General features: G+C 31.5%; 1 protein-coding gene across 2 annotated transcripts; it reads right to left on the minus strand.

Moving 5' to 3' along the window:
• Positions 1–26,852: 26,852 nt before the first annotated feature.
• On the minus strand, positions 26,853–56,527 carry LOC134696511 (G-protein coupled receptor moody-like). 2 transcript variants are annotated; one of them, XM_063558346.1, is made up of 3 exons: positions 56,393–56,527; positions 53,926–53,976; positions 26,853–29,097 (listed from the first exon to the last, which is right to left on the minus strand). In XM_063558346.1, exon 3 carries the CDS (start codon positions 28,457–28,459, stop codon positions 27,464–27,466), a length of 996 nt encoding a protein of 331 aa, XP_063414416.1. In that variant the 5' UTR covers positions 28,460–29,097; positions 53,926–53,976; positions 56,393–56,527; the 3' UTR covers positions 26,853–27,463. The 2 variants fall into 2 exon arrangements, with proteins under 2 accessions (XP_063414416.1, XP_063414417.1); XM_063558347.1 differs by lacking the exons at positions 53,926–53,976; positions 56,393–56,527 and adding an exon at positions 36,299–36,358.
• Positions 56,528–72,089: the final 15,562 nt, after the last annotated feature.

Below are 72,089 nucleotides of genomic sequence, written 5' to 3' on the forward strand. Positions count from 1 at the left end.
TTTAACAAATAGTTAAACTCATAGATCAAATGAAGCAGCTATTCATTTGTATGTATCTAATTGAGCTAACAACAGATCTATAATAATTTTAAGACAAATAAATGCAAAAAAAAGAATAAAAAATAGTTACGCTCGGGATTGTCATGCCTTGCACATATTTCAGGAAATAAACTTTTAATTAAACTGCTGCATAAACAAACAAATGAATAATCTTTCATAAAATCTCAACTTAAATACAGCCCTTAGTTTTCTCCTTTGAATTGATTAACATTGTCATTTCGGGCCCTTTTGTAAATGACTATGCGGTGTGGGCTTAGCTCATTGTTGAAGGTGACCTATATTTGTTAATTTTTGTGTCATTTTGGGCTCTTGTGGAGAGTTGTCTCATTGAAATCGTACCACATCTTCTCTTTTTATGATAAATAAAGCAGTGAACCTGATGCACTGTTTATTTGTTTGTCAATATTGTCTTTAAACAATGACAGATTTCACAAAGATCTGTTTTAAAGCCATTCTATGTTGCCTGCAGGGATAAGATTACAGAGTGGTTCTGACGTTTCTTAATGGATATATCCAGTTAAACATTGCATCTTTACCGCGGTTTGTTACGATTACAAGGAAACAAATCAGAGTCTTAGATTGGTTGTTAAAAGGACATGATTTATGAGATATTAACACGCAAATTAAACAAGAAAGCACCAGACTATTAGATTTTGTTCTATCATTTCATGTTACATTTCATTTTACTTATAAAATACTTTTAGTAAAATAGTTATGTTAACCAATGGAAGTGATGTCTCAAAAAAAAATGATCGACTTTCCAAAACACATATAATTAATACAAAACAGAACAGAACAGAAAAAAATGTGAAAGGAGAAACTTCGTGTGCAGGGTGTATGCCATAAAAAAGTGTTATTAACGATCAAAAATGTAGCGGGCCCTGACGGAATATGAGCATTTTTTAGCTCAAAATTTAAACGGTTTCTTTTTAATACAAACAAAAAAATGTGGTGTGATTTTCATCGAAACAACTCTTCACCAGAGACCAAGTGACATAAAATTCAAAAAAAGGTCACCCTACGGCCTTCAAAGTAAGCACAAAGTCATACCATATACTAGTAATCAGTTTTATACGTAAAAGGCCCCGAGATAACACATTGTCAAGTGAAATGATTCAAACGAGAAAAATAACGGCCTGATATATATATGTATATCAAATCCAATCAACGAAGTACAAATTTAATATACAGCAACAAATGACATCCACTAAATAATGGTCATGCTACAGGCAAATACAGAATGTGGCGAGGTTACTAAACATGATCCCACACCCTTTTGGGTCCCCATTTCCCCTACCATTTGACAACGGTAGAACAGTACAACATATAATCAAACTTTATCAGTTGATAGGGCTGAATTCATCGTATAGAAAACACATTCCTGACGTCTCAAGGTATTTATTTATCACTACAACTTAAGACATTAAGTAATTAGAGAGAAGCCACAGAAACTGACATCTTGTTAAAAGCAAATTACAACTTTTTACCCAAAAAAAATGTATCCAAGAATACAGGATTATTCAGTACACATCCAATTGAGTGAGTGTAAGGACGCCTTTAACAGTCAGAGAAATACATGTCAATGTGCAATGTCCAAAAACGGATATCGACAGATTGTAAGACTGTTAACATGGTAAATGTGCATTTGTTTATCTCTACGTATATAACAATAATATATTTTGGATTCAATTTACTGATAACAAAATCCATATCTTAAATATTACAACAATATTTAAAGATCTAATAACATTTAATTGGTATAATTTTAGTATAGTTTTATTTAAAGAATGAATTACTTTAAAGTCTGATTGTTATAAACAGAAAAGAAAATCAGTTAACTCACACAATTTTTGTTATTTTGATATGATATATAAAAAAAATGTGGTATGATTGCCAATGAGACAACTTCCACAAGAGACCAAAATAACACAGAAATTAACAATTTTAGGTCACCGTAAGGCCTTCAACAATGAGCAAAGCCCATACCGCATAGTCAGAAAAAAAATTACCTATACAAAACATGTTCACAAGGGGGAAGGGGGAATTTTAATACAGCTAAGGTTGAGCTTCGAATGGTCAATCTATGACAATGTATTTTCAATGTAAACTTTTACCGCGAATGACAAGTCCGTGCTATCATACAAATAACTTTTAACTTTGTGAAGATGACTTCTTGTTATGCTAAAATAGTTTCTTGTATTATTGTTAACATTAACAAATGTTCCCAATATAACAACCAACCCATGTGCTATCGATAGTTAAGGAATATATGTTTTATTAAAGTATAAGTGGTATTATAATTATATAATTATTTGAAAAATGTATTGGTTTCCGGCAGACATTTAAGTTGAGAATAAAAAGTTCATTTTAAATAAAATGTCTGAACATTAACGCATAATATAATTCTATCATTGAACATACTGTGATTAAAGATTGGTGATGTACCAAATTAACTGTCATGATTCTTTATTGTCAACATTGTAGAACGTCTGTACAAAATGATTGCGTCTAACAATAAGAAAAGAATTCGTGAATTTGAAAGTCAGCAGCATAACAACATATTGTTAGAAGTAATACTTAAAATTATAGTCTCGAAACTTATCATTATATGTTAATACAAATCTTTGTAAGCTGCTACAAGGCATTAGAGGTTGATATCTTTTAATCTTCGGTAAAGAAGTAAATGGTGTAGTAATTTAAAATCCAGACAAGTAATAATAATGTTTTGACATTTTTTGTAATTTGTCATTTAGTCATATTGCTCAAAAGGATGAATGCGTCTAGACTTCTGTAATTTTTGGGGGAAGAGAAGGGCTATTAGATATTCTGATCAATTTAGAAGTTTACGAAGATAATTTTATTGTAGTATATGCACTGGCCAAAAAATTAACGTTGATTTTTCTTTTATGTGATTGAAAATTAGCTAGCATTTTATCTAAGATAAAATAAAAAAAAACGGAGAGGAAATTGTCAGGGTTCAATGAACTTTCTGCTGTTACAAAAATTAAACGGAGATATTGCTTTATTGGTGTATCACTTTTATTGTAATAATGTCTTTCTTCATAAAATGTTATCAAATTTGTTTAAGTCCTTGTGTACATGATTGGAACCAAATTTATTCTCAATCATACATGTCAGAATTGAGTGGTATTCTTTAAACGAAATGTATATTGTTCATGCTAGCCGGAAGAATAAATAAAAAATCTCAATTCTTTCTGCAATCTGCGAGTGAAGGCGCAAATGTTCAACTATATCAGCATGTCATGTGATGTTAAAGAGTCAGGGATGAGGTGTCTACCAAGGATTTACATAGTAGTCTATATAAATAATTAATTACACTACAACGGAGATATATGAGCATGCCCTGATATGCTTTGGATAGAAATCACCTTTTAATTTTAGATACGGTTTTTATAACGTTTAAATAAAAGAACATGAAAGGGTTTTTTTTTGTTTTTTTTTCATAAGTGTTTTCAATTATCGAACATTTTAAATAGAAATCGTGCAATATCTTTTGATGTTCAATGATTTTAAATTTCGAAATTTAAGGATATTATATATTCAGGATTGTTTTCAGGAATCATACATAGATATAAGAAGGTGTGGTTTGAGAGTCAAATAGACAAGTCACCATCCAAGTTACAATTTATAAAAGTAAAACATTTTAGGTGTATGATAACATATCCATAAACAAAATGAATCACTTGTATCAATTCTAACATTACACGAAATTCAGAGCTAGAACATAAAAGGAGAGCAGGGTTTTTGTGTCCCCATTTCCTTAGAAATAAGTTTAAATATGCTGTATACTATGAAGTAAATCCCTTCTCTTTTTGATTTATTTTAAAGAACGGAAACTTTTTTGCATAAGGTTCAATCCACCTGCTTCTATATTTGAAAAGGCCTGTATCAAGTCAGGAATATGAAAGTTGTTGTCCATTCGTTTGATGTGTTTTATAATTTGATTTTGGCATTTGATTAGGGACTTTTAAATGTTTTTTACGTCATAACTACAATTCCTTTCCTTTCATGAATGTGACCTACCGAATTAGACTATTTACCGGATTTGTAATCACATAAGCAACACGACGGGTACTGCATGTGGAGTAGTATCTGCCTACCCTTCCGGAGCACCTGCGATCACCCCTAGTTTTTGGTGGGGTTCGTGTTGCTTATTCTTTAGTTTTCTATGTTGTGTCATGTGTACTATTGTTTTTCTGTTTGTCTTTTTCATATTTAGCCATGGCGTTGTCAGTTTGTTTAAGATTTACGAGTTTGACTGTCCCTTTGGTATCTTTCGTCCCTCTTTTCCTTGGTTAACACAAACAAAAGGAATACAACGATATAAATCTATGCTACCCCAAAAACTCAACTTCACAATGATCAATTAATCCGGGTTACTGTATTACTAAGGTGTAACAAAATGTGTAACAAAACTTTTTAAAATAATACAGAAATTATGACTGTCCGTGTTATTGTAATTTTTTCAGATAAAAACATGTCTAGCATGCAAATATTATTTTAAAAAATTTAGTTTTAATCACTTAAAAGTCATGTGATGTTACATATATAGGACGGGTGTATTCGATGCGTAAATTAATTAACAAAACCCCGTCATATGACATCCAACTTTGAAGTTGCGTCTAGTTGTCAAATTTAGGTGTGCTACTTTGGGAATGGTCTTAAACGATTGACAATTCATTTCTCAATTTTTGTAATTTTTTCCAGATTTTTTCTATGTCCAGCCAAAAAAGTAGCAGTTTATAAGAAGACCCCCTAAATGACGTAACAGCTTGGCTTATGGTCGTTTTAAAAACGATTGTTTGCAAGTTGCATTGTGAACAATTGTACAATATGAAAATTAAACAACGTGAATGCAAATATTTTCAATGACTTTAGGGAAAGTAACTTTTGTGACATCTTGACAACCGTATACAAAGTTCATTACACTTTTCTACCTTCTAAACACAAGAGGTCGAATTCTTTTGATCTTTTTGATCGGATTTGTTATCAATTAAGTAACACGACGGGTGCAACATGTGGAGCAATATCTGCTTTTTCTTCAGAAGCACCTGAGATCACCCCTAGTTTTTGTTGGGGTTCGTGTTTCTTATTCTTTAGTTTTTTATGTTGTGTCATGTGTACTACTGTTTGTCTGTTTGTCTTTTTCATTTTGAGCCATGGCGTTGTCAGTTTATTTTCGATTTTTATGAATTTGACTGTCCCTCTGGTATCTGTCATCCCTATTAGTTTTTCGGCAATCTATGCCCATTTCCTGTTGTTGGGGCAAAAAACCTTGTCAATCATTTTCATCCGACAACAAGTAATAAATGTCTCCCAAATCAAACGTTGTTTACAAAAGATTTTAATACTCCAGACATTTTATTTGAAATTTACAGCAGAATTTAAGGAATATTTCGTGACAAAAACACAAAATATAATTTCTTTTTGTGATGCCTGTGATAAAAGAGAAGCTATTGATTTGAATAGTCTTATGCTTTTTTAGTTTAAACATTATGTTAGGTCTGCATACAATACGCATTTATTGTTCATAACAATAAGCAGAAAAATAATGAATGTATCTGAAATGTCTGACTGGCGGTAAATATTCACATTTACTCATTTACCATTGAAGTAAAAACTTAGAATGTGACCCAAACAATTACATGATTTAACAGTTTTTGCAATCTGTCACATACCACAAGAGTTTTATAAATTATAATGGAAAATAATAAAAGAAAGTAGAAAATGCTGTCACATTTTGATCCAAAATAACAAATAACAATTATAGTATAGTCTTGTCACGTTAACGACTTCATGACCTGTTTGATCATCTCTTATTTTTGTAAAAAGTAAAACAACAGTGTCAAAAGTTGAACATGGTAACAAGTTGACGATAATTTTAGATTGTGTACATGTATCGTTAGCAACAACATCCGTTTAAGAATACAACGTAATTATTTTTTCTCAAAAGCTCAAGACAAATTTGTCCCTTTGAAAGTAACTGAAATAAAACTGTGCCCCCGAATCACTGTGTATTTGTTTGTTATGTTTATCGTCATCCCATGACTTGTTTTGAAGCCATATATGATGGATCTGACAATTTGTAAATGGACATATCCTTGAAATTGTGCGTCTATACCGCTGAATGAACTTTACGATAAAGACTAAAAAACAAATCGGTGTACCAGCGTAACTTTATAAGGACATGATTTACGAATAGGTTGAAAGAGGTAACAGTATTATGCCTCAAACTTTATTCTATGATATCTTATTATTACATGTTGATCTCATAATATGATACATTTTACAAAAATGGTTCTATACTGGTTAATCTATTTGAAGGAAGTTGTCTTGATAATTTATTCGTGGACTTTTGGCTACGGACGTATGAACTTATAAGGTGTCGTTTTCATAATTTACAGCACTTCATCCATATTGCTGCTGATGGACTATCAGACCCCGAGGTAACCTCCGTTCAATAGTCAATACATCGGTACTAACATGCCTTATAATAACCATTTTTAAATTTCAATATTGCTAAAAAAAAACTGAGGTTTCAACTTCACCATTCAAGTTTACCTTAAATGGTTCTAGCTTTTAAGTTTAGGTATTTTTGACTGTTTCGGTCACTTAAATATCAACGGCTTTCAAATATTAAACAGTAGGGAAAGAACTGCGGAGAAATGATATTTTTGTAAGGTTTTCGATTAGAAGATATTTTATAAAATGGTAATACAGACTTTAGATAAACTACTTTCATGCTATAAACCTTCAACTCGGGGAGTTTTTGTCAACAGGTTACTTATATATTATGACAGGATATTCTGGTTCTTGGTCAGGTAAGAGCAATGAAAAGAAGTAAAAGCTTACAATCGATACGATGTTTTGGAAACATCTACGATTTCATGTTTTCTATACGCGATAACATCATCGAAAAAACAATTGTTTTTTCTCTAAATCACTCTGATTATTCAGACTTTTAGCTGGAAATAAAAAGTTCATTTCAGGTTAATGTCCCGACAAAGAGAAACATATGATTCAATTGTTGAATATACTATGATTACAGATTGGAAGTGGTATACCAAATTAACTGTCATGACTCGTTATTGTCAACATTATGAACGTCTGTACAAAATCTTACAATGGTTTGGCCTGACAATAAGAAAAGAGTTCATGAATTTGGAAGTCTTCAGCATTACTGCATATTGTCATAAGTAAAACTTCAAATTTCAGTCTTGCAGCTAACTGTTATATGTTGATACACAATTTATTGTTATATATTTTACACAAAGTAGTAATCTTTTACTAAGGATTGTTGGTTATAATATTTTAAAGTGGTAAAGGATGTAGTAAATAATGACTGCGACAACTACTAATCTTGTTTTGATATTTTTTGAATTTTGCATATTTTTCTTATTGATTAAAAAGATTTAGTAGACTTGATATTTTTAATATTTGCTACCAGATAAGCACCCAACCATTCATGTCTTGTGGCAAGATGGTATTTCTTCCTCACCTGTTAGAGTCAAATAAATCACAATACCGTCCACCGTATTTAAGAATGTTGGCTCCTCTTGTTTTCGACTTGGTGTCAGAAATTTTTTGTCCTGTTTATAAATAGTTAAGAATATAAGTTACATAACCAATATTGTTGTTTGAATCATTTTGAGATCAACATCCACTTTTATAGAAGTCTTTATATTGTGAAACGAAAGGAAATGATCTATTATGACTATGCAGCATGAGTTATCTGTTCTACGTATTTCATCAGAGTTGTACCTATGTATATATACAATTCCAATCACATTCTTCGGTTGTCTATTCATCTAGTTGGAGTTCGCATGATTATAGAAAAATAATGCTTTATTTGTTTATTTTCAATGTGCCTTCATGAAATGTTATCTGATTTGCATTGTGTGCAATTTGTGACCCTCACCTGCGACCAATCATGTTGTGTCAAACTGGAGAATATTACAGAAATTAAAAAAAAATATATTAAGTCTAAAAGAACATAGAAACCAATTTCGAAAACTGTCATTTAAGTAATTCAGTGTTCTTATAACGGGACTGTTGTGAATGCTGATTCATTCAAGAAACGAGTGTACTAAACGAAGAGTTGCTTTTTATTGTGATAATTTGATTCCAGCATAAATCTAGGAAAGTGCTTCTACCATTCGAAATATTTATTTAAGAATTGAATTCTTCTTTTTTAACTTCAATGGGGTATAAAAGCGTTGACCAAAATACATCTAAAATGTGCGTATTTTCAACGCTTTACAACCCTTTGAAGTTACGAAAAGAAGCATTCAATGCTTATAATTACATTTTTAGTTAGGAATCATGAAAACACGGTTTTTATCAAGTTTTTATTTAATTTGCATTTGCACTTTATTGTGCGAACTCGTGTAATCATGAATGATATATACTATATTGTCTAATGAAGTTGATTCAGGAATAACGCGAGATTGTAGTGTAGTCAATCAGAATAATGTGTTGTAATGAAACATACATTAATGTTACTAATAGTCATATGTGCATTTACCTATCTATCTTTATTCCTATAAGTCGTGAATTTGACATTCACAAAAAAGGGTGGAAATCGTTACACTTCCTTAATACAATTAATGGTACCAACTTTCTTGCACCAGATGCGCATTTCGACAAAACATGTCTCTTCAGTGATGCTTAAAAGAGAGGCAAAAGATACCAAAGGAACATTTAAACGCATAATTCGAAAATAAGCTGACAACGCTATGGCAAAAATGAAAATCACTAAACGACAAATTACAGTACAAAACAAAGAAAACAAAACAGTTATCAAAGGTACCAGGATTATAATTAAGTACGCCACACGCTCGTTTCGTCTACATAAGACTCATCAGTGACGCTCATATCAAAACAGTTATAAAGACTAGGCAATACAGATCACACCAAATATTCATACGGCGATATAAAAAGATTTTTTTTTTAATTTAAAGTAGTAAACAACTTTATTTTCAAAAGAGATATAATAAAGTTACTTGTTTTTATCAGAATCTAGCCATGTCACTATCAATTAAGTCATCACTCACTTTCATGAGATGATAAGTCATAAATTTCTTCAAACATAATGATTTTTACAGAAAATTTAATGACTTTAGACATTTTATTTGAAATTTACAATCGCTTTGATATTTACTTAAAAAAGACACAAAGAGAATTTAATTATTGCAATGCCTGGGATTGAAGACAAGATAGATGCTGACTTTGAAAGTTTAAGCTGTCATTCTCTTTCATTGTTATCATAGTGCTATGTCTGCATACACTTTCGTTAACTACTTTCGACAATAAGCAGAGAAAAATTAGATGTATCTGACTGGCGCAAAATATTCATAGTTATCAATTTATTGTTAAAGAAAATATTGTTCATGACGCAAACAATTATTTGCTGATACAATTTCTGTAATATGTTGCATACTATTAGAGGCTTAAAAATTATATTCGACAGGAAAGTAGAAAATTGTGTAAGATTTTGAAACCACAATAACAAATAACAATTAGACTTGTCAAGAGGAATACAAGTTTGGCGACATGATAATGGCTTTTTTTTTGTCTCCAATTAGATGTTCTAGTTAGCAAGTAAAGTAGTGGGCTTAAATGTTTTTCTTTTGGTTACAAATTTCAGATAATTCTATAGTTTGTAGCTATTGTTAGCTTATTTTTAGGACAATATCATGTACAATTAAGAAAGAAAAAAGAATAAAAGTAAGAGAAAAGTATTGCAAAAATACAAATACCCAAGTATGTATGAAAGCAAATACTGAAAAAAGCCGTAATCTTCAAAAACAATTAGTTTTCTCTAAATTTTTAAATGTTTTTATTGTTTAGTGTGATTTTAAATAAAAAAACATTATAACATCTACGTGTGAGAACTGAGTTATAGTAAAAAGTTTAATGGATATTATTCATGTGTATATTTTTTTTTTCAGGTGTATATTTGTGCGTAATTTATTATAGTGACAGGCTTATTGATGAGTATACTTAACAGAATTACACATTACAATGTGACTTATGCACTATAGTCCGTTGTGAGTGAAATTATGCCCACTTCAAACATGTGATGAACACTTCAATACATTATGAACCTCTTCCGTTATTATAAACAGCAATTTTAACAGTAATCAAAATCGGGTTTCATAGAAACTGTTAAAATGTCTATAGTCTACGGTATATGTGGTCGAATTTAGATTTGGATATCGAATAATTCCAAAGATCTATAAGGATACATATATGCTTAACGGTGACCTATAGTTGTTAATGTTTGTGTCATTTTGGTCTTTTGTGGATAGTTGTCTCATTGGCAATCATACCACATCTTCTTTTTTATATATTCTTCTTGGAAATGTTTAACACATCTTTCTTATCCACCATTTACGAGCTTAGATTTGAGCGTAACGATGGGTATATTGAAGACGAAAAAGCTAATCTAGCGTACACCATTAAGGTCCTGTTATCTATGATGAGTTTATTTACAGTCGATGCCGATACGGGTGGAGGTTTTATTTTAAAAAGCATAAACCTTCGTTACATGACCATTCCGTCTCATTTTTTTGTTTCTTCAATATTTGAATTATATTTAACGGCCATTTAGTTAATTCCAATATTAATAACCCCAAGTGTCCGATTTCTGTTTTTTATAGCTTGTACTATCATGAGTTGTTTACAGATTAATAGTGTTATGTGCATTATCCAATCTGTCATTAATAGTCATTGTTCGGTCAGTGTATAACATTAAATATTTAAGGAATTTTGGGGTTTTAATACTCTTCAATATTTTTTATTTGTTTGGCTTCATAACGTTTTTAATCTGAGCTTCACTGTAATCTTATGTAGAAGAAACGCGCATCTGGCGTATTAAATTATATGCTTGGTACCTTTGATATATCAAAACAGTTATGTTTTCCCGTTTGAATGGTTTTACACTAGTAATTTTGGGGTCCTTTATACCTTGTTGTTCGGTGTGAGCCAAGGCTCCGTGTTGAAGGCCGTACTTTAACCTATAATGCTTTACTTTTTAAATTGTTATTTGGATGGAGAGTTGTCTCATTGGCACTCACACCACATCTTCCTATATCTATATAAATGAAATTGAGAAAGGAAATGGTGAATATGTCAAAGCGACAACCACCCGACCATAGAGCAGACAACAGCCGAAGGCAACCAATGGGTCTTCAATGTAAAGACTATATGAGACAGCTCATTGTTAATTTCATCTAAGGCTTATTTCTTTGGGTTCATTCGTTAACAACAAGAACTGTAGTATTTTATGTGAACCTAAATAAAATTATGTTATTTATAATGCTGACAATAATACTTAATCTCACTCACTCCGGAATAGACCCTTAAAGTTCTCAAACTCATACTTTTGGCTTTGGTTTTTAAACTACTGGTCTAGGCAAAAACTGATGATTTTCTGTTATGGAAACAAATTACATTTTCTTTGAAATCAATATTATATACCGTGCACTACATGCTACAGCTTCATCGAATATCAAAGTTAAGAACAAATGATCTTGCTTGATAACGAACGTGAACGTATCCGCTCTATAACATATTGCTATCAAATTCATCTGAAATAAAACATTGAATGAATTTAACAGCAACAATAAAAGAAAAAGTGCCCTTTATCTAGATCTTTTTGGCAATTTCATGCACGTTCCTTTCATTTTCTTGTCGTACCTGTGTATATATATGTATAGCACTACATTTTTTTTGACTTAATTTAACTCTTTTATCATGGTCTGTTGGATAACCAACGATTTCAATTAATTTTGTAATTTCCAACAGGTCCACTGACTCGTAGTAAACTATATAAGGATATATACATATACAAATGAAAACAAACAGGAAAATATCTGACATCAATCCTCCATTTACAACAAAAGAAAGTGTGTTCCTCCGCAATATGACGTAGTTGTCATTGTTTTACGTTGAAAGTAATATTTATTACTCTAGAGTTGATGTTTCGAAGGCTTTAAAAGCTCACTCACTTGTAATGGTCAGTAGTTAATGCAGTTAAACCTACTTAACGAACACAACATCTGCGAATATGAGTTGATAATATAACAATGATTACTAATGACAATGTGTCTGTTATAGTAATAGTAGTTTGATATACGTTAATGATGATCTGAAAATGGCTTCTTAAGACCGTATATAGTCCATATAGACAATGTATGGTAATTACACTACAGATGATCTTATCTATTTGATAATTTTTGGTGAATACTTAGGAGACTGGATAACTGTATTTTACGAAAAAATAGTAATCTCCAGTCTACTAGCTTACAATTAATGTTATGTTTGTTAACATCTCCAATAATACTAACATGTTATTAAAACAATGTTGACTGCTGTACCCTTATTTTTAAATAGTTATCCATTATGTCTGTTTGTTTTGTTCAAACATTGTTGTCAATACAATCGAATATGTGCGATCATGATTGAGTGAGAGTTGAGAGTTTTAGCTAGCTATGAAATTAGATTTAATTCAACATTTTCTACATAATGAAATACCTGTACCAAGTCAGAAATATAACGATTGTTTTCCATTCGTTTGATGTTTTTTAGCTTTTTATTTTGGTATTTGATAAGAGACTTATCAATATGAATTTTCTATGAAGTTTGGTATTTTTCTTATTTCACCTTCTAGTCGGCTATTCGAGGCCTTGACATGCAAATTATGAATCAATTCACTTGAAAAAAATTAACTTCCTTATTTAAAACACAAAATCGTTTCCGAAAATCAAATATAACGGATCTTAATGTTGTTTTAAAATACTTTATCTTAATAATTATTTCTAAAAAAAAGTATATGAAGTTATAAACTGCTTCTTTTCTTTTTGTTGGTATTGTTAAAATCATTATGAAATATTTGAAGTTAAAAAAATCATAAAGTAATATTAAACTTGATCGATAGATGTAAGTCAAATACTTCGTATTTACAGCATCAAGAGTAAAGTAAAATAAAACTATGAAATTTCGGTTAAAATATGTATTGCAGTTATGAATTGTGAAATGAGTTATCTTTATAACTTCTTCTGTTATGCGTGATTAATAAACAGCTTTATCATCGCATGTCATGTCTGTTTTGTATCAAAATAAAATATCTTTTTAAATAACGACCTGTATAAATTCTATATATTTTTTGGCTCTCGATAATGACGACTTCAGTATGTATATTAAAGAAAATTATCCTGTTGAACTTACTTTAAATAACGCTAATATTAACAATGACCACTGCCGTTTCCTCGAACTTGATATCTATATCACTAACGGAAAGCTGAATACTAAAATTTATGATAAAAGAGATGATTTTTCATTTCCTATCTTTAATTATCCATTTTTAGATGGTGACGTTCCCTTGTCACCATCCTACGGTGTTTATATATCTCAATTTGTAAGATTCGCTCGTGTATGTAACAATGTTTTAGATTTTAACGAGAGAAATTTATGTATTACTGAAAAATTATTACACCAGGGTTTTCGATATCACAACCTAGTCAAAACATTTACTAAATTTTATCATCGGTATAAGGACATCATTCGGAAATATAGCTCAACATGCAGACTTCTTATACGTTCAGGTATTTCACATCCAATTTTTTATGGAAATATTCTTTATAAAGCCCAAAGGTGTCAGTATTCACCTCAGAAAATAACAAAACCTTTGAATAGACTTATTAAGAAGGGATATAGTTACGATACTGTTGTCAGGTCATTAAAGATTGCATATTTTGGCGTTAATATTGATTCACTTATAGGGTCTTTGCATCACATTTATTCACAAAAACAGTTGTTGGCATGACACAGGTCATGTTCTTATTATATATGTTATGATGGTATGATACTAAACCCCTAACGGGAAGGATTGTGCCTGATGTTCATATGATGAAATCATAATCTTTCAGTCAGTTTTATTGAAGTCTGGAGCTGGCATGTCAGTTAACTGCTAGTAGTCTGTTGTTATTTATGTATTATTGTCATTTTGTTTATTTTCTTTGGTTAAATTTTCTTACATCAGACTCAGACTTCTCTTGAACTGAATTTTATCGTACGTATTGTTATGCGTTTACTTTTCTACATTGGCAAGAGGTATAGTGGGAGGGTTGAGATCCCACAAACATGTTTAACCCCGCCGCATTTTTGCGTCTGTCCCAAGTCAGGAGCCTCTGGCCTTTGTTAGTCTTGTATTATTTTAATTTTAGTTTCTTGTGTACAATTTGGAAATGAGTATGGCGTTTATAATCACTGAACTAGTATATATTTGTTTAGGGGCCAGCTGAAGGACGCCTCCGAGTGCGTGAATTTCTCGCTACATTGAAGACCTTTTGGTGACCTTCTGCTGTTGTTTTTTTTCTTTGGTCGGGTTGTTGTCTCTTTGACACATTCCCCATTTCCATTCTCAATTTTATAATCTATATTTCAATATTATTTATACTCCTGTTAAGATAATTTCAATCTTCATTTTTTCAAAAACCTTAATCCGCTACTGTAAAACTATTAAGGCATTTCATCCTGTGATTTTACTTTTTCCCCATTTCTCTCATATATTTTTACATAGGAATGAAAACAAATGTAACATTCAATTCTTGCCAAATAACATATAGTCATAGTCAGTCAGTGATATTTCATCATACGGATGCTAATACAATTGCATGAGCATCACGACGGCTGTCACACGTGGAACAAAATCTGCTCACCGAATCACCTTAGATCTCACCCTTCCCCCAATCTTTTGGTTGGGTTCGTTTTACTCAGTCTTTAGTTTTCTTTGTTTTGTTTTTTGTACTTTTTATTGTCTGTTTCGTTTTAAGCCATGGCGTTGTCAATTTTTTTGTCGACATATAAGTTTGAATGTCCCATATATTTCGCCCCTTTTTTGTTTATATAATACGTGTTACATAGTCTGTGAATAAATTCAAATACGACTAGATATTTGAATATCTTGAACGTACATGTTACCTCTCATACATATTGCTTTGATGTAGATTATTGATGTAGAAAAATGATGTCCTGGAATGAACTGTTTATCTTGAGATAGATAGCGTGATCATTGTTAAAGAATAACTGAATTGACGTGTACTTCTTCTCATAATAGTTATATCATATAAACATCAGAAAAAAACATAACAATTGAAAGTGAAAGGATTATGATAAGCGATCGATTATTCAGAAAAGTTATGAAGACAGCTGGTCAAGATATGTTTGCTCGTAAACATTAATAAATGTGTCAAGTAAACATATAAGTTTACTTATATGTTTGCAAAAGAGGCCTTTGAGTATTTCGTTGTACTACGTTGTACTACAGTATCTTTAATGTTTATAATGATTACCCTCTCGTGGAAATCAGGCAGTAGGAACGATATTTTGCCTTTCCTTAAATGTATATGTATTATGACATATATCCAGGGCATTTTCAGCTATCAAATGACACGGAAATCTGATGTTTTGCATGTCAGTAATAGTGTGTCATGAAAAGTAACTTGAGGGAAGATATATTGAGAGTCTGAAATCTAAGGATCATTTCCGGTTTCTATGGATCTCATAAGGATAAAAAAAAAATGTTCAACTTTATTAAGGAAGTAAAATTATTACATTCATTCAGGAAGTATAAACCTGAAATTTTGACTGATTTCTAGATTTGATAATTTTCAGTTTAAGTAAAGAATGTTTTAAATCATACCAGTACCAAAGCACTGACTACTTTGATGATGATTTCATCCCAGTGTTTTAAAAAATGTTAAACCGTCCAAATTATTTTTCCAGATTGGATTTCGTTAGAAACGCTTAAATTCAAATATTTGAAAGCAGTGGATATATAAAAATCTAGTAGGTTACGATCTGTTTGACGAAAAGGGAACATAAAAATAATAAGCAAATATATTTATCGTCAACTTTGCCTTAGGGTTTTAGACGTTTATTTTCTAATTCCTTAATTTATAAACGGACACTTTAAAAAGGTATATCATGAATCATGCCAGTACCAAAGCATTTATTACTGATATATTGTATTTTCCGGGTTGCTTATCATTCATAATTACTTTAGTATTACTTGTAGTGCATGCTTTGTTTATAGCAGCTATCAATTTCTAATAACTATATTTTAATGAGTTCACCTCGACAATTTTCAAATGTTCTTCAGTTCAAATCTATTTACAATTTACAACATTTGGCAAACATGCGTAAACGGTAACGTGAATAGATTGTTATTGCAAACTGCTTTCAATTTCATTTGATTATGTGATGTGTAAAAACTATCTTTCTAAATAGATGTTTGAGCATATTTTAACTGAAGAAGGTTTGCTCAAAAGTTAAGACGATCATAAAATAATATCTTCCGTTATAAATGTTATCTGAAAAGACATAGACAGTTCACTTATCAATGCAGAGAGGCAACAAGAGAAAATCAAATGTTATCAATCCGGGATATGGCAGTTTTTATCCATTGGCTTGATGGATTGTTGTTTTTATTTTGTCATTTCATAAACAATGCATATGATAAAGGAATTTCTGTTTTGAATTTTCTTTGTTGAGTTCGGTATTTTTGCTAGTTTACCTTTTTTCATAAATTATACAATATAATAAAAAAATAAAAGATGAATTGGTGTTAAAATATAAGTCAATATGTCTGTACCCCTTTCACAAATGATGCGTAAAACAGTATGATGACACATTAAAACAACAATAACATTAATGAATTACCGGTTATTTGATCGACATAAAAAAGTGGACAAACTCTCAGTTTTAATGTATTTGTGATATAATTAAAAAAAAAAAAAAAAAAAAGCCGAATTTTAACAGCTAGCACAGAAAATAACAGTCCAATGAAAATATTTTTCTGTTTTCGAGCTAGCCAGTCGTTGCGATTATTCGTAAATGACAGGTGCTAATAATGAAACACAAGTCCATATTTCCAGGTCTTTAGTTTGACTTGGCTGGAAACAGGAAAGCACGCTTTCAAAAGACAACAAAAATAAATATAGGCATGTTTTGATGAAATTTTAATTTTAACAACTACATCTCCTTAAATAGTTAACTCAAATTGAGTACAAATAAATACACTGTGTTTGATGGCCAAGTGCAAGCATAAAATGAAGGTTAACTTTCATGAATGCAAAACCCATTTAGAATATAGGATTCAACCTTAAAGGATACGGAAACATTAAATATCAACAATATGGAGGGAAAAGTTCGTCTGGTCTATAGATAATTTACCAACAAGATCATTTGTAAGATTTTAAGTTAAAGCAACTTTATTTGTTTAACAGATTTTAAGTTAAAGCAAATTTATGTGTTTAACAGTTTGATTCAGAAGAAATACTGACATTCTTTTATTGCCATATAGGTAAAAAGATACATGTGACACAAACAAAGGTAACAACAACAAACACTAGTGGAGTTAAACACACAAATATATATATTAATATATAAGTAAAAATAACTAAAAGTCCCCTGTCCTCAGGTCTAAAGACTGTTTTATATAGACACCTGTTTTTTTTTTAAGTTTTTAGGATTTAGCAGGTCTTCTAACGTTTCAGTATCATACATATTTGGAACTTATGATTATCTATTGTGATGTCATTAAAAAGTTTTAAAAGTAATATCTTATTAATTTGACAGTAGATGATAATGATTGTCATCTTCTAAAGTTTTACAAGTTAGACAAGTTTGATTTTTAGATATTACCTCTTTCTATGCGCAAATTTTTGTCTTTAATTCTATTTTTTTTGTAAATAAACGTCAAGTTTCAAAATTTGAATATCTTTGATAAAATTCTTGGTATTGTTTGACTTTAATCTTTTTGAAAGAAAAAGTTTGTTATTTTCGTTTAAACTGTTTTTATATTTTCCAGTTATTCTGCATAAAAGTTGGTTGAAACATTCCTTATCCAAGTCTACTTTTTACTTGTCCCATATTTTGACAGGAAACTATTTTTGTTTATCAATAATCATTTCTTTGATAAAAGTTAACCAAGTATAAACTCCATGGATTCAAGGTGTTAACTTAATGTATAATGTATACAGTTTCTTTTAGTAACAGGTTTATGTTTTCAGTATTTATTCTAGCCCAACAAGAATCGTTTGTGTTTTTATATATTTTTCTATTGTTTGTCTACAACGTTCAGCTTTAACACCTAGATTAGCAGATGTCTTTTTAGTACTTAGAATATATTTACAGCAATTAACATGAACGTTTTCGAAAGAAGTCTTATCCAAGTTATCTATATCTTTGTCTTCTGCCTTTTGACCAATAATAAGATTAATATGTATCCATGTATGATATTCTGCATTATATGTTAAAATTGGTGAAATAAGAGTATCAAAAAGATTACACAATACATTCACATGGGAAATTTCCCAAAAAAGGATGCATGTGATTTTATTAAAACCAGAGCTTTCTTAGCTTTTTCGGCTAAATCTGTTAGTTTTACATTTGAATCAATCATTTTCAGAGTGCCTACAAATTAATATTCGATAACATTATCATTTTTTATTCTTTTTAAACCTTACAATGTACGGTTCCAATTGTTTACTTCTTAGTTCAATGATAATTGTTCTTGTTGTGTTTTTTTTATATATTTAGACATAACTGCCATTTTCACAGTAGTTTGAAAAGTTATTTTTATTTTTTGAAGACCTTCTTTACTTTTGGATACAATGATGAGATATATTTAGATAGACAGATAATACAATTAATTATATTATTATATAATTACTAACCCACTTGTATATTAATAGTCGGATGATTGTATTTAAATATATCAAATACAATAATTTCAAAAACCTAATCTTGAACTTTATTTTGTATATCAATTTTTTCGAAATTTACCTTTGACGTCATATTGTAGTGTCAACACAGTTCCGTGACAGACAATCCGTTGTTTTATTGAGCAGTTTTTGTGTGCTGTCCTATGTTGTTTTACGTGTTCAATTTTATTCTGTGGTTAGTCAGCACTTCGGTGTTGCCACCATCGTTTCCATGTAAAAATATCTTTCTCTAAACTCAATTTAAAGAGTCGTAGTGTTGTCCTTTTTTAAAAGTCACTCTTACTGTGTTATACAATGCAAAGGGTTGTCGGAATTAAAGTTTTTTTTAACTATGGCTACATTAATTGAGATGAATGTTAAAATTCGCTTTTTTGGTGTCAAAATCTATAACAAAGATATGAAAGTTACATGCAAACTACCTTTCGCTCAATATATTACCTTTTCCATGAATACTTAGATAATAACCTGTGTACTTTTAAGAAAGTCTTCTGAATAAATAATATTAACCTTTGTCTTAACATTGACTCTGATTGACAACTGAAAATAAGTATCTATGACAAATGCGATAATTTCAGCTTTCCTATTTTTATTTAATACATTTACAGTTCCCATTTTACTAAACCATTCGTGCATTTCAACAAAAAATCTTCAGAGGAACTTGAAAATATTTGACAGTCCAAAACATTATCATACGTTGAAAATATATTTACCCAATAAGAATCAAACGTAAATCTAAACCAGGACAAGGAATCAGAACAATGCGTGAGAGAGATATATGCGTTCGAAATTTGTTAACATTAAGGTGGTACCTAACACTACAGGGAGATTAACTCTGTAAAATCAGCAGAACGTTTTAATGAAGTTGTGTTGTTAAGGGAATATAAGCTTCTCACTGATAAAAAATAAGTGTTTGTCAAACTGCTATATAATCAGTGTAATATTTCTGTTTCAACAGTTGGTTCAATTTTTTTTAAATTTTATTTATTTTTCAAAGGATCAAAGTAAATATTTTGTCAAAATTTAAAGAAAGAAAAACGAGCGAAATTAATTTTAGTTAAGGTGTTGGGTACCACCTTAAATTAAAAATAAAAACAATAGTTTGCTTTTAACGTCTATTTCTATTTCTAAATTGAACCTAACCAGCTACATATTTGACTGGTATACAATCAGCAACTAAATTTCGTTAACATTAAAGTTTTGTATAAAGAAAATATCATATACTGGAAGAAAACACTTTTCAAACGAATTGATTGGTACAGGTCATAAAGTCGCATGTGGATGGCTCAATTTCTAATGATTTGAACGTTTTACCTCAGGCATAGATAACCTTAGCTGTATTTGGCAAAACTTTTAGGAATTTTGATCGTCAATGCTCTTCAACTTCGAACTTTATTTGGCCTTTTAACAATTTTTGTTTCGAGCGTCACTGATTAGTCTTATGTAGACGAAACGCACGTCTGGTGTATATACAAAATGTTGTCCTGATATCTATAATGAGTTTATTTACAACCACTGGGTCTATGCAGCTGCTGGTGGAGATTTATTTCCCCGAGTGTATCTCCAGCCCAATAGTCAGCACTTTTTGTGATGACATGAAATATCATTGATATGATTATATTTATAAATTAACTATTAACAAAAATTAGAATTTTTGAAATGCTAAGGCTTTTCTACCTCAGGCATAGATTACCTTAGCTGTATTTGGCCAAACTTTTAGGAATTTGATCGTCGATGCTTTCGGTAATAATACAATAACAATTACAACCAAGGAGTAAACAAAGACTCAAAAAACCAAAGGACATTTACATCAACAGTTACAAATAATTATAAAGAACAACACGAACTCCCCTGAAAACCGGGTGTGAAATCAGGTGATTTCTTACAAACTTTGTCATAATGGCCAATCAGCTTATGATGGCGACCGTAAAATTTCGAAAAAATATGACACACAGTTAATGACCACCATTTAAAAACAGGCTCTTAATTGACCATGATAACTGATTAACTGATTTTTTTATGTAATGAATATGAATTAAGTCAAAGGTTTTCAGGTAAATTGCTCTTTTTATTTATTACAAAGTCTGCAATTACAAATGTAATAAAATTGGGAATAGAAAAACTGAATGTGTGAAAGAGACAACAACCAAACGAAAGAGCAGAAAACAGAAAAATGCATCTTTATCTTTTTCAATTCTTTTTTATGCTGCAGGTTATCGCAACGAGAGTACTGAGAAAACTTTGCAAGTTCAAGAACAACTAAATAATATCACAGCAAGATTAAACATCCTTGAAAATGTCATAAAAATGTGTGCTATGAAGGAAGGAATTAGATATTGCTTTAGAAAACATATGCAATCTTAAATGTTCGTTCATGTACTTAATTAATGCCTAAATATGTTGGTTTGATCCTGATTATATGGTACTTTTAAATTACACGACATATTCCTGCATGTATTTGTCAAAGTTTGAATATACGACACGATTACATCTCAAACCTTTATAAATTTAGTTATTTTAATTAAGAATGTCCATCATTTACTATTTGCCAACAACTTTGCCAAACTATACCATCTCAAGACTTTTTAAATTACGTTAAAGAAATGCAAAATATACCAATAAGGGATATTTAAACTAAAAAGTCTATAAATCAAACCGACAATGCCACTGCAAAATAAACGATAAACGACAATTCTGAAAGGAAACTATACAAAACTTAAGACAGAACAACACGTATTCCACCAAAAATGTGGGTGATCTCAATAAGAATACACAAAATATGTTAAAAACAACGTAAATATCCTAATAATAATAGCATACTGTGAATTTTAGTCACGATTGACTATATTTTTTAACCACTGTTCCAGGTGGGAAACGAATTTATTTGACAGTGGCACTTCTGTTTTGTAATATAATTATTGATGATTTACACATGTATAATTTCGAGTTATAAGGTCTTTTTATTTAAAAATTACTGAAGAAGTGCGTGTTTCGTGCAAATAAAATATTTATACAACTGTAAGAAAAACAACGGCAGCATGTCCCTTGTATCATGATATAATTTCACTAAATGCATATTTTTATATCCTACACTTCTAAACGGGTGTTCCTTTAGAAACATTGTTAATTCGAGTGTGGATTGCTGATGATTCATTTATAGTTCGAGCTACATCATCTGCGACGTTACTGTGTATTCATGAAATCCGTTCAGCCAAAACAATAGTTCTTAATAGTTATTTCTTTGATGGAAAGTGTGTTTATTTATTTTTTAATGTTTAAATTAACTGTAATATGACCGAATGCTGAATATCTGAAAATAAAAGATCAAAATTGTCTTTATTTCAAAACTCATATTTTCTGTGGTAACATTCATATTGTTATTTAACGACCGAAATATCATTGAAATTCCTAGTCATTTAAACATTTTTCCTATGTAATGTTGAACTGTATGCGGATCCAATTTCCCGTTGTTCTAAAGCAAATATTAATTGTTTAATGTGTCATTAATTTTACAAAAGAAATCACAGTCAGAATAAAAAGATTACAAAACATCGATTTTTATGAATCCGCCTTATTGTTCAAACTTATGTTTTTGATATTCTATCGTTGCAAAATATTTTAAAATGCTTTTGTATGAAGCACCGAAAGGCATATTAACTCAATTTATATTTTACAAGTTAACAGTAATGTCTTAGTTTGACAAATAGACAAGAGAACATTAACATTCTACAGTTTACGGTAATGTATCAGTTCACATATCGACAGGAGAACATTAACTAATTGAAAACCAAAGTATAATATGCGTTTAATTAGGTAATATAAATTCTGTGAAATGTTGTACTTTTCATGTGTCAATTCAAGAAAAATAAGGTTGATGTTATGATATTATAGTGATTTGTTAAAGAATAATAATAGAGATTTCAAAAGATTTGAATGAGTTGACTTAAACTCTAACAGAATGGTAAATTATGTACGATTTGCTAGAATATGACATAGTCAATGACTCATAACATTAGGTAAAGTAAGGCAACATTAGTAAAGACCTCAAATACCTACTTTTTGTCAAGAAGCCAGTTATTGTATTTTTAGAAGAAACAGATACAATGAAGTATACTTTACTTGTCATCGATTTTCTAAGCAAAAACAAATTGTCTGTTGCTTTTTCATATTTATTTTCAATTTGTCCCCTGACTTTCTTACGCCGAAGTAACACGTTTGTTGGATCCTTTAGATGTCACTGTATTTTTTAAGTGACAGACTGTCATAATCACGTCTTACAACAAAATGAATCTTTAAATAAAAGAAATATCTTACATTCTCGAAGATTTTTTAAACAACAAACACGTCTTCCTCTGTCCCATTTTTATACCCTTATCTGTCATTTTGCATCCAGGTCATCTCATTACTAGAATCTATGACAAACGAGACGATTTTAATTTTACAATTATCAATTTCCCTCCACCTTAGTACCACTATACCTAATAACCTGCTTATTGGATAAACATTTCCCAACTTATTCGGTATTCAAGAGCTTACAGCTCCTACTAAGACTTTGTGAAACGTCACCAGTGTCTTAGCTGTAAGTTGATGATCCAGTGGTATGTCAATAACGTACCGTCCTTTTTCCAAAAAATAAAATCTATCGAGAAGTACCAAGATCTTGCTGGTTAATATTCCGTATCAACTTCACAAATAATACAAAATGGTCTTGGAGTATAGTATCTGGGCCCTCACGTTGTTTATCATCTTCAGAACCTGTTATAGTATTCTAGTATTGGTAATTATGAATAATATTTTTAATGTTATGTCTGTGTATTGGTGATATCCATTTGACGTGGCTCTGTACTTATGCATCCCGTCATTATTTGCCTATGTGCTTTGTCACTATGCCTGTTTGTGCTTCTTTGCTACATATTTGATTTTTTGTATAGTAAAAGATTACTAGTATAAGACTATGTTAACTGCTGTACTGCTATATTTTTACATGTTCACCTTTTATTTCTGGTTTTTTTTTATACATCGTTGTTAATATAATTGAATTTTATGCGACTGGCATACAAGCGAGAGGTTTAACTAGCTATAGAACCAGGTTTAATTCACAATTTTCTACATACGAAAATGTATTACCAAGTCAGAAATTTGACAGCTGTTATCCATTCGTTTCGTGTGTTTGATCTTTTGATTTTGCCATTTGATTAAGGACTTTCCGTTTTGAATTCTCATCGGAGTTCATTATTTTTGTAATTTTACTTTTTTTAACAAGCATATGCATGGCAATAATCTCTTGGTTTCCTGTTTTGCTGCAGTTAAGGAACCTGTGAGTTAATATTTCCGTCTTATTCAAATCTCCGGAATGCAAACGAGATTTAAGCTTAGCCAATTTATGACGGCTAAGACACACAATAATGAGTATGAATAAGATGACGTGGTAAGAAACGTATTTGTAACAGATGATTTCTGACTGATATGTTCATTTTTTCTTTGTTACAATTAATTCCCTTTGTCGCATGAGACACCTGCGACGCAACGTAACTTATCAGAGGATTCATTCTTGACGTCAGCAATGGGATTTGGTTTAATTAATGGATCATAAAGATCGATTTACTTGGTTTTGTGTTTCTATCGTTTTACACAATCTTGTCTGATGATAGAGGTTTTTTTATGGCGCTATTTCTGCTGGATTCCCTCGGTTAGTGTGTGTTCAGTCTTTCGTACACGTTTGGGGGGTTTTTTTTGTTGCCACTATATACATGTCATTTTACCATGATTATGAAATATCTGTATTTAATACGTTTCGATAGTTTTATGAAATGGCCATTGCTATATTATAGTTCTTTTCTGTGTGTGTTACAATTTAACATTGTGGTTCTGTTGTGTAGTAGTTCTCTTATATTTGATGCGTTTTTCTCACTTTTAGTTTCTAACTCGGATTTGTTTTTCTCTATCGGTTTATGAATTTCGAATAGCCGTATGCTACTGTTACCTTTATTTAACAGTCCCATCCTCCTATCTCCGTTTCTGTTTTTCCATTAGAATTTCACTTTCCATGGAAATATTAATAGATGTTCCTGATAGAGATGTATATCTTTCATTTCCTGAGCCTTTTGGTACAGAACTGTATCTCGTGTTCAGTCTTATTTGTATTTCCCCCCACCTTAGTACCAATAAACCAACTTCACCTGCAAACAGGATATGCGTTTCCCAACTGTTTCGGTATTCAAGAGCTTGCAGCTCCTACTCATACTTTGTAAAACGTCACCAGTGTATAAGCAGAAAGTTGATGAACCAGGGTATGTCAAAGAACGTCTCTTTTTCTAACAAAGTTCATCGCAAGTTACCAAGACCTTGTTGATAAATATTCCAAATATTATTCTTTTTCTGTCTTTATGAATATTACTTTTACTTAAACAGTTTAGTCTTTTTTTGTGATGTGACTCTGAACTCATATATCCTGTAATTGTGTTATTGTTCTATGATATGTTTCCATTCGGTCTTTCATTTTTGATATGCGGCTCTATACTTATATATTCCGTCATTGTGTTATTGTTATATTGTAAATTTGTTCATTCTTGTCTTTCATTTATTCAATGTCCTTTTTCTTCTAAGTGCTTTAAGTGCTTCTTTGTAACATATTTGTTTGCTTTCTATAGTGATTAAAATTATAACAGAATGTTTACTGCTGTACCCCTATTTTTGACATGTTTTTTTCTTATGTCTGTTTGTTTTGTTCATGCAAATGAGATGTTTAGCTAGCTATTTACCCAGGTTTAATCTACCATTTTCTACATTATTAAATGCCTGTACTAAGTCGGGAATATGACAGTTGTTATTCCTTTGTTTGAAATATTTGAGCTTTTGATTTTGCCACTTGATTAGGGACTTTCTAAGAGTTCAGTACTTTTACTTTTTTTCATTATTGTCTATTATTTTGTGCTGATGTATTTTGCCATAGGCCTTTTGAATTTTTGAAAAAGGTATTTGCATTTATATTTAGTAAGTTTATAATACAATGTTTACTTCTGTACCCTTTTTTGACATTTAACTATTTATAATTACATCACATGTATGTTTCATTATAATACGTTATTCTGATTGGCTATCTCGCTTTATTCCTTACTTAACTTCATTACACAATGAAATTTACCATTCATGATGACACGAGGTCCCACAATAAAGTGAACAGGTTAATTAAAAAAAATGTTCAAAATCGAGTTTTCATGATCCTACCTAAAAAACGAAATTGTAAGTATTGAATGCTTCTTTTTGAAACATTATAGTGTTGTAAAACCGTTGACCGTGTGCACATTTTAAGAATGGAGCGCGGAAGCGCCTCTTAAAAAATGTACTTCGGTCAACGCTTTACACCCCAATAAAGTTACAAAAAGAAGAAATCAATTTTAAATGTTGTATGTTTTGTTCACACATTAATTATTATATAATGGAAATCCATGCGACTGTCATACAAGTAAGGGGTCCAGGTAGCTATAAAACCAGACTTTAAATTTTGATTTTGCCTTTTGATACTGGAATTTCCATTTTGATTTTTTTCTTTGAGTTCGGTGTTTTATGTATCTATATTTATTTTTATAGCCATATTTTTCATACTTGATACAATTGTCTTTGCGAATGTTCGTTAACTCCCTGATAGACTTGGAATTTCCAATGGTTTTGAATCAAGCGACATTTGTGTATTTGGTGTATCTAATTGTTAATCAATTTGTGAACTGTTTAATTTGGATAGCATGCTGGGTTTGGACCGAGTGTTCTAAGTAAATTTATTAAATTGAGAAAAGATATCACCATCAATGGCTTATACTGTTTAAAGAGTTTCTATATATATTCATTTCAGGTGCATGTGATGGCTTTCAACTTCAAATAAACTTACAATGAAATATTAATTCCATAAAATGGAAATTCCTGTTTATCAAACTGTTATATTTTGTCAAGATCACTGGGTATATTTTCGATTAGAATTTACATCAAGACATAATTTGTTTTTGATTTGGATGTAATTCTTAAGATGTTTTCATCTCTCTTAACAAACAATCTGGAAAACCCGTTCGAATAGAGCATAATTTGCACGAAAGTGACTCTGAAGATGCTATTAATTGGTGCATTGTTCAGATTTATCATGGAATAAGAAAGTGTAATTGAAATTATGCACTTTAAATAGTATTTAAAAGACTGGGTACATAATTTCATACAAAATAATTTATTTCAGACATTAATATAATAATAAATATTAAAAAATACGATTCCTTCTATAGAAAACTTTCGGATTGTGTTCGTTATGCACGACTTCATTTAGTCATATATATACAAACATAATCATCCCAATATTGTTAGCATCTTTTCATATGTTCACTTTCTAATCTGCACAAAGGATTAGATAATAGGAACTAACTGTGTTGTCCATTCATAAGTTTAACGAATATGTTTTCAACCTATGTTCTATTTTAAACAAAAATACTTTGCATTTGTCAAAGCAATTTGTTAATACCACACTTTGAAACATTTCTCGAATGTCCGGTGTTGTTCAATAACAAGTGTACCTAAAAACTAAACAACATGGTCAACGAGAATAAATTAAATCTCTAAACATAAGTTGCAGTTGGACCCCTTCTCAGTGGACTTTTCTCGCAGTCTCCTAGAAGAAATCGACGATATGCTGTCCTGAAATTAAGGTCCATCACAGTATATACTATCGGATTTGCACAATATAAAATCCACCCGAGAACAGTTGTCCATAAGTGGTGAATCGGCTTTGAAAATGTTCTATCGTAAACATTTACAATAAAATACGGAAAAGTTCCTAAAAAATATACACCGAATATACATAACATCATGGCTGACAGTCGCAGTGCTCTCGTTTGTGATACGTTGCCATGCCATTGACTAACACGCTTGGAACTACCGTAAGCCACACAGCCTATTCTAGCATAGCAAAATATAATAAAAATGCATGGAACAATAAAGCCACATGTGACTGTCACAATTCTATTTGATTGGTCTATACCTTTCTCAAAAGTACAAGCTAAAATGGCGGGGACAAAGGTGAATCCTCCCCAGATTCGGAATGATGGCGGAGCTGTAAAAAGGAGTGGTAAAATCCAGCCAATGGCTATCGTAATCATAAGTGGTCTTTTCTGTGAAAGATTCTGATACTGTGCTAAATGTACCACATTGAGATACCGATAAAACGCAATTATCCCCAAGTGCACCAAAATAACGCCAACAAGTGTGTACCTTATACCCCCGGCGGCGCTACAAAACTCTTGTGGCACTGCGTTGCTATGGCGATGAAATATAACTGCCTGCAAGGGCAATATAAGACCACAATATAAAAATCCAGCAAAACTAAGGCTCCCAATCAAAATACAGTTAATGTTATTCCGTAAACTAGAGAAGCATATTGCTAGAACTGTTATTATGTTTCCCAAGCCTCCGACGATGCACAGGATTATCGCGATAATTTCTAGAGTCAGCAATGTTCCTGATTTATCACACCACCATACTGTACATTCCTCTGTTCCGTTCATTATTAAATCATTCAGGAAAAAATGGCGTAAACTGGTGAAAAACTCTGTCATTGGTTTCCTTCTAAAAATTTCATAACCTTCAACTGTCAAATAGCTAAATGCTCTCGAATTACTCTTTGAAGTAAATTGTTATAATTATAACAGTAAGCTATACGTATTGATCTATTAAAATGTATATACTAAAATTTCTAAATTAAAGGCATTTGCATTCCATCGTATAATGCGCGAATGAGTCCAGTCATTTCAAATAAAGATAAGATATTATTAAACAATTCCAATGAACAGTTTGATAGACACAACTGCCAAGCCTAACCAAACATTATTTTTCTGTGATGTATAACGTTGCACTATATTTTTCACAGTCGAACACGAAAGTCATTTAGACAACTATTGATTCTATTTCAAAGTTATCCTCATTTATTACTCGGAAGAGTGCTTCTATAGTTTTAAAAAAAAATATAAAGCAACATATTCTTTAATAAGCTCGTAAAAGTTTCATCTATCCTATGAATCAGACATCAGACGTTTTTATGATGACTTCCCGATGTAAGATTATAGGTTGTAATTATCGATGTTTTGTTATATAACCAGTGATGCGTGTGACTGCGAGATTGCTGTCACGAGGTTAAGTCAAAATTGATCCACACTTGTCATATATATAGGGATTGGTTTATCATTCTTTTACACACCTGTAATAGAAAAAAAATCAAATTTGAAAAAGATAAAAACTGTTTTATTACAGTAACTATAACATCAACAAATTACAAATCACATTCAAACATTTTATGACGTAATGAGGGAAAGAAGAGATTTTTTTACGAAAGTATTAAATTCAATGACAGGTAGATACGTTTAAATTAACTAATATTTTGCCGACGTTCTTGGTTCTTCAGGGACACTTTCCCATACAAAATTTAAAAGTCTGCAAATAATTCTTAGACCACGTTATGTCTGAGAAAAATACTTTTTTAAACAATTTTTGTACTATATCAATGGATAATTTTGACACATAACTCTTTAAACAACCTTTTCCATCAATTGACTATAGTATTTAATAATTTTGCTTCTTACAAATTCTAAAATGATGTACCTTCAGAATTTATTGATAGTCTATGAAATAAAGGAAAGGCGGGTATTAAAATTTTCTAATTTTGAGATCTCGAAATGATATAAATAAACCTTTCAGCCAGTGTTTCCATTCATTTTACAAGTTTTTAAATCATAAAAATTGAGTGATAAATTTTTAGGAAAGGGATTGTGTTTCATTGATGTCTGCATTTTGCATAAAATGTTATGATAACGGAATTTCCGTTTAGATTTTCCTAGGAGTTCTGTATTTTTGTTATATAACATTTCATTTGCATGTTTAATTCATATTGACCCAAATAACATTATAAGGAGGGTATCAAATCTTATAGTTTTTTTTATGATAACAAGCCTGATATCTATATCAATGTTACATAACAAGTTTCTGGATAATCACCAAAGATATCAATTTTATTTGAATAGTAAAACATACAACATTCTTAATGTTAAAACTGTTTGATCCAGATGATAGATCTGATCTCATAGAGAGTGACTGCAATTAAAAAGTAGATATATCTATCTAAGCTTTCATCTTAAAAGTATTACAGCATAACATTTCAGTCAACCTCATAAATATAGTTTTTAAATCGTTGGTTTTGCCAAATTAAAAAAAATATATAACATTATGTATGCAACCTTGAAAATGATACTATGGGCTAAAAGTAAATGACCAAAAACATAATAACACTGTTAGATAGATCATCAGACAAACAGATAACAAAATACGCCTTTCACCGAAAGGAAAGTGTCAATATCATAAGCTCAACTCTAAGTAACTCTTTGTCGAGATTGATCGGTACTTGGATTATTGCATATAGTCGCCACTTGCTAAAATAAGAGACTAAATTTATATTAAGGTTTCTTGTTTTTAAGACATTAAATTGTAGAAATGTTGATGCGCATTCGATACATGCTGTTTGTGTGAAGTGGGTTTTGGTGGCAAAATATTTGGGAATCTGAAACCCGAAACTAACGTTAATAAGTTCATACACTCGAGAGAAAAAAAAGACTTAGCAGTGAAACAAACCACGCTCAAGGCATCGACTTATTTAATTGATTTGTTTTTTTAGTAGCAGTGACTTTGATGTCATTTAAAGGAATTCCGCCAACTTTTAAAATTAGAGAAAACGATAACCAACAAGTTTTAAAATATCTGCGGGTATAATTTTAATTTGATGATCCAACTATATGAAATCATCGTTTTAACACTGTTCGTTCTTTTATTCTCTCAACAATAAAAAGTATAGTTTTACTTTAAATTCCAAAGGGCAAAATAAGGTAGTGTTTTTCAATTGATTTTGATAAATTGAATTAAGCAGGAGTTTGACATCTGTATTCTTGAATAACATTTGGGAAATAGATATATCACAATCGTTGATTGTCCAAAACATCCATGAAAGACTTGCTACTAGGCGTTAAGCAAACAACAATCAATCAATCAATCACAATAATTGAAACGTCATTCGTACAAAGTCTGGGATCACTTTTTTGATTGGTTAACGATGTTTTTCATCCTGGGTGCATAGATACCTCAATCGCAGTGTGAAATTGTAATCAGCATATCAATCAATGCATATACATGATAACAATAGATTCAAATCTATGATGCATTAACAATGTCATCATATGAAAGAACAATGTGGATCTTAAACAATCAGAGAGTGAAATTAAAAGTAAATAACTGCTTGCAATAATGTTTGGAATGGGTATATGGTATTGGTACAAAGGTTTTGATCAATTACAGCATTCAAAACAGTCTTTTATACCATGGTGCAATATAATGTAATTGGATATCAGACATTCATCAAATCATGCATTACCTAATAAAAAAAAACGGCTGAAAGACCCCGCTCCTAAATTATTCTTCATTTTGCATTGACCATGATAATATGCTGCGGTGAATTAGATACATGTTATCGAACTTACGCCCTGATAGGTATATATATAGTCGCCCACATGGGTGTATACTTGAACTAATCTAATTCAAGTTATTTTGAAATAAAAACATAAAAATAAGTAAGTATTGAGTATCTTACAATGAAATGAAAAGGTTCCATGACCATTGAAAGTGTTGTTTCGAACCGAAAGTTCAATAATAACACACAGAGTCAATGCAATTATCCCGATGATGCATCTGTTTTACACTTTATCAAATGCATAATTAAAGAGCAAGTTCTGAAAATCTCTTTTTCAAAAGAAGCATTAATGTGTTTGGAAAAAACAGAGAGTATTCAAATAACCTTATTGAATGAGCCGTTTTAAAAAAAGTTCTGATCGGTTTTACATTGGGTAACATTCGAAAAATTGCTTTTCTCATAAATACTCGTTTATAAGGGTATTGAAAACATTTATCACCTCCGCTTTTAATTCTCAAAATGTATTAGAAACAGTTTTGAAATACACTTTTTAAACCAGTTGCTTAGTTTATCTACTCTATTTGTCCTCAAATCACAAGAGGCTGATGCTGATGTGATGCGGCTTAGAACCTTTCAGAAAATATAGTTCTCATCAATCGTGCACGACACTATTACTGGTACTGTAAATTTACAAATTATTGAACGTTCAATGGCAATGGGCCTGATTAAAACCGAAACGGAAGTCAAGCATTTTAGGGATATCCGACCTGTATAAATACACAAGGTAATACATAAACAAACAAAGTTGTATATCTATATATCTATACATAAGTTATACTATACATTTAATTGTAATCAGGATTTTACAAAATCCCTAGCACTATTTTCAGTGATTTTGTAAAATCCCTAACAATTTCAGGGATTTCACAAAATCACTAAAACTGTAAGTGATTTTACAAATTCCCTGTAACATATATATATCAACCGTCATGTGAACGGAAATGCACTGGCTACTATGCTCGCTAAAACGGTTCAAATCATAGTTTTCTGCCATTGGCATTGACAGTCGTTTTGTTTATCAGCCCATAGACATAATTTAGTCATGTGACCGTGACGTCATCAACGTTTTTTCACGGTTTACTCCGGTTTAAAATGCCATTTAGATTTAAATTACAAGTAATGCTGTAATATTTTTCTGTCTATTCGATATAACATAAAAAATGTGGTGCACACTGTTAAATAACCCGCTACGCGCGTTATTCAGTGTGCACCACATTTTTATGTTATTTCTTCAGAGACCAAAAAAAAATTACAGTCATTCTTTAAATAATGTAGCATTATGATTCTCAAACTAAATATTGCAACCGAAATTACTTATCGCTTAAAAGCAATGAACCCAAAATTGAACCAACTCCAGACAAGCGCACGAGGGGACGAACGCAAAATTGTGCATTGCTTTATTTAAATAGCATTCGGTTCATTAAATTCATTAATCTACGCTGAAGCTTTCTAGCGTGTCGATTATCATTTTGGTAAGTCCTTGAGTGTTAGATATTTTAAAAGAACATGACTTAGGTCACAATAGGTGTATATTGTTAAGGATTTCGTGTAGATTATTCTTTATTTTTGTCGACTCTTTCAGATACACATACAGAGGTGAATTTTATGTAGATTTAGATTTACGCAAATTTACCTCATACAAACTATTACGTTAATCTCACGTAAACTGATTTCATATGAAATTCATGTAAATTTTCAAAATTAAGTTATGCAAACATCTAAATTGTCAAATTTAACCAAAGTCCTTATAAATACATTTTTTCCGGCAAATTTCAAGTATAAGCAGCTCGTATGAGATTCATGTAAAATCATGTGAGCAAGATTAGCCTGTATAAACATAACATTTACACTGTTATTGTTGCCATTGGTATATGACAAAACGACTACTCTATTGGAAATTTTTGTCTCGTTGTAGTTGGTAGGTGCGCTTGTAAGTCGTTTGTTTAAACACATAAAACATCCCAAAAAAATCTAAATCGCAAAAGTGTTGGTGTGTTCTCGATATACCTTTCTGTTTCTTTCCGCAAAACCACCGAGTATTAAAATCACAGTAGTTCCGATAAAAAGCAATATAAAAAATTAGTTAGATACATCGAAGATGACAAATACTGGAAAAATTATTTGAAAAAAGTTAATAATTCTGAACGAGGTATTTTGGGAAATAATTTTATGTATGAATGCATGATTTACGAATTTTGTGTATATAGCGCAATATACACAGTTAACCTAAAAGTTTAGTAGATAACAATGTACCGATTAAAAAAAACTACTTTACAAAGAAAGATCAGAGACAGAATAAAACGACAGCTTAGGAGTCCTTTATATTGAACCACTCATGATGTAAGACGGTTCATTTCTTTTTCGTACAACTAAATTCAAGATGTCTATGCTATATACCTTGTACAAAACAGTTTTATGAGCTAAGTGCATGTTAAGCTTCTCCTGTTAAAAGTTTGCAATCAAATTATGTAAACATTTGAGAAAGAAGAGAAGCAGAACACAGACATGATTTTTATATGTAAATTTTAGTTAACATTGTAGACGAAGTGCGAATCGACAAATAGTTCCGGTTACATCCAATTATCTCAATGTACTGTTCTTCATTTCTATGTAAATACCTTCAACACGGGTAACCCTATGAAAGCATAAATCACCGATTGTTTCCTATTGTATGGAATTTGACGCAATGGAAGATTGTTTATACGACCTCTCTTATCAGACAACAAATGTTGCTTTGAAAATTATGGTAATTTCAACTAAGTTTATTCAGCAATAATTATTTAGTTATATAATCAATGAATGTGAAAGGAAACCTATGTCAATTTATCCTGTAATTAAAATATAGATAAACAATTTAAACAAGATAAACAATCTCAATTTTTTGTTAAAAGGAACGTTACTGAACAAATATAAACATTAGAAAATTTGACTGCGTAGGAAAGAAGAGGCACATTTATAAAACACAGAATTTCAATTAAATAGCATGAGTCGTAAGTTGATCGATAACCCTTGTTGTAAAAATTACTTAAAATAAAACGTTCGAAAAGATGATGTGCTGCATTGTAACTGTTTATTTCTTTTAACATTTATATTAGATTTACATGAATAACCGAAAATGATAAGTCATTGCACCAATATTGGTAAATATCCTCCACATTTGTAGGCGCCATGAGTGCAAGATTTCGTTGGTAATACCAAATAGCAGGTAAACCAAGGACTTGAAAAATGGTATTTGTAGCATTCTTCGCATTGCCTGTGGTATTTAATGTAAGACCAAAGAATGGTCGACTAAGTATATGAATAATTTTGTCGACAAAGGTGACATGTCTTCTTCACAACTGTTACCTTGTTGACTATTCCCTTAAATACCTGGTTCAGCGTAGCAGGCTTTACAAAACAGAGGTAATATGTTTATCACTCTGAAAGGCATTAAATATTGTAATATTTCAATCTTAGCAGTTAGTAATGACATTTTGGTCAAAATAGACTCAAAAACATTGCTAGTGTATTATAGGCTTGTAAGTCATTTATTTAATTTGAATCCGTCTTCATAAATGTACGACCTTCAGCAGGAGTTGGGTCACGCATGTACTAAGTATGTTGAATTTTCAGTAAGAAAAGAATGTCAACACTTCAACAAGTGGTGCACCATGAACCTGTTCGTAGTTTAAGAAAAAAAAATCTAACTTAAGGAAATCACTTTGATCCACTTTGTTCCGGCTTTACGTGCTTTTGTTAAATTTTGATGAAGATATAACCCCGTGAATTTACGGTCTAACTCCGTGAACTACGGCACGGGTTACATTAAAGTCTGTAGGTCTATAATTGACACTATGGCTGCTTTAAACGCAAGACCGTATAAAATATATACAACACAAGTTTACAGCTTGAACGCTAGGGGGAGACTGCCCAAGCAACAGTTTACAAAACATACAATAATTCATTAATCCCAAGTTAAGGATCTTAAAAACATTATAAAAGGTTCTCATGAAAAAAAAGTAAAAACACAAAAATACTGAACTCCGAGGAAAATTCAAAAAGGAAAGTCCAAAATCAAAAAGCAAAATCAAAAGTCCAAACACATCAAACGAATGGATAACAACTGTCATATTCCTGACTTGGTTCAGGCATTTTCTAATGTAGAAAATGGTGGATTAAACCTGGTTTTATAGCTAGCGAAACCTCTCACTTGTATGACAGTCGCACCAAATTCCATTACATTGTCAACGATGCGAGAACAAAACAAACATACGCAAAGAGTAAAAATGTCAAAAATAGGGGTACAGCAGTCAACATTGTGTTATCATCTTAATCACTATAAAAACAACAAATGTAACGAAATATATCTTTCCTTGTCTAATCTTATGTAATAATAAACAGATTATTGTCATCCGGCTTAACTTAGCAAAATAGCGATAATTGCTTCTTTTGAAGTTGAGTGTAAGTTTCGCACTTTTGACAGCCATCGGATTAAGTTGTAATGGTAAATCTATAATCTCTTTGGATACTTGAAATAAGAAACATTATATTTAAGAATAATGAAACATTTAAGACAAGAAATATTCAACTTGAAACTAAAACGAGAAATATTCAATTTAAAACGAAAGTTCATATAAATATTCAAAACGAGAGTTCATATAAATATTCAAAACGAGAGTTCATATAAATATCCAAAACGAGAGTTCATATTATATACAAAACGAGTTCATATAAATATTCAATTCCAACGAGAGTTCATATAAACCACTTTGCAAATTATAGTAAAAGTTCCCAATGTCACTTTTTTTCAGGTTATAAAGACAATAACTGTGTAATATTACAAGCTTGTCTTTTGTCATATAGCTTTGCTTTATGATAATGAAATGTAAATAATAAATAAGGCGCTTACCAGGATAAAGTTAGTTTCATTCTATTATTTCACAAGAGTATGTACTTTTGATTAAAGAATCGTTGGTATTAATTGAAAGCTGAGATGATCACACCCTGATTATTTGACGTACTTCATTAATGACATAACATATTGATCTCTGTCAACAATCTATTTCATTTTAATTACTTTCAGGAGATATGCTCTCTCAGAACAATAATATATTAAATTTGACGTAAAAGGATGAAAGGATATGTTAATCATACCACCATCGTACATGAATTTGAATTATAAATAGATGGCATTATTCAACATTACTAGGATGAATTATTCAAAGGTTCAAAAAAAAGTTGCAAACTGTGATTTACAAGATGTTTACAAATATTTCGATCTGAATGAAAGCTTTTCTGGTGTCTGAATTACAACTGTATAATACAGTTATACCTGATGATTCAAATGCGTCTTTGAAACACAAATTCATTTCAGGACGGCTTTCTGTCTTTATATTTATGTTAATGAGTTAATGTATGTACTTTCATACAGTTTTTATGCATTTAATAAAAATTGAGAATGAAAATCGGGAATGTGTCAAAGAGACAACAACCCGACCATAGGGCGGAAAACACACAAAGGCCACCAATGGGTCTACAATACAGCGAGAAAATCCCGCACCCGGTGGTGTGCTTTAGCTGGTCCCTAACAAATCACCAATTAAATAGTCTTGTATGATATATTTTTCACGTTGGACTTCCCAATAAAATGTATTGTAAATCCACGAAAACAACACAGTATTAGGCAATATCAAACTAACAAGTGTAGTTAATTAAATGTTTAGCATCATTTGAAATCCAAAATCATTTGACATGCACATGTTATACTCATAACCCCAATAATATGTATGTGTATCGTTCGATTTTTGTGTTCTTACATGAGTTCTTACAGTATACCCTACCCTGCCTTTTATCTTTCTATCATAGATGTTGTACTTTTACAATTCAATTACACAACTTTATCGGAAAATCATCAGGACTGTGTTGGTCACGATAAACTGATGTCATTGAGATCAAAAGATGAAGTAATTGTCGATTTTCTTCACCTTCTAAGTGATTATTACATGTTAATCGACCATGTTAAGTACTATTCTCGTTTTATCCCTACTCAAGTGTTGCCAGATGATAAGAATGGTAAATTAAAACTGTACTCAACTTCTCGGTAATTCTCATAACAATAGCGCGTATATGCGACTATAACACACGACCAATAGACACAATATCATCGTTGTAACTGTGCTAAGATCTGGTTAATGCACTGCTAAGATATGCATCAAGTACATTAGATATACTAAAGAGTTCAAATGTACTCTTACCTTAAGGGGTGGATCAAGGATTTTTAAAAGTACATCTAACTGAACTAAGCTATTGGTTGTATTGTGAACCAAGTTTCCGTGTTGAAGAACGTGATTTGACCTAAAATGGTTTATTTTTATAAATTGCGACCTGGATGGAGAGTTGTCTAATTGGCACTAATACAACATGTTCTTATATCTTAAACCACGGATACTAGTCTTGGTCGATAAGACAGCAATCACACGACAAAAACCATCTATATAGCAATATTGCAATAAACAGTGTTCAACAATAATCAGGTATCTAAACAATGTGCCAAGTTTTGAATCGTCATGAATAAAATCGTGAATAAATTTAGTAGAAGCAATTAAAAGATTTGCCATTAAAACCATCGGGGGGGGGGGGGGTGGGGGGGCCACTTCAAACTTTTTTTAGTAGGGGTGAGCAGCTGAAATGAAACACCAAGTGGGTACTTGATGTTTCAGCTACTCACCAAAAAATGTTTTCATATATTTTGTTTATTAGGTATATATCTTGTCATATATTATTGATAAAAAAAAACAGACCTATAGATATATTTGGATGTTTTTCATCTTCTTGTTTATTAGTATATGCCTAAATTTTGAGGTCCCGCTCATTTCACGTTCTTGTTTAGAAGCAACGCAGTCGCAATAATCACACCTTTCTTTTCCAATAAATTCGCTACATCTTAGCCACTTTCCTCTATTTGCCCCTTTAATATCTTGAATTATCAATTTCAAAAGACAATGAAATATGTTTTGTCAGACACTTTGTCAGATAATTTAACTTTTACTGAAATTAACATTAGTTAAAAACTGATAAAAAGTTGTATTTGCCGTTCCCTCTTGAAGGACGCTGATACTACATTTTTTGTATCAATATGCTATGGAATTTCTTTAAATTTTAATGTTTCATGTATACAAACCTTTCAATGTTAATTAGGTGGAAATATCAAAACGATTGGATTTATTGCATCTATAACTAACCTCATTGGAAATACCACATTGAATAAATAGAGTTTAATTGGTTTGACAAATAGCTGATGCATTTACGACTGTGGTTTAACCGCATCAAAAAGAAATACGATAATTTGATTAGTTATGAGTGATAATATCAACCTGTTGGTATAGTTAGTATGAATTTCTAACTCTTCTCATATATCATGAAGCATGAAAAAGGCTCATCCCTGCCAGTCATTACAAAGAAAGTGCCCCCCCCCCTCTCCAAGTTAAAACCCAATACTCCGAATAATGTAATTATTTGGGAGAAGGCCTGAATATCAAACAGTTCACAATTTGAAAGTAATCAACCAAAGTTTGCTTGTTTGTTGTTTGTAAGTGTTGATCATGTCTATATCGAGGCTGCTGTTTAAGGACCTTTTATTTGTGTGTGCCGAAGCCGGATTATTTCGATAGAACCATCGACCTTTGGAAAGAAACTTCTGTTCATTAAGATTGGATTTGAGCGAGGCTCGATTTCACAAAATCAGAGTTGAAAGGCATGTACATATCAGTTGTCCCTCATTTCAAGCAATCTGTAATCAGATCTTAAATTTGATTGACATTTTAAAATTCGATTTCCTTTTCTACAATATGATTGAAATTAAGTACATAGGAGTTATGCCTCATAAGACTCGATCTTTAATCAGACTTTGACAGATGATTTATCTAGATTTTAATTTCTTTTCTTAATTTTAAAATAAAATTGAAGTACATCACTTTGTTTCCGTTAACTTCATTTAAAATCATGAAATGTAATAAATAATCATTATTGAATCCTTCTATGGACATAAACATTCATAAAGAAGAGACATATAACCGCCTTCAGATGAATTCAAACAGATAACAAAATTTAAGAGAAAATAAATTTGCATTATCTAATTGTTATCACTGACAGAAAACTTAAGTTTCTATAAATCAGATCAAAGAAGGAAGTGTTCTCTGAAATATCACACTTAATATGCAAGAGTAGGATAATTTTTTATCGAGGAAGCGAAATGGAAAACGAGGAGCAAATATGGTCTATGAAGATGATATAATTTTGCCATTTCCTGAATTCTAGTTCATTCCTCGGATTCCTTTTTCAACGAATAAAACAAATCAAAATTTTAGCATACGCTATCTCTAAATATTATGTAGACGCATTATTGAAATTAGATAAGAGAAATGTGATAAACGTCAGTATAACAAAATAGCAACGTACCGGCACGAAGAACGGTTACAAGTGACTACAGTTTTTAATATGATATAAATGGTAAGCTCTAAAATACTCAATCGCCATAGACTAAAAGTTGAGAATAAACTGATCAAACGTCTACCTTCAACTTAACTTCTCCAAATAACAAAACATAATGATTATTGTATGATGTCAGGCAACCATTGATAAGGTTCCTGGCTTGTGAATGACACATGAATGTGTTGCAGTGGTCGATTTGTTTTTAAATATCTCAACCCTTCACATTTTTTTTTAAATTTTGATCAGTGGAATAATAAAAGGTGTATACAAGAACACCAATAAAAGTTCATTACAGAAGATACACTTATTTTCTATAGTAACACATGACAATAATGTGCCCACAGTAGACGGATGCTCCAATCGCACTATCATTTACTATTGTCTTCTTTAACAGTGTTTTATAAATAAAGTTTAAAAAAAGTTTGTGTTATTGACATCACCAGGCAAGGTAGTCTTTTTTCTAACGTCAGGATAGCAAAATCAGAGTAAAGCATAAAATTTGGACCAATGAAGAAATACGAATAAGAGAATCACACGTTGTTTTATTTTTCATATATTCTAAACTGACCAAGAATTACAAACAAAAATAAACATTAGATATTCACCACCTGATAAAACAAAATGAAATAAATATAAAGGTTTAAAGACGATGATTAAGTACAGGGAGGGAAATGCATTGAATGATATGATACCAGGACAGGTATACACATCAATAAAACTCTGAGGAACGTTTGGCAAAATGTAATGTCTCGGACGTCAGACTAAGTATAAGCCAGTGCACCAGATGCAGAGTATTAAAGCATGAAAAAGAGTATGCATAAAAGATAAAGTAAACAATAATCAATTTCAATGTTGTATTAATCAGATTAGCTTTGCATAACGTCTATTGAAATAGTATTCAGTACGGATACCGTAGTCTTATTCATTCTATATTGCTATTTCGCATGATTCCTACTAATGCGACAGTAAGATACGCATTTTACGTTTATAGACATTTAGAAAAACGGTGTAAATAAACAAATGTCTTGTGCAAAGTTTAAATCCATCCGTGACATCGAGACGGACGAACATTCGACATGCATATGACCTCTATGGCATATTGTTGATCCCACGCATTTCAGGGGAACAGACGAACGTTCGACATTCATATACCCTTGGCATTTAGTTAACCCCAAGAGTGTCAGGGAAACGGACGAACATTTGACATGCATGTGACCTCTATAGTAAAAAGTTAACCCCACGCGTGTCAGGGAAAATAACAGAATGTACATTCATATAACCTCTATGGCATATAGTGTATTGATTTATGAAAAATAAACAATAGTCAAAGTCATGTCTTCTTTGACTATTAATGACGTTAACATACTAAATCCCTGTGATGTGTTTTAGTCGATTTTAGTCTCTGATGCATGATTTTTTACTATTAATTGGTTGTGGCTTTTAACTAGCTGTCAGTAACTGCGAGTACTCTCAAATCGTATTTTTTTGTTAATTCGACCTGTTGATACCGTTTATAATGCTTTTTTGAAATTTTTTATTGATATGGATCTTGTCTGTACACCAGCTTTGATTACTTGTAATATCTTCAATTTTTCACTTATTCTTACAACATTTGTATAAACTTCAAGATTATAAAAAACCGGTTTTTTTCTAAAGTGAACATTGATTGGTTAAATATTTCCCAGTGTGTTTGAATTTGTTGGTTAGCTTTTTGGTCATGAATGTGTGTCTCTAATATTTAATTAACTGTGCATTTGTATTCAGATATCGCAGATCAAATTTATTCGTTCATTGTGTAATCATACGTTTTTTGATTGAGTTAAGTCTGCCAATTGATATTTTATCGTATGTTTTTCTATTTTGTGATGTTATGCTATTGTTTCAGAAAAAGGGAGAAGGTTTGTGTCCATTAAAACGTTTAATCCCGCTGCAAATGTTTGCACCTGTCCTAAGTCAGGAATCTGATGTACAGTAGTTGTCGTTTGTTTATGTAATATATACGTGTTTCTCGTTTCTCGTTTTGTTTATATAGATTAGACCGTTGGTTTTCCCGTTTGAATGGTTTTACACTAGTAATTGTGGGGCCCTTTATAGCTTGTTGTTCGGTGTGAGCCAAGGCTCCGTGTTGAAGGCCGCACTTTAACCTATAATGGTTTACTTTTTAAATTGTTATTTGGATGGAGAGTTGTCTCATTGGCACTCACACCACATCTTCCTATATCTATATATATTGGTGACTAAAATTCTGTACAATAAGACGTAAAAATCACCCTACTCATAGTTACTATTGTAACAATTCATAAGCGAACATGTTTAACATGGTTCCATAACAAATCCAAACACGTGATCGGTAAAAATACCAAGATGTAGCTTAAAAATTACGTCATGACTTCTAGCTTTTCCGAAAAACACACTCATCTTAAAAATCGAGCCAAGTAACAGTTACCTTCAGTGATATCATTTCATAGATCAAAAGGAGGAATACATAAAATTTGAAGATTTCATAACATTGGTTGCATTTCCATGATGGTTATTAAGGCAAAGAACATATATATTGATATAATGTTCCCAGTTGAGGCTAAACTAGTCAAAAACATACATGACAGAATACTATCTCACTCAGTATGTGTGTGCTTCATTTATCTCCTAAGAGTAATTCCTTGTCAAGTTGACCCTTAAAAACTAATATCAAAAACATGATAACGGAGGCATCCCATAAATCGGTGTACAGTTTAGATTGCAAGTGAAAAAAATATCAAAGCCTCAGACATGGAGAGAAAAACGTCGACAATGCTGCTTTGTAGCAAGAACAGGTAAACTTTATATTTTCCAATGATGTAATTATATATAATTGTTCTAAATATGCACCATAGCCCTTGGCTAGCGAAGAAGTGCTTTTTATAGAAATTTACATGACTTATAAATGTGTATATACTTTACGCCAAAAGGTAAAAACACATATTTCTATACATATTAGTTTTAAATACTTGGCAGGAGAAGATATAAAGAATGACGACACATTCTATTTGAAGTTTCTTTAAAATAAGATTTTGTTTATGTTCTACATCTACGTATATAAACTAAAAGAGTGGTGAAGCAGATGTTTCATTGGCAATTAAAATTTAGATTAACAAATACTTTATTTCTAACATTGGGCAATGTCGACAGGTTAGTCTTGGGAATGGTTATGTTTTAAAGGTAGACGAATAGATACTTCAAAATAGTATCAATTAGTCTATATATCAAAAATGTTAAACATGCATTATTAATACAAAAAAAAATAACACGATATTATATATATATATTTTTCAACAATATAAGGTATTTTATATTCATATGATACTGTCCCCGTAAAGTGCGATTTTTTTTCAGATTTTTCCGTAAAATTTGTTATTTTTAACTCTAGTAAAAGTCGTCTTAAACTTGTGAAAAAAAATAAAGATCAAGATCAAGAGAAAACGAAAATAAAACCTCGAACACAGGTTTTTTAAACAAAACTGCTAAAGTAAAACTCAATCAAAATAATAAACTCATCATAGATACCATGATAAAATCATTATATTTACGCCAGACGCGCGTTTCGTCTACAAAAGACTCATCAGTGACGCTCCAATCAAAACATGTTTAAACGGCTAAATAGAGTACAAAGTTGAAGAGCATTGAAGACAAAAAATTCCAAAAGTTTTACCAAATACAGCTGAGGTAAGCTATAACTGATGTAGAAAAGCCTTACTTTTAAAAAAAAATTAAAGTTTTGTTAACAGCTTATTTATAATTCTGAACATATCAATGATAACTCAAGTCAAACCACCCTAAAGCAAACCTATTTAAATTCTGCATGCATATACTTCGTAATTAACGTAACATAAATAAAAGTTGTGAATATTTACCACTTACCTGAAAAACGTTTGCATCTTCTAACATAAATTTTAACTACTAACAATTTGATTCAATCACTATAGAGCATAATCTTACATATCTGTTCACAGATTTGATGAGACTAATTGTATGGTTCACAAGTTTTATTATCTGACGCAGTTTTTAGGGATAGAATAGGATAAATTTAGTAGTCCAATCATTGAATTATTCCTAAGATTTTCATTACGACAATAAGCCTTGGCAATATCTATTAATTTGCAACGAAAGGATTCTAGAGCCACCTGCCAGTGGATTTTTTATCAAAATTTTTTAATTTATGTAAATATTAGATTTAAAAACGATCTGACTTCAACACCACATAGTGAATTATACGAAAAAAGGAATGAATGCTGTAAACATATGTTCAAACAAGCACATCCTAGCGATAGAGTGAAGGCTACAAACACGCCATGTTCTTATTGTGCTTTGTCTTAAGCATGAATCTGTAGTTAAGTGGTCTCGTTGGTTATTATCTGTTATGATTGTATTTGCTTAATGTTATTAATTTAAGATTGGTTATCTCTTTAAGTTTTTCACATTTTGTTATTCCTATGCTTGTTATGGCTTGCTATGTGCTTCATTGACAATTTTACTACATTTTCATATTTGTTTAGTGAAAACATCGGAATAATTATATCTTCAAATGAGGTTCGACAAGATATACTGGTCAACAAAGGAAACTATACAAGACTATGTTATTTCCATACATGAGGAAATTGGATACAAGATAACAAGCAGAAAGGTCACCCAATTTGTCTATTGTTTACACAGTGGTATTCTCTCATCACAATCATTGATGTAAAGTAGGAAACACGAAATGTTTAATTACGCATAACTCGTATTTTAACTTGAGACTTGACACATAAACATTGTCTTTAATTTGACCCCTTTGTTCAATAACACGGTATTGTTTTTTACTTTCCAATTTGGTCAGCTTTTCTTAATCATACGTTTTTTAGATAATTATTTTAATTGGTAAATTTTAAACAGTATATCTGGGTAGTAAACATTTCGTGATGTTTGGTTAACATGGTTAATTAAATCTAATCCCTAAAATTTTGTCAAATATTCAGAAAGTCCTCTATAACAATAAAGTCAAAATTGTAAAACCTGTGTTCGACTAGAGGGTATTAGAGTTGTCGTCAAACAAAACTATTAACTAACTATATTTTGTTGGCTAATTTTTAAGAATTGTATTTATATAGTCTAAACTACTGCTTCAGTGTAGGCTTTAGCTTAAACAGTTAACTTTGTGATAGTTTATAGCTATTGGTTTGCATGTTGTATATTGCATGCTAAATTTGGTTTGTTATTGTATATATTTCAATATTCAGCGAAAGCTCATCAGAGCTTATGTTTCAATTGTCTTTAAATATGTCAAATCAAAAAAGAGATATAAGTATATCTTATATATAACAAGCAATTAAAAACAGTTTTCAATAATAAAAAGAATTCTTTGATGTTTATTAAAATAGAATTACAAATTATAATGTTATTACACAATATTATTAGATTATATCATGGGTGGGTCATAAGATCTGAAGTCATCCATAATTTATTTACATCAAATATATACAGTCACGAAAAACTAAGTAAGTTGTGCATCAGTTGTGCGAACGTATCTTTCAACTGAGACTACAATACCTATAGTACTCTTCCATTCTCAATTTTAGCTTTATAACTATAATAGTCTCAGCTCTCGAATAGTATAGGAATGTGATCAAATTTTGTATAAGCTTTTTATCGTCTTCCATATCTATTTGGTACATATCTAATTACTATTGTTATTTTTATGTGTATAAGGGGTGTTTTTATCATTGAGCTTACTTTATTTTTAAGGAAGAATTAGAGGCGGAAGATATCTTAAAATAGGACATTCAAAATTCATACAGTATATTTCAATAACGTTGGAAGCCTCCCGTGGCCGTCCTTGGTTCAGCTATATACCGTACGTAAGATCATCTATCATGTGGCTTTCAGGATTTTGATAACGTTGGACGCCTCCCGCGCCGTCCTTGGTCAGCTTAAGATCATTCATCATGTGGCTTTCAGGATTTTGATAACGTTGGACGCCTCCCGCGCCGTCCTTGGTCAGCTTAAGATCATTCATCATGTGGCTTTCAGGATTTTGATAACGTTGGACGCCTCCCGCGCCGTCCTTGGTCAGCTTAAGATCATTCATCATGTGGCTTTCAGGATTTTGATAACGTTGGACGCCTCCCGCGCCGTCCTTTGTCAGCTTAAGATCATTCATCATGTGGCTTTCAGGATTTTGATAACGTTGGACGCCTCCCGCGCCGTTCTTGGTCAGCTTAAGATCATCCATCATTTGGTTTCCAGGATTTTGATAACGTTGGACGCCTCCCGCGCCGTCCTTGGTCAGCTTAAGATCATTCATCATGTGGCTTTCAGGATTTTGATAACGTTGGACGCCTCCCGCGCCGTCCTTGGTCAGCTTAAGATCATCCATCATTTGGTTTCCAGGATTTTGATAACGTTGGACGCCTCCCGCGCCGTCCTTGGTCAGCTTAAGATCATCCATCATGTGGCTTCCAGGATTTTGATAACGTTGGACGCCTCCCGCGCCGTCCTTGGTCAGCTTAAGATCATCCATCATGTGGCTTTCAGGATTTTGATAACGTTGGACGCCTCCCGCGCCGTCCTTCGTCAGCTTAAGATCATCCATCATTTGGCTTCCAGGATTTTGTCAATTGTTAAGAATATTCAATCACGTTTAAATGAAGGTTAAAATTAAAGCCAACTATGTATAGATATTGATGGGAGCAATTATGAAAAGTGGTTTAAAGAAATATAAAAAAAATATGTATAATAAACACATTGTCATCTGATAATGTATCAAACTGTATTAGTAAATAAATCATGGATAGCGGTGCAAAAAAATGGTCACTGACAGGGTGATATATCCTCGAGCAATAAAGAGTTTAGCAGTGGTTGAATCTAGTGGAAGTAAATCGTAGAATCTTTACAGAGTCTAATATCAAGAAATTGGATTCTCATGCAATTAAGTAGATTTAAACGCTTCTCTTATATGTTGTCTGCTTACAAGCTCTGTTAAATATAACGATTTTTAAGCTGCGTTTATGCAAAATTAATGTTGAACTGATTTTACTGCTTTACGTTGAAATGAAGATCTAAGTTTTATTTTGCTGTAAAGATAATGTAAATGGATTATAGTGAATTATCACAGACGTCAAATTTAAAACGGGCATTACCTTCAATTATGTATGTTAATAGATTATGATCAAACATGCTTGGGACTTACAAGGTAAAACCCAGACGTTATCGCGATCCTTACTTAACGTACGAAAATCACTTAAAATATATATGGATATAAATGTTGACTTGCGGCGTGTTTCTATGCATTCTTGTTAACCAGACTCTTTTAACAACTGTCGTTAGTAAAGCCAAAAAATAAAGCACAATGAATCAGATAAACGCTCTTCAAAGGTACCAGGCTTCTACATAAAAGATTAAAAAAATCCGAACTCCATGAAAAGTCTCTTATGAAATGGCAAAAAAAAAAGCTCAAACACATCAAACCAACTGAACACAACTGTCATATTGCTGACTTTGTTAAGGTATTTCTTTATGCATAAAGTGGTGAATAATACCTGGTTTATAATTTGGAATACCTGACCCAACCACCAGTACAACCGTTAACAATATGTGTCAGACGCAATTCAGGGATAGTTATTGGTACTCCACTAATTCTAGTTCCTACAATTTTAAACTCAGTCGTCTAAAAAGACAATCCGTCGCTGTGGAAAAATTAAGTCTTTTAAAATAACTGTGTGCAGCGATAGCAAAAAAGGTTAAAAATGAAAGGTCATCACATAGAAATTCATAACACAAATTTTTAAAGAACAATATTGCATAAATAGATGTCGCAAATACAGATTTTGCATAGCCCGGCTTCGTTTGGTTCCTTCATTCTTATATAAAAGAAATTATTTTTTAATGCAAAGAGTCAAATTTTACAACGTCTGCTTAAAAACCCACTTACATGCTCTGGATAATAAAATATTTTTTAAGCTTCATTCATGAAGAATTAATAAGGAAGTCAGTTTTAGTACTTTACGATAAATTCCTTATAAAATTTAGTTCGCTGTAAAAATAATGTTAATGGATTGCAATGAATTATTCCAGACATAAAATTTGAAACGGCATACATTTCCAATTGTGTGTGGATTTAATTCAAACACACTCGAGACTTAAAAGGTGAAACTAGCTATCCACATTTCATTTATGACAAAAGCTTGGTTCATAAACACATACCACCAGGCATTTTTTTCCAAAGGAATTTATAAATATGCATCTTTTAGAACCTTAAATGATGTGCACCTACATAAGTCAGTTGTTTTGTGATTATTTGTCTGTATTTAAAAAACTGTATTGCTTCTGTTAGCTCCATGTTATAATTCGCTTTTTAAATAAACATACACAAAATATCTACTATATACAATTGACGTTTACGCGTATTGCCCATGTGAACAGATGCTACCTTTTATAATTGAACAACTTGGTCACGTTTTACAATTTACAAACGGAGACCAGGAGAAAATCATGAAGATCGAATGTTTCGTAATGCAATCCCTATAATGCTCTTTAAATGAATCAATTTTAATTGGTCGTTACTTAGAATTGGTCTATAAAACAGGCGATTAACATTAATTTTCTGATAAATGCCCTTTTGCAAGGAAACAGTTTTAACGGGTATTAGCCATAAAAACCAAATAAAGTTCGCCTAAAAAGTCAAATATGCACTGGGTTGATTTTATTATTCTTCGTTGATCGCTTTTTGTATTTCTGTCACATGTGTTTTTATAAAAAAAAATATCTTTTGATTTTATGAAATGTTATTTGCAGGTTTTTTGTCGCCAACGTAACTGCACTAAATTCCGATTTACAGACTTAAAATGTTGAAGAATATACACTCTAGTATCGTTGGAATGATTTATTTTGAACAAAATTAACTTTTAAAAAGTAAAATAAAAAAAATACTCAATTCCAAGGAAAGTTCGAAAGGGAAAGTCCCTAATCAGACGGGAAAATCAAATAATAAAACATATCAAACAAATATAGCCAACTAATGTCATATTCCTTACTTGGACCAGGCATCTTCAAATGTAGAAAATTGTGGATTGAACCTGGATTTATAGCGTTAAACCTCTCACTAAAAGTCTTTATAGAATATTAATTGATTGTTGATAGCTTAACATTAATAGACAAAAATGCCATGCATAACGGCACAATGAACAATTTTAATACAACTAAAAGATGTAGCATTAAGGTGATGTAAAGAAGATAGTTAGGGACAAAGGGATATACTCTGCTATTTTTTTTAAATTATCAGAACGTTTTCTTTGTAATACTTTAAAAGTTTTAAAACGTAAAATAACAAAAATTCCGAACTCCGAGGAAAATTATAAACATGAAATTCATACGAAAATGACAAAATTTAAGCTTTAACATATCAAACGCATGAATAACAACTGTCATATTCCTGACCTGGTTTTATAGCTAGTTAAACCTGTCACTTGTATGACAGTCGCATATGATTCATAGTACAATTTCCCAGCACGAGGGATGACATCCCAATTCCAACAATGTATGGTCGAGTATTTATATATCTAACACTATACAAATAAAACATAGCTCAGAGGTTGATAGAACAGATTGTTACCCCGAGAAAGCATTGACAATGCTTTTTCGAGGGGTACCAATCTGCTCCATCACCCTCTCAGCTATGTTTTATTTAATTTATCATACTAAATGTCCTATCATTATTGTTGTTTACAGAATATTTTTTTTAAGTATTTTCTATGTCGTCACGTACATAACAACGTTACGGATATAAAAAAAACAAGCAATATGTTTTATTTTTTTATTTTGAAAGTAAAATAATAAAATATAAGCCAAAATGTAGAACTTAAGCAATGTTTTTAATTACTTGATGTAAATTCAATTCATTGTCTTTTAAATTATGGGTTTTTGATTGGTCTAGACGAGAGAGTATATTTAAAAACAATTGTCACCCGCTCATAACTCTTTTTAGAGTGGCTCTTGTATGTTTTATGATTTTGTTTTATCAACTATTTGTATGTTTTATATAATGAAGAGGTGAGACTTAAATAAAATATTGTCTTGTCTTGTCTTGTCTTGTCTTGTGATATTATAAATTAACGCATTGTAATACTAGTGGTATCTATGATTAGTTTACTTAACATGGACTGCAGGCTTCCGGGTAGCCCTAATTTCATATTTTTCCTGTGAACCCGTTTCTCAAGAAGGTTTCACGGGTCTGATAGAAACATTTGTTTCATATATCTTTGTTGTAAAGCGCCCGATTCTTACCACGGATGAAATATGTCTGTGATAAGGCATATGATTTACATATGATAACACTATAAAATGCATGAAACGCTCGCATTGCACACTAAAAGTTAGCATTAATATAATGAAATTCTATAGCTCAAATAAACTAACTTTGATTGCATGATAAAAGATTTACAAACGAAAATGCGGAATAAAACACTCATTATAAACATATATAATTACATTAGATGTAAGTTTCATTATAATACGTTATTCTGATTGGCTACCATGTTATTCCGTAAACAATTGCATCAGACAATAACATTTATCATGCATGATGACACGAGGTCCGACAAAAAAGTGCACAGGTGAATTAAATAAAACTGGATAAAAATCGTGTTTTCATGATTTTAGCTAAACAAAATGTAATTATAAGTATTGAATACTTCTTTTTGAAACTTTATAGGGTTGTAAAAGCGTTGACCGTGCGTACATTTTTAGAATGAGGCGCTTCCGCGCTTCATACAAAATGTACTTCGGTCAACGCTTTTACCACCCAATAAATTTACAAAAAGAAGCATTCAATTCTTAATTAAAATGTTTGTTTAATATGTAAAACGCCTGATTCTATTAAACTTAAGCTTTTTTTATATAGAAACACGTTTTACAGATTTTCATATGAAACATTCGCAAACTTTAAGCTTATTGTGTGTGGAGTAAAGATTTCGAAAGTTGTGTTTAAAACAGAAGAAGCTGCAAAAAAAATCGCGTTTCAAAATGAATGAAATGCACCTTCTTTAATTCTGTTATGTTATCTCAACAGAGGAGTGAAAAAAAAATCATCAAAGGTACCAAGCTTATCATTAAGTACACAAAACACAGTCTCTACAAAGACATATATGTGTCGCTCGATTAAACTAAGTTAAAAAATGTATACTATTGTCAACAAACAAGGAAAAGAAATTTGATCGGAAGTAGAATAAATCTAAGTGTATTTTAAAAATTAAACTATTTTCAAAATCTAGAAAAAAAACCGAGATCAGGTTAAAGTTACGAAGTAATCAAAAACAAAGGAAATGAGCTTTCTGCTACGTGTATCTACTTTTGCATATACATTACGGAGTGGTTGTAATGAGATGGCAACCACCCAAGGAGAACAGGATAAAAAGCTAGCCTATAAACGATAGTATCCTCGAAATAAATACCATTCTGACATTTCGTAGTCGAAATTTAGAAACATGCAATTCTATCATAAGATATGCCAAAAACGAACAATGGTTCATTGGTAAAACAAATTGATCAAGGTAAAGGTCATTCTTATAATTAACGGATTACTGCAAAACTGACACAGAATTAGAAAAATCAAGAAGCTTAACCTGAAGGCATATGTCAAATTAATTAACATGCATGCCAAAAAGTTCAATATTATATATAAAGGAGGAAACTTCCACTCTTGAGATATCATACAAGTTTTTTATTAAAGGAACTACAACGAAACTCAGTAGAATTACATCCTTACGGATTTAGAAAGATTCATTTTCTCAAGTATATGAAGCTGCAATGACACCTCGTCCTTTCAATAATTTAAGCAAATCAACACCGTCTAGAATCGATGAGTCCTGTAAAGTACTTCCGATGTGTTTCCTACCTAGTATAGATTTTGTATTATTTACAAGTACACGAAGATTCGAAACATACACAACTTACTATTGCATTATCACTTACTCTCGTCTTATCGCCTCCTTTTTATGGTTATGTTGTTCTTTTATCTTATATATTATTTCATATATTTGCTTTCCTATTGCGTTTTCGTTATTATCGAGTGTTTTTGTATATAAATATTTTTTGGGAGAGGAGAGGATGTAAGTAATGTTGTCACAATTTGAGTGCAATGCCTTTTGACATTAAAAATGGTAGTATTTATATACATTAATCAAATGTCCACCTACACATATTGAATACATAGCTGAGGCAATATAAAATTAATAACATGTAGTGTACGATCACTGGCGTCACAATAGATGCAGTTTTTGGATTTATGAAGCGTTTTTGTAAACATACAAAGTTGTCTTATTGGCACTAATACTACAACTTCATATATCGATATACATATATATCGAGACAGAGCGAAATTTTGGTTAAGTTTTAGATATTTAATTGACACGCGAATACAGAGCATGTGCAAAAATAAACGAAAACATTTACCACCATGTTCGTCCACAGCATCACCTTTCTTGTAAACAATTGTGTAGTCAGTAATTACATGTGCTCGATATTTCTATCTAACAAATATGTTTGAAAATTAATGTCTTTTTCGTAGATAAAGATTGTGTATATGCATTATCGGAAAATTAATGATTTATTTAAACAAACAGGACGAAAAATATAGGCAACAGTAGTATACCGCTGTTCGAAACTCATAAATCGATTGAGAAACAAAAATCCGGAAAAGCGATGAATAATCATTCGACATTAGAAGCTTAAGTTGTTTTAATCCAAACACTGCCTCTGATTTTTCACAGAAAGCAACATAGTTTCAACGCGGACCGCGAATATAAACAAAAAATTAACTGTTACGCACAACGCAATATCCACCTTACCACCTGCTCAACAAGAGACTTTATTTGCACTTGTATAACACCAAAAATCATGTACCTTTCATTTGACATTAGTTGGCTGGTTGCAGGATAAAATATTGTAGTCATGCTTTCTTCAAACGTAAAAGCCCTGTCAATATACTTCATCATGTTTTTAAAATCTTACGGTTCAAACTTTGATTAAAGGGGTTTATCAAAAAGCAATGCCCGTCAATTTTATACTTGTTTTGCTTTCTAACTATATTAATTGAGCGTCTTGTGTAGACATAATGCGCGTCTGGCGTATCAAGTTATAAGCTTGGTTCCTTTGATAACTGTTATAAGCTGTTTTATGCACTAACCTTTGAGCATAGCAAACCATACGTTTGCTTTGTGTTATATCCAATATCTACTGAATAAGTTCCTAAGTTTAACATAGCCACCCAGATTTCCCGTCTACTGTAAATACTATAACGCTTTCCAAGCAAATGCACATTATATTTTAGACGTACATTTTTTAAATACCACCTGTAATTAAAGACACCCGATCACATTTGACTATATTTGTAAAATTGTTCCATTAGGTCAGTTATATATTTCTAAATGTGATTATCAACACTGTGATCATCAAACACATATCGTTATTTCAAAATAAAACTTATAAAATAGTTATCAAAGGTACCAGGATTATAATTTAATACGCCAGATGCGCGTTTCGTCTACAAAAGACTCATCATTAAACAGCACTTGACACTAAACATAATAAGGTCGGAACACTTTTTACCAAATTGAGGGGAAGAATTAGAATTCATCACAACAGTGACATACACGGGTATTAAAAGGATTAGCAGCTTCCAAACGTGAAGTATTGTTTCAAGGTGAAAAAATATAAAAATTAAACTAATTTCAAAGCAGTCAGAGAAGTTTATGACTCAAAATTACGACTCTTTACCAAAGTTCACTCATAAGTTTTGTCGTTTTCCTGTTTCTTTTATTCTTCTTTCCTGTCTTATTTTTTTCTCTTCTTGTATAATTCGAATGACTATAATTACAGAAACATATTAGTTAAATCGAAAATATTTAATTAATTTCATTTGTGATCATTAATAACTAATGGATTCTAGAACTCTAATCTTAAAATATCTTTTTTCTAATTAAAATCTTCAAGAAAGCAGCACCACCATTCTAAGTAACACAATATAAATTTCAGACTTACCTGATTAAATTCTTTCCCAATTTAATCCCATTAACCATGTAATATCACATTCTGTAAATGAAGAGGAAAAATCAATGTTTATACATTATATATAAGAAAATCTCTGACGATTCCAAAGCAGTAGATACCAATTAACTTTGACCACTAAGATGGTGAATCTGTCAACCAATCGCTTTAATCAAATGATATTTCTGAAAAATTATTGCAATATATGAACCAAAGCAGCCAGTGTCACTGAAAAAGATGTTTGGCGGGTAATTGTATCGACTGATGTGTTTTATTTTAGAATCAGACGATAGTAATGTATTGAATACTAAGTAAAAGAATTGAAAATATTGACGCTTTGAATGTTAAACTTTACATTTGATATGGTTTTCTATTTTTGAAATGAATTGCGAAAAAAAACAATTTGACGTAAAAGTTAGATAGACGTTATTCGGGGTTGAACTGTAACTGTAAAACATAAATCTTCCATGAAAAATAATTGCTTAGAACAATACGGCACTGATTTGTATTTTTCATCAAATTTGATTCTGTAAGCTTTCTTTGAATGTCAATTACACATTCATCGTTCAATAGCGTTCACTTAATAGAACTTCTCGACCATCGATAGGTTGCTTTGATATGACTAAGGTCAACCAAAACATATAACCGAAACTTCAGTTTATTGAAACATTGGTTTAGAAAGTGCCAAATATTTGAACTAAAAAAGTCTTAAACTTTGCAATTCAGTAATCGGATCTGAAATTTGAGTGATAAAGAAAAACAAATTTGGACAATTTTGGATTGCCATGGCAAATTGCAAGAACGTATTTGTGTGCGTAATTTTTAAAGCAAATTTCGCTGAATTTGTTTGTGCGATTTCATTTATTTTTTGTTTCGGAATTCATTTTAAAGACGACGGATGCTTGGCATATTCGCAACGATTTATAAACCTTACTTTTTCTATTCGTAAATGTCGCGAAAATATATAGGTGTAAAGCATCTTGGAGTAAGAAACTTCTCACAACAAGTTATTCAAGGACAACTCCAAAAGCGTTGGTATGCCCGTCTTTTGCAACATTATGCTTGCCAATCTGCGCGAATTTGTCTTTGATATTTTTGACGCTATTTCTAACAATGCAATATTTAAATTGAAAAAAAAAATCCTACAAGGCTTTTATTATTAGATATCTCCGTAGTAGCAGTTATTCTGAAAAATCGCAGCTTATTTCCATGACCCGAGATTAACACAATAGTAACAACATAAATCATATTCTGTAATAAGTTGTGTCAGTTTGTGATCAATCTATCACCCAATGAGATATGAGCAATATCTGGAAATGACTGATTGTTATTGTTATTCATTCAACTGTTCTGTGGTTTATCTTGACTGATTACATTTAACTGGAGAATTAGATACAATTGTACAGATTTTAACATACAATTTATGTGAATATTCCTGATGATAGTAGCACTTTCACGTTATTAAAAATCAAGCGTCAAACATTTATAGAAGTTGGTGCTTTATAACAAACACTAGTTCACAATCGCAATTATTTTGTTTTAGATTAAGTAAATGATTGATTGTTGTTTCCTTAACCATGAAAATATTATATTGACGGTATAATATTTTGGGCCTTAATTGGTTTAACGATAAGTGGCAACTTTTCAATGCATAATTAGAGGGATGCATTAGGCCTATGAGTGTATTTCTTTCCAACACAAATGATAAAGATTTTGAACTTGGGAAATCAATGATAAACTCAAAGATAGATTATTCGTCGATAAAGAAAGACTGTCACTGTCAACCCCTGATGGTCCACTTAGGGTTACCCTAGCAGTTGTCAAAAAGGAATAACGACCAGATAGTATGCTTTACATATTGTATTGCATTGTATAATTGTTTTGCCCTTATGGGTGTAATTTTGCAATAAAGATTATGTATTTAACAGTAAATTCGGTCTAGGAGATATTATCGATATCAATTCCGTAGGTGTAGCATCAGAACGCAATTTTAAGAACTGAATAAGTCTTGAAATATTTTTTATTGGTTGTGAATTTTTCATTCGAAGCGCAAATGTGCTTAGATCAATGCTTTTTCGCCCCATTTAAAGCATTCAATTCGTAACACAAAACGATAGCATTCTGTCGTTCAACATCCTCAAGCCACCCGTTAAATATCATTTTTTTTACTTCATTATTTTTTTATTTCGCCAAGTGTTAGATTTGACATGACGAACTGTGACCCCTGCTTATACAAAGCCATGTCGTCATTACAAAGTTTGAAACGACGGAAATTTGAATCAAACCGATGACATTTTCATATTCAATATGACGAAAACTTACAACAAAGGCGATAATAGTTTTCAAACCGCAAACATATTCACATCAGGCAAAACGTTGATAGAAATACGCCTATAGATATATACATTTAATGCATATGCTGGTATGATAACATTGAATATACATCATTGATAGTACTTACCTATAACATTTGGTTTAACTTTTAATAAGTTGTATTCCTTTCACTTTGTGATTCAGAATTGATTCCATGACCAAACAATATTTGATTTATATCTCCTAGTAGAATTACAAGAATTTGTCTTAAAAATGCAAGAAATACAACAGATAATAAAATGCAATTTTCAGGTTTAAATACGCTATAAAAATACAGTAAAAACTATATCTGATTCATGGCATGTGCATTATTTGAAACAATAACTTCAGTGCATATAATACGAATCATTCTAAAAGCAAAGTACCAACTGATTGCCCTATCGTCGATTTTGCTATTTTTACCAATTATTTTCTTGAATGGCGTTGTTAATAATCTGTTTATAGAAAAGCTGATGTTGTCTTATACACGCGCACTATCTATTTATTATTTTACCGTCCTTGAAAACACAGAGGGTCTCATGAGGACAGATTGTGCTTACATAAAACACTATTCATAATGCTATCCAGAAGAAGATTTAAAAATGATAGGGCAACCAATCACTGATAACTAGCCTTTTGTATTTGTTATCTTTCAGTGACATCATAATCCTCTTAATGACTCTTGATGCTTTTAAATGAATTTAAACATTACTACTTTTCGTCAAAAAACTACCGGACAGTTCAATATTTGATTAGGGACTAACGTTTTGTATTTTCCTCAGAGTTCAGTATTTCAAATATGTGATTTTACTTTTTAATAGACCACATCACATCCGGCTCGACTTCTATGGTAAAAAATGTTCAAAGAAAACAAACAACAACGACAACACGTGGTTCAAATGTGTTCATATACGTTAAGAAACCACCTGCTAATATGTATTTTATATCTAAAGAGTGCTATATATACTATTATATAAATGTTATACTTTCGTAAACTCCTTCAGACTGATTGCGTGTGGGCATTTAGAATAAAGGAAAACATTAATCTATCAGATATTTCTAATAAAATATGATTTACTTGTCAACATGTGCATTCTCTGCTGAATTGCCAACTGGTAATTTGCAGCATTAATATGCATGGATGAGAATAAGAATCTAAGAAATGTTGATTCGTTAGTTATATAAACTGATATAATGTTTTGTTTATTATTTGTTAATTCTCATCAGAGACATATAATTTTAAACGACAATATTGGAAAATGTAAATATTATCCATTTCCACATGAAGACCATGAATAACGACTTGAGTGCAATTGTAACAAAATATTGAAGTAGAGCAATATTTTTGTTTTTTAATTAATTTTGTTTATCCTTAAAGCTTTGTGATGCAATATCTATAACGGAAGTAATGATTTCTCTGAATCGGAAATCGAAACTATATGATGTTAAATCATCTTGTGAATAATACAGAAACAATGCACATTCTCAACAGGAAACTCTACTAAAGACAATTATTGGAATTCATTCGGTAAAGTGCAGTTCTACCAGTACATCTAGTAATGCATGTAGGCGTCTGCAATATAAGTGTCAAAATTACTTTTACCAAGAGGTCTTTAAAGATCTCTAATATATTTTGTCTTTTATCCGTTAAATCTTAAATATTTATCGAAAGTTATGTCATTAGTTGTTTTATAGAAGAGTATATTTCTAGATATTTTAATATTTTGAAAGATTTATGTTTCCGCTAAAGCAGACGTTTAAACACTCGTAATCAACAAGGCTACTTTTAGATATTCATACATAAGTTGGAATGGCATTCTATATATATATTACCATTCGATCATCTTTGCCACCCATGTTGACGTCATTTGATTTGGTTTATTGGAATTATGACACAATCTTTTCCGTTTTGAAACGACGTAATCTAACGAACATCGCTGATACAAATCCAATGAAATAAAGCTTGTTTTCCATTATGGTGTACGTGCTTGAACGTAATGAATGCAAAGAACTAAAACATTATGCGTTTTAAAGTTAGCTTGGAACGTGTAACATCGCTCTTTTCAAATGTGTTGACTATTTGTTCATGGTTACTTTCGTTAATTTTTCAAGTCAAAATAATAGTTATCCGGTGATTTTTCAACTCATTAAGTCATCCTCAATGATCCTAAGTGCTAGGTATACTGTCGTGTATATATTCCGCTTCTTAGAATATGGCACGTAGTCCTATTATCATATAAATCGCGATCGTAAGAGACCTGTGACTAAATGACTAATTGGTAGTTGCCTACCGCTCAGCGTCCATTATTCCGTGAATGTTCGAGACGAGAACAAATTAACAGTACAAGCAGTAGGTAGTCCTATTACAGATGCCATCTTTGATGAAGCCAGAAGAATTTGGACTTCCATTTGAAAATGAGAGTATATCGAAAAGGGACAGAAACAATGCATTGCAACATGCCACCTACATACCCCTCTACGGGTTGTTGCAAAAGTTCTGAATTTTGAAATAGCGCGTCATTCTCTTTCAACGATGCATCTGATTTTACGTCCCCAGTCATACCGGACGTTGCTGCGTACTTGTACCTCCTACACAACCGAAACGGACGCTATACTTTGGTAAGAGTTTTACTGTCAGCCGGTAGAAAACCAAGAGTAACCATATTTCTATTCCCAAGGCAACATTTTTGTGACGAAATGAACATAATACTCTAATCTTAGAAGAAGAAGAAACAAATACACAAGAAAAACATAGCCCTAAACAGTGTGAATGCACACAAATTTGTAAGTTCTAAGTTATTCTAAATACTGCTCTATAAATATAGTTTGGAAGATGTACTTTAATGTCAAGGTAATTATTATCCACACATTTGCTGTCCTGAGAAAAATATAGTTTACAACTATGTCAGAATATTTGAATGATTTAACTATGAAGGAATTGTAATTTTTCAACTCCATTATGGGTAACATGCGAGAAATTGCCATTTAAAGAGTTTTTGAATGAGTTCTTTAAAACTTTATAAGCATGTGGTATCGAGTTTTACGTTCAACTTCACATTCTGACCGGACGTGTCTGTGTGTTTATACATCACACACAAATCCAACGGACGTGTAACTTTGGCAAAGAAGACAAAAGGTGACTATAGTCTGTCGTTGTGTGGTTGTCGTTTGTTGCTGTTTATCATTTTTGCTTTTAGTTTACTGTTTTTTTTACATAAATCAGACGTCTAGGTTTTTTTTCGTTTGAATTGGCAAATATTAAGTAAAATCATAAGAAATGAATGAGAGCCTTTTACAGTACCCCTTCAAAAACAGACTGAGGGTATTTTGTTATTGCGCGAACAACTCGTTCGTTGTAGAATTTTACATTAACTTATACTATTATGTTATTATTATCAAAGTTGTTTTCAATGATAATGCAATATATCGCTAAATATATTGACGGTTCTAAATCAGACCATTTTGAAGTTAATTTTGAATTAATTAAGAAGACTGATAACTAGGTTGAGGATTGATTCCTATTTCTTGTTTATCGAAAAAGGATCCGACATTTTAAAACCACTCATGCGAATAAAATGTCGATGAAAATTATTGAATTCATCTCTTCTTGTCATACGATATTTATACAAGAACTTTTCAATTGCAATTTGTTTTACGATTTCATAATGTAAATGATTTTAAAGAGGAAACTATGTATTGTCATTAAAAAAAATGTCCACTAACACCCAACTTTTCTTTTCAGAATTTTATAACATAAAGTTATAAAAAGCCATATTGCAAAATCTTATAAAATCCTTGTTATTTTTTCATAGTTTTTGAAACAAAAAAGGTGCCAATGTTAAATGAATGAAAGATCAGAGAGAATTATTTCCCCAAAAAATATCAATGGCTTATATCTCGAAAACAAGCACACTTTTTTAATTTTTTTTATTTTAATACTATTAATTCATAACAGTCTTTCAAAAAGCTTGTTATTTTTAAACAGAGTAGCGAGTATCCTTAAGTTATGTTCTTCAATTATTGTAGATATATGCTTTGTCATAAAGTGTATCGTTTAATATATATTGTCATATAAACAAATTTAATACAAATATAGTCTTTTATTTGAATTGGGCCAACATGTGTTTTGTCGTTTTCAAATTTGTATGGTACTAGTAGTCATTTGCGGCCATATCGAGTTTATCGCCATCGTGTGCACTAAAATGCAAAAGGAAAACGAAAACACGAAAAGGATTACATCTTGCCACCAGAATTTCCGTTATAGCTTTCGATGATATCAAGGCAAAAGTGCGAATGTCCGCGTCCGGCCACGTTAGGTTTTGCTATGATACAAGCAGGTGTTTTTCGAAAGTCTGAAACAATGTTTAATTTCAATTCATTTGGATGTAGGGGGTGTTTCGGGGGTTGAAATTGTCTTAATCTAATTTAAACTGTACCCATTGATGAAACGTCGTAACTTACTGCAGTAGTTAAGAAATCTGTATACGAATATAAATTTTCATACCCAATTGCCTTTTTATTCATAATTCATTCTTACGTGCAAAGTACATGTGTTTTTATAAATTGCTTTCTAATTGATTTACATCTAATGCCTAATTCTTGTTAAAATCAATGTAATATAGTTAATAAACAAAGATTTCAAAAAAATTGTAATTTGGCGATAGCATTGGTATCACAAAGCCATAATAACCAACTGCGATTTTCTTTAAAGAGATACATGCCAAGATTACTAACAGACAATAATTTGAATTGTTTAATTTGTTAGGATAAGACATGGTAAGAGTGCATGCGGGCACGTGAAATATCATTCGGGTGAATACATTTTATTTAGTATAAAGAATTTGTACAAATCAAAACTTTAATGAAATTAGGTATTATGTACGATTTCAAGCTTTCTGTTCTCTTATTCAGCATGTTCAGTGTTGCATTCATTTACAGAAATTTTTATAATATGAAATGTTAGGCGCATGTATTTTTTTTTCTTTTTGAATAAGGTTTGACTTATCATAGTCAATATTTTGGTTCATATTTCATTAGATCTAATAAGTCTTACTGTTGAAAAAAATATGGTTTATCCCCTTCAGGATTTTAGGGGGATACACTTTAAGTCTTCCTAATACCGTTTGAAACGTGATTCAAATTCAAATCTGCTTGCAGTCTAGTATTTTGCTTTAGATGTTCAATTTGATTCAGAAACAATGAATTATAAATGAGCACAAAAAGAAGCATGAAACTGACTAATTGCTTACTACCAACGGTATTTAACGGAGGCCACCAACGTATATCTAAGTTCCTTAGTATAGAAATACAAAATTGAGAATCTTTATCAAAATCGAAAATACGGACACAGACATGCACGTATGGCAAGCCGTTTTACTATTTATTCGAATTTCAAGATATCTCGTATACTATATAGTATGTATCATTTGATAAATAATATATCTTATATAATTTATTTTTTATAAGATGTCTTATATAGTTTAATTTCTATAAGATATATGTTATACGATATGAGATATTTTATTCATCATATAAGAAATTTTATATCTTATATCTTAAAAAAGATAAACTACATAGTTTATAAGATAGATATCTTTTATAAATTTTATGAGATATCTTGAAGTTTAAATGAATAGTAAAAATGCTTGCCATATGCAAGAACAAGACTATCTACAAAATTACATTCCCAAGGTTTTTTTTGTTTACTGTACTCATGCCTTCAGATGTTGTCTAATTGATAAACTAGTTTAGTTTCAAGATTTTTTTTTATGTTTGATGATATTTTTTAACTGAATGCACACAGACAAAAACAGAAATTTGTGTTTTACTAATTTCTTTCAGGTGTGTACTGACGTAGAAGGAGAACGGCGTCTAAGGTTATTTTTTCAATTGTTTATATTTAACATCTGTGATAATAGCTCTTTGAAACCTGAATCTCAGATTAAGAAATCATTGATAATTAGGTGAAATAAGTTTAACTATCATTACGTGTACAGTTTGAAATAATGCATTTACCTGTAGAAAACATATTTTAAACGATAAAGCACATCCTAATCTTTACGGCCGTTATTTTTCTCGTTTGAATTGTTTTAAATTTGTCATTTCGGGGCCTTTTGTTATAGCTAACTATGCGGTATGAGTTTTGCTCTTTGTTGAAGGTCGTACGGCGACTTTTGGTTGTTTCGTAGTTTCTTTGTCACTTTGTCTTTGTCACTTTGTCTTGTGGGGAGTCGTCAATCAAACCACACCTCATGATTATAGTTTCAAATTGGATTAGGGATTTTCCGTTTTGAATTTTCTCATAGTTTGCAATTGATATCTTGTCATTTTACTTTTTATATATTCCATTGTCATCAATTATAGGTTAACTTTCCTGACAACACGGCGCGGAAACGATATGACAACATATGGGACATGAACCAACTTTATAGAGCTCGTAAATATGATATAATCTATGTATGGAACAAGAACCAACTTGGAATAAAGCTCGTAAATTAAGATATAATCTCAGTATGGCATAAAAAACAAACTTGTTACAGAGCTCGTATATTAAGATCTTATCTATATGGGACAGACACCAACTTTGTAAATTAATATATAATCTATGTTAACCTAAGTATTGGCCCTTTGGGTAAAATTATTCTAAAAAGGTTATCAATTTAACAGGGATGTAATAATATTTCAGATATTGTCTTTATCGATACCAACATTCTACTTTTATCTTTTATGATTAAACGTGTATGGCATTGATGTTTTAAATCTTCTATGAAGAACAGCGTATGTTTAAAAAAAAATCGTTTCAAGAAAAACTTTGAATTTTGACATTATGATTCCAAAATCGATAACGGTGTCTTCCATACTTTTGAATAGCATATTGTTCGTAAATTCAAGTGAAATGAGAAATATTTCTGATATTTTCTTTAAACAATTACTGTCATAAATGAAAAGGGTTTATTGTTGCTTGTTAGGGTCCAGTAACATATAGTGCATGCATAATCATGGCGAGACTGACAAATTAACAATAGAGCAATTTAATATGTTTTTGCAAGGAATATTTCGAGAATAAGAATTTGTTTGCCAAGGGCCGATATTTTGCAACACACCATCTTATGCACCTCTAAATAGAGAGTTGTTGCAAAAGTTCTTTAATGTTACTACAGCTTGGCCATTAGCCTATACATTGTCAATGGTTTTGTTGTCCCCTTAACGATCGAGCGTGCGTATTTAAACATCCCACAAACCCACATGAAATCGGCATAATATAAGCAAAGATTGTGCTGTTGGGGCGAGAAAATCTCAGGTTAAACCACATGTCTATGTTACAGTCAAGTCAACCCTTGTGGCTTTTAATGAAAAAGGAGCTGTATAGCCATTTTCCTCACTTCAAAGTTCCAATAGTCACTTGTTACCGAAAAGCTAACAAATAAGACAGCCTTATACAGTTCAAATTTATCTATGAAAAAGACCACGCTTCGATATATGAATGTGTCTGTGTCACCTTGAAAACATAAACATCCAAACATCGATCTAACTATAACCATTAGCGTAATATACTGTGTAATAGGGTAAAACTAATAAATCATGGAAAACAACTTGTAATTTGTGCACTGATAAGAAACCAAAAATCAGAAGTGATATGAATGTTTATTGACAAAATTATACAAATTACTTTTGTATTTCATCTTGAGGTCAGTAATTGAATAGATATAGTTGCCCTTAAATGAATGGAGAACTTATTCGAACGAAATAAAAAAAAATCAAATCAAACGAATTCCTTTCTTACCATTGCACTTAAAACAATTAAAGTTTGGGACAAACACACAATATGTGACACATTTGTCAATAATTTAATTTTGGATGTAACGCGTCTTCTGATTGGCTGACGTTATTTTGTTATGAGCCCATATACATAATTTAGTCATGTGACCGTGACGTCATCAACGTCCTTTTATGGTTTTCGACGGTTTCAACTGAAACTTAGAATTAAATTATAAGAAATGACTGTAATATTTTTTCTGCCTATTCGAAATAACATAAAAAACGCGTTATTCAGTGTGCACCAATTTTTTTATGTTATTTTTTCATAGACAGAAAAAATATTACAGTCGTTCCTTGAATAACTGTCCTTTCTTAGATTTAGATATTTCGGTTTTAAACGGGAAACTCCACACTGAAATTTACGAATTGTTTCAAACGGGAAAGCACATCCTCATTTTAACGGAAATGTTGTTAACCGTGCCCGGAAATTTAGAAATGATCCTAGTAAACTTATCTCTCCTTTCAATAAACTTATTCTAAAAAGTTGGTAATTCAACACTTTAATAAGATCATTGAATATTGGTTTTTTGGTATAAATATTGATTTTGTTATCTGTAAATTAAAAGCAAACTAAATACTACTAGTATGTTATATACATATACACATTCATGGATCTACAATCTATCTTGACAGTACACAAGGTCATGTTTTTTTCTTACTTTTTATGACGTCTTTACAATAAATCCATTGGATGTTGGATGTGTATGGATTGATAATTTATTCATAGATGTATGATCTTTTATTAGTTGTTAGTGGCTTTGAACTAGCTGTCAGTTAACTGCGAGTATATATAACCGGGTGTTTTCCGTGTTATAGTAATGCAAAGACGGAATACCAATACTTTAAACTTTATTAGCAAGGTCCGGACAGTACCAGACCTAAGACCTAAACTGACTACCAAATGTACAAAAGCATACATAAAAACAGTTTCTATAGCAAATAATTAGTGTCCAACGGAGTAACTTGTCATGGTCAGAGTGATTTCCATCACGACAAACATATATTTAACAATAGAATTAATTACACACAAAGAAATATAAAAGGTTAGATAGACGGATTAACAAATTGTCACTTTAGCACTTAAAATATAATGTCTGATCTTAATTTATTTGTAATCGCAAATAGTCCAAATCTTCCTGGTTATATTCGCCACTACTCCACCTAAACTCGGTCTCCGAGTTTGCCGAATGAATTTTGTTATCGTCGTGGGTATCCTCCTCCTCGCCGATGACGTTGCTGCGAATTGCCACGCGAGCAAATTGCATAGGTCGAAAACGCACCTCGGTTTGAATGTTTAATATCTAGATGTTGAATCTCGTGTCTACTGTTTACGTTCTCTGCCTTAAGTCTCTGAATTTCGTCTTCCATATCATGTAAGATGCGAGTGTACTGCAAGTCAGTATTTTTGAACTCCATTGTTAAGCGTTGTCTGGAGTTCGTTAAATTTAGGTTTTCCTCTTTCAGTTGAACTATTACTCTTTCCAAATGTTCAGTTCTATTTCTATGTTCGGCTAACTCATGTTCGATCTTTTGAATTATCTGGTCATGGTGTAAACGTTCTGAATTTAAATTGTCCAAACTGTTCCTTAACATCACATTATGTTTGACTACGGTGTCCAATTTAGAATTTTCAGCCTTAAGCACAGCGATTTCTTTGATGAAGTTTCGGTTAGACACTTTTAACTTGTTAATGTGCTGTTTCGCGGATTCGTCCTGTATGGAGCACGTAAATGAAGAAATGTCCTTGTCCTCAAGTCCTTGAAACGGAAATTGAGACATTTGTTTTTTCTCAATAAATGTTCTCATGCGGTCGCTGTCTCTTCGCATTTTAGATTTTGACTTCTTCTTTGGTTTCGGGTTTTCACATGATTTCACGTGAAAACTACACATACGGGCAAAATGTCCATGATGTCTGCACTTGTAACAATGAGCGTTAGCTGCATAACATCGATGGAAGGTGAAAACGTTCAATGTCTTACCGCAATATTTACACAGAAAGTCCAAACAGGTATTTTCTTTTCTTATCGGAAACCGATGTCCATTTCTGCAAGGCTGGTAATTCCAGGTTCCTTCCATTCTGTTGATTCTGAAGGTATCCATTAACTAGTTTGGGGGAACTAGCTCAAGATCGTGCCGCGGGTACCTCAACCAATATATAACCGGGCGTTTTCCGTGTTATAGTAATGCAAAGACGGAATACCAATACTTTAAAATTTATTAGCAAGGTCCGGACAGTACCAGACCTAAGACCTAAACTGACTACCAAATGACATACAAAAGCATACATAAAACAGTTTCTATAGCAAATAATTAGTGTCCAACGGATTAACTTGTCATCATCGGTCAGAGTGATTTCCATCACGACAAACATATAGAATTAATTACACACAAAGAAATATAAAAGGTTAGATAGACGGATTAACAAATTGTCACTTTAGCACTTAAAATATAATGTCTGATCTTAATTTATTTGTAATCGCAAATAGTCCAAATCTTCCTGGTTATATATTCTCAGATATGTACCTAGTGTCTTTTTGTTGTTGGGATGTACAAGAACGCGGCCACGTCAACTTGTATTTTTGTTAGTCGTTCATTTTTTGTACATAAATAAGGCCGTTAGTTTTCTCGCTTGAAATGTTTTACATTGTCATTTCGGGGTCTTAAATAGCTGACTATGCGGTATGGGCTTTGCTCATTGTTGAAGGCAGAACGGTGACATAAAGTTGTTAATTTCTGTGTCATTTTTGTCTCTTGTGAAGAGTTGCCAATTATGGTGTACTTAACAGTTTTCATTTGAGCTAGGGTATGTGTATCACATAAGTATGTGTTCATTCCGTAATCGGAACGTTGTATACCATCTCTTCTAAAAAAATTGCAAAAAAATGAATTGTTTTCGTATCTGGAGACAATATTCCCAAACAAAAGTCAGTGTAAAAATGTACAAAAATACTAAAAAAATCGGTAAGTTCTTCGGGTATAAAAATGCATAATCAAAGAGACTTGTAACTTTTTTCAAGTTTATTGATTTTTTTTAAATTATATAGCAACGGTAGTTAAATATCTATATATGTCATAATGAAGTACACGCAACGTTTAAATTAATTCACGTTTTAATTTGGACTTCGTTCCAAAACAATGCCCTTTGGTGCCCTTTATACGATCTTGATTCAGAAAACAAGAAAATTTACTACGATACCTGCAGGTTTTAATAATAGTTCTGTCTTTCTGGTGTCTGGTTTTGACGGATATAAGTCAGTATAGACGTTAACAAAGAATTCTAGCCGTCTGATATTGACACTACACAATGAACGGTTGTTTCATAACTAAAGTGACACAGCATAACCTTCATCGAAGCACAGGATGAAAGCAGTCACATGTTAAAACTTTCACGATACCATATAAACATACCTTAAAACGGTAAAGTAACATAACATCGCGGTTTTGTTTTCGTTTTGCATCTTGAATATTAGTAACGCGACCGTGCGAATAACAGTCAAAACTGATGAGGCACGCGATATTTCAAGGTGAGAAAGCATCAATTTATATTAGCATATTTCATAACATATTATGATGTAGTGAAATCAACAAAGGTAAGACACGCAAAACAACCGAAGCCTACAAAAACTAAACCATTGTCTTCACTTCAGAATGGCGAAGTTAATGTTTCAGTATGCTATCATTGCCTCTTATATTTTCACTTGGAGTTGTGATGTTTATGTAATGACTACTGCATGTTTTATTGTTGTAGTTATGTATTGTGCATGCTTAATTGCTGCATTTTGTGCGCTTTTAAGTACCTGCTCTTCATAACGTACATGTGGTTTTAAAAATAAATGTAGCTGTTTATTATGTGTGCTATTTATATTTAAGCTGTGTGTTAAGTGTGCCTAATTGAAACTCTTTAGTACACCTTTAATAATAATCGAGTAGGGCTTGCTATGTGATATTTTATAAACTTCATATCACACTCTATATTTGATGATACCTTGATACTTCATTTGTACCTTTTCTGTGCAAAATAGAATATGTGAATATCATTATTTTCATGTTTATTTGATATTTTATAAGTGACATTGATTAGAAATTAGCATTATTTTAACTGTTGTTCCATAACATGCGTCTAGCTCTTTATATATATGTCGTGTACAAGTTGCGATTTTGTACAGGTTATAACATGTACAAAATAATGCTTAGAAATGGTTTTAACTTGTACAAAATTTGAAGAAAAAATATTTTTTTCTATTATTGTAACACATGCCATCAACTTCAATAAACTTTTTATCATTTTTATTGTCCATAATTCAAAGTTTATTATAAAGTTTGGTCCAAAAGAAAATCATTTTCTCTCTCTAGCTATCATAGAGCATGAATAGAAGCCATTGCTTTCATGTATGTGTTTTCAAAAACGAGGGGGGGTGCATAATTCAAAGTTTTTAGGCCTTGTTCTTAAAATTTCATTGAGGAAATGTATGCTATCATAAGCCAGAGTCACACTGCTGTAGGCCATGGTGGACTGCATGCATAAAACATACAATATTTTCTGCAGGGTTTGTTACTCGTGCTGTGTGGATCTAGTAGAATGCGTCCCCGTGCCTGTATTGTATGACCTTATATTTTTACAGTTAGGGTTTTTTTGCTTGTGAGAGGTCATTCTACTTATTCTATTAGGCTGTACGGTGACCTGTACCATTTTTTTGTTCCTTGTTATAACATGTATGAGGTTCTTTTGTACATGCTATAACTTGTATGTTTGCATTGTACAAATTATAACATTACAATATTTTTGTACATGGTATAACCCCTACAAAATCGCAACTTGTACACGACATATAAAAGTATAGAAAAGTTGTCAATGATTAAGATCCCGGCCAATTTAATTTTAAACTATTTTTTGTGTTTTATGTGGTTGTATACAGGTGTCATTTCCTTGTTTCAATAGTTGCTGTTTCATTGATATATTAGCTAATCGTTTTCTGCTTTTTTGAATGATAATATTTTATATCATTGCCTTTTGCAAATACCAAGTGATAGGTATCGAAATGAAGTGTAGCCCTGTGGAATAATATAGCATTGGTCCATGCTAAAATCAAACATAAACTATATAGCTATACTTAATTGAAGTTTTTAAGAGAAAGCTATGACTGCTATGAAGACAACAAAATGACAGGCTTAAAAATAGAGCTATTTTTGTAACATTTGAAAAATTTAGCGCACATATTATAACTATTTGTTAGTATGACGAGATCAAGAACAGTCTGTCATTCTACTAATTTTAAACTTCTTAACTTCTTAACTTTAATCTGATTTCTAACTAATCAATAAAAAGATGCAAGATTCCTTAGTTCTTATAAAACCAAGTTAATGGTGCAATGATAGATACCGTACTCAACTTAACAAGTAATGACACACAAAAATGCCCCAAAAATAGCGTTATGTACAAAATTATCGTAAACGAGCTGTTATATAGCCAAAATATCAACGAAATATCGGACCTGATGAGCATTGAACATTAACCAATCCAGAAAGGAAGACTTCACTCTTACATACGCCTGGATCACTGTAATGGCCAGGTCAGAAATCAAAAAGTATGGCAAGAAATACAGTAAAACCCTACGCCAAACGGAATACAAAACACTTACATTTGACAAAAACAACAAATATATATATACAATCCTCAATTTACTGGCTTATTCATTTGGCAAGTCGTATTTTATAAATAGACTTGTCTTATTTATTTGATTTCAATTTCGCGGGTGTCTTTTAAGATATCGATGATTGAAGCATCATTAATCATGAATTTGAAGTTATCAGCTATTTATAAGTTCAGTCCTTACACTGGTTGCCATTACTAATCAATTACTGTTATCTTTTGTTTTCTTACCTTTATCTTCTACTGTATAGGAGGTAATGCAAGTATTCTTAATGTGTTTGTAACTGGACGTAAAGTTAACAAAGATCAATCAGTCAATCTTAATTTGTTAACTTCAATAACTAAAATCTAAAATATGCGATGATTGATATAGAGGGGAAACGCTGGAAGCTAGGTTCATTCTCGAAAAAGAATATTAAAAATCAACAGCTGTTTTTTTATTTAATTTGTATAGTCTATTAGGTTGCTCGCATTTACTATGATTTAAACCGAAGTTTTCTTTTCTACTGAAATGATTTTATACAGTCGTACTGCTATATATTATAGATTGAGTACAGCAACTTCATGAACAGAACGGAATATAAATATTTTTCTAGCGTTTCCTTCCCAACATATTGTACAATGTTAAGCCAAGGTTTTAACAGCAGGATAAAAACAATGTGTTCATTTACGGTAAATATAAGATATCTGTAGTGTTCTGACTCGCTGTAATGAACAATATAAAAATCGGCGATCCTCGTTTTTTGTCCTGTTTCTAAATAAAATTTTATCTTTTCCATCCATGTGCAATTATCGTATATATCATTGAGAGTACTTAATTTTACAGAAACCTGTAACTGATGCAAGATATGCAATAAACAGGAAACAATTGACTCTAGATAAATATAGAAATGAAACGAACGTCAATATAAACTGTTTCCTGTCTGAAGTGTTCCGTAAAAAAAACTTTTTCTTGGCTATCAGTTTATTGATTGATTCGTATTAAGAATATTCGTAATTCAATGGTATTGTATTTCACAATTGTATGTTTGCAAAAATCATTGTGAATTACACATCTATAGTAATATACACGCGTTGGCAAAATAAGGTACAATGAAAATATGAACCAACTTCTGATTCTTTCAAGTTATGAAAGGTATGTTATATACGGATAGATCTTGTTCTAACTACCAGTTGTCCTTTGCAAAACCGTCTAAATTGAAAACAATGCCTTTATAGGCCTCTATTGAAAAATGAACTGCACATTTTGGACAACTGATTATCAGCGTCTTGAACGTGAGAACCATTCGAAAGTTTCATGATATTATTTTTTTACTTTGTGGTACTTTTAAGTACAATGGGACTACAATGTTTCTGTTAACACATAAGGTCTAAAACAACTTGTATGAGATGACGAACAACAATAAAACTGGCTTTTGCTTATTTCCTTTGGCGCGTGTGGATTATGTATCACATCTTTGTACAGCATGCTTGGAAATGTGTTCATTCTAAAATTTGCTAAATCGTTCTGCTTTCTTGGTGGAATAAAACCGATGTAGTCAGTAAAGAAATGCTCTACATGACAAAAATTTGAAACAATTCAAATGTGAAAACCAGACAGCAAACAACTACAACTACTGAATTTGAGAAGAGTGTCTCTGTACATCAGTGGTAACTGGAGATGAGAAGAGTGTCTCTGTACATCAGTGGTAACTGGAGATGAGAAGAGTGTCTCTGTACATCAGTGGTAACTGGAGATGAGAAGAGTGTCTCTGTACATCAGTGGTAACTGGAGATGAGAAGAGTGTCTCTGTACATCAGTGGTAACTGGAGATGAGAAGAGTGTCTCTGTACATCAGTGGTAACTGGAGATGAGAAGAGTGTCTCTGTACATCAGTGGTAACTGGAGATGAGAAGAGTGTCTTTGTACATCAGTGGTAACTGGAGATGAATCATACCGCATCAATAAAAAAACAAAACATTTCTATAATAACTTGTTGCTGTACGATACACAAAAATAAGTCTGAGCCTGCTTTCATTGACTATACAAAAAAAAAAGATATGGTATGATTGCCAATGAGACAACTGTCCACAAGAGACCAAAATGACACAGACATTAACACCTATAGGTCACCGTACGGCCTTCAACAAAGAGCAAAGTCCATACCGCATAGTCACCTATAAAAGGCCCCTATTACACAATGTAAAACACTTCAAACGGAAAAAAATAGGGGCCTTATTTAGATAAAAAAAAAAATGACCAAAACAAATATGTAACACATAAACAAACGACAACCACTGAATTACAGGCTCCTGACTTGGGACAGGCACATACTTAAATAATGTGGCGGGGTTAAAC

Source organism: Mytilus trossulus, chromosome 14 (genome assembly GCF_036588685.1).
Source record: "Mytilus trossulus isolate FHL-02 chromosome 14, PNRI_Mtr1.1.1.hap1, whole genome shotgun sequence".
In the NCBI taxonomy this organism is placed as follows: Eukaryota; Metazoa; Mollusca; class Bivalvia; order Mytilida; family Mytilidae; genus Mytilus; species Mytilus trossulus.

Coding starts and splice junctions, on each gene's coding strand:
- LOC134696511 (XM_063558346.1), bottom strand. CDS start 28,459: ATGACAGAGTTTTTCACCAGTTTACGCCATTTTTTCCTGAATGATTTA.